We start from the raw sequence: 72,089 nt of genomic DNA, 5'->3' as shown, positions 1-72,089 counted from the left end.
GCATCAGGCGGCCAAAGTATTGGAGCTTCAGCATTGGTCCTTCCAATGAATATTCAGGACTGATTTCCTTTACGTTTCACTGACTGGATCTCCTTGCAGTCCAAGGAACTCAAGGGTCTTCCCCAACACCACAGTTCAAAAGCATCAATTCCTCAGCACTCAGCTTTCTTTATACTCCAAATCTCATATCCATTACTACTAGAAAAACCATAGCTTTGACTAGATGGACCTTTCTTGGCAAGTATGTCTCTGCTTTTTCACATACTGTCTAGGTTGGTCATAACTTTTCTTCCAAGGAGCAAGTATCCTTTAATTTCATGGCTGCAGTTACCATCTGCAGTGATTTTGGGGTCCAAAAAAAGTCTGTCACTGTTTCCATTGTTTCCCCATCTATTTGCCATGAAGTGATGGGAAAAGATTCCATGATCTTAGTTTTCTGAATGTTGACTTTTAAGCCAACTTTTTCACTCTCTTTCACTTTCATCAAGAGGCTCTTTAGTTATTGTTCACTTTCTGCCATGAGGATAATGTCATCTGAATATCTGAGGTTATTGATATTTTTCCCGGAAATCTTGATTCCAGCTTGTGCTTCATCCGGCCTGGCATTGCACATGATGTACTCTCATGTAAGTTAGATAAGCAAGGTGACTATATACAGCCTTGACATACTCCTTCCCTAATTTGAAACCAGTCTGTTGTTCCATGTCCATGTTCATGTTGCTTCTTGACCTACATACAGATTTCTCAGGAGGCAGATAAGATGGTCTGGTATTCCCACCTTTTGAAGAATTTTCCACAGTTTTTTGTGGTCCACACAGTCAAAGGCTTTGGTGTACTCAGTAAAGCAGAAGTACATGTTTTTCTGGAACTCTCTTGCTTTCTCTATGATCCAACGAATGTTTGCAATTTGATCTCTGGTTCCTCTGCCTTTTCTAAATCCAGCTTGAACATCTGAAAGTTCCTGGTTCATGTACTGTCGAAACCTAGCTTGGAGGATTTTGAGCATTACTGTTCTAGCATGTGAGATGAGTGTAATTGTGTGGTAGTTTGAACATTATACCAGAAGCAGAAGATATTGAGAACAGGTGTCAAGAATACACAGAAGAACTATACAAAAAAGATACTGACCCAGATAATCACAATGATATGATCACTCACCTAGGCCAGACATCCTGGATTGTGAAGACAAGTGGGTCTTAAGAAGCATCTCTACGAACAAAGCTAGAGAAGGTGATGGAATTCCGGTTGATCTATTTAAAATCCTGAAAGATGATGCCGTGACAATGCTGTACTCAATATGCCAGCAAATTTGGAACACTCAGCACTGGCCACAGGACTGGGAAAGGTCAGTTTTCATTCCAGTCCCAAAGAAAGGCAATGCCAAAAAATGCTCAAACTACCACACAATTGCACTCATCTCACATGCTAGTAAAGTAATGCTCAAAATTCTCCAAGCCAGGCTTCAACAGTACATGAACCGTGAAATTCTAGATGTTCAAAAACTGGTTTTAGAAAAGGCAGAGGAACTAGAGATCAAATTGCAAACATTCATTGGATCATTGAAAAATCAAGAGAGTTCCAGAAAAACATCTATTTCTGCTTTATTGACTACTCCAAAGCCTTTGACTGTGTGGATCACAACAAATTGTGGAAAATTCTGAAAGAGATGGGAATACCAGATCACCTGACCCGCCTCTTGAAAAATCTGTATGCAGCTCATGAAGTGACAGTTAGAACTGGACATGGAACAACACACTGGTTCCAAATAGGAAAAAGAGTATTTCAAGGCTGTATATTGTCACCCTGCTTATTTAACTTCTATGCAGAGTACATCATGAGAAACACTGGGCTGGAGGAAGCACAAGCTGGAATCAAGATTGCCAGGAGAAATATCAATAACCTCAGATATGCAGATGACACCACCCATATGGCATAAAGCGAAGAATAACTAAAGAGCCTCTTGATGAAAGTGAAAAAGGAGAGTGAAAAGTTGACTTAAAGCTCAACATTCAGAAAACTAAGATCATGGCATCCAGTCCCATCACTTCATGGCAAATAGATGGGAAACAGTGGAAAGAGAAAGAGACTTTATTTTGGGGGGCTCCAAAATCACTGCAGATGGTAACTGCAGCCATGAAATTAAAAGACACTTGCTCCTTGGAAGATAAGTTATGACCAATCTAGATGGCATATTAAAAAGCAGGGACATTGCTTTACCAACAAAGATCTGTCTAGTCAAGGCTATAGCTTTTTCAGCAGTCTGTGAGAGCTGGACTATAAAGAAAGCTGACCACCAAAGAATTGATACTTTTGAACTGTGGTGTTGGAGAAGACCTTTGAGAGTCCCTTGGACTGTGAGGAGATCAAACCAGTCCATTCTAAAGGAAATCAGTGCTGAATATTCATTGGAAGAACTGATGCTGAAACTGAAACTCCAATACTTTGGCCACCTGATGCGAAGAACTGACTCATTTGAAAAGACCCTGATGCTGGGAAAGACTGAAGGCAGGAGAGAAGGGGACAACAGAGGATGAGATGGTTGGATGGCATCTCTGACTCAATGGGCATGAGTTTGAGTAAACTCTGGGCGTTGGTGATGGACATGGAGGCCTGACATGCTGTAATCCATGGGGTCGCAAAGAGTCGTACACGACTGAGTGACTGAACTGAACTGAAGTGATTTCATATTCCCTGGTTCCCTGGTGGCTCAGATGGTAAAGAGTCAGCCTGCAGTGCAGGAGAATGGGGTTCATTCCCTGTGTTGGAAAGATCCTCTGGAGAAGGAAATAGCAACACAGTCCAGTATTCTTGCCTGGAAAATCCCGTGGACAGAGGAGCCTGACAGGCTACCATCCATGGGGTCACAAAGTGTCAGACACGACTGAGCGACTTCACTTTCTTCTTTTCTTCTTATTTCGTATTTAAGGCTATTACAAATTGCAATAATTTATTTGTAATTTTCATTTTCTTATTATTGATATCAGGAATATAGAAGCGCAATTGCTTATATATATACATAGATCTTATATCTCAATAAGTTGTTTTAATTTGCTTAGTAGTTCTAAAACTTCTCAATGAAATATTTATGACTTTCTATGTAGATAATCCTGCCATCTGTGAATAATTATCCTTAAAAATCTGCTTACTTTTTATACATCTTTCTTGTCTTATTGCACTGCCGAGGACCTCCAGTATAACGTTAGGGAAAGAAAGAGTGGCGAGAAAGGATATATTTTTTTTTTTTTTCCAGTGTTCAGATTTTAATTATTGGATATCAAGTCTACTATTTAAGTGTTTGATATTAGGTCTGTACTTTGGAGTTGCTTTTTACCATTGTGTATATTCTCTTCTCCTTCAAGTTTCACTGGGACAAGAAAATAATTGCTGAATTTTGTCTAATATGGATGCTACAAAAATTGATATGATTGTAAGCTTTTTTTCCCCTTTATTCAGTTTATCTGGTTGTTTAATCTGCAAGGTTAATTTTTGTACTCCAGAGATGAAGTCCATAATGGCATACAATACTTTATTACTTTCTTTTACTTTTTATTACTTTTTCTTTCTTTCTTTGTTAAGAACAGATTTTTATTCCAATTAGAGACTCTTAATTGTGCTCCATAAGCATCAGGGTACATGAAAGTCAGTAAATGACTTTGTAAATAAAACTCCTCATTTTTATCAACTGCCATCATGACTCCTCTGCTCTCTGCTGAAGAAGAGAAAGCATCAATGCAAAGTTCTGTCAGGTGGGGTAGAAATGCACAACAAAGAACACAGCACAAAGTCCTTTCATGTGTGAATTCCCCCCCAGCCCACAAGACCAACACTGTATCATCCTGTTCAATCTATTACCAAGCCTATTATATTGATAAAGGTCTTTGAAAACCTTTGTTAGCAGAGCAGGAATAGAGAATGCACACGTGGACACAGAGGAAGGGAGGGAAGGGTGAGACAAAGTGGGAGAATAGCACTGACATACACTTGTGGGAACCTCCTGTATAGCACAGGGAACTTAGCTTGGTCACTACTTAGCTTGTAGTGTCCTAGAGGGGTCAGATGAGGGTGGGTGGTAGGGAAATTCAAGAGGGAGAGGATATATGTATACATATAGATGATTCACTTAGTTTTACAACAGAAATTAACACAATGTTGTAAAGCAATTATACTCCAATTTTCAAAAGGTAATGATTTGGAAAACGTGAACATGTAGCAACTAAGAATAGCTATTGGGCCAGAAACTAGTAACACTTTAGAAAATAGATCAGCCATACAGCAGGGATATAGAACATGATAACATGCCTCCCAGAACATGATAACCCTGTCTGAAACACATTTCTAAGTTGCTTTTTTAAAAATATGTGTGTATTTATTTGATTGCACCAGGGTTAAGAAACAGCACATAAGCTCTAGTTCCCTGACTATACTGAACCTGGGTGCCCAGCGTTGGGAGCACAGAGTCTTAGACCATGGACCCCGGGAAAGTTCCTCCTAAATTGTTTTTACAGACACCAGACTCCAACACTAGGAAACTGTTAACCACAAGTACATAAACCTCAGACTGGTTGGTACCATAAGGTTGATGATGTTGATCCAAGTATCTCCTTTAGCCAGCAACCAATCAGAAAAAAGATCCAAAGTCTTATCAGGCACCCTGCAACCCACCACTAATGTTGCCTTTAAAAACCCTTCCCTGAAAGTCACTGGGGATTTCATGTATTCTGAGCACTGACTGCTCATTCTCCTTGCTTCAGTTCAGTTCAGTCACTCAGTCATGTCCCACTCTTTGTGACCCCATGGACTGTAGCACACCAGGCTTCTCTGTCCATCACCAACTTCTGGGACTTATTCAAACTCATGTCCATTGTGTCAGTGATGAAATCCAACCATCTCATCCTCTGTCATCCCTTTTTCCTCCCACCTTCAATCTTTCCCAGCATCAGGGTCTTTTCAAATGAGTCAGTTCTTCGCATCAGGTGACCAGAGTATTGGAGCTTCAACTTCAACATCAGTCCGCCCAATGAACATTCAGGGCTGATTTCATTTAGGATGGTTTGATCTCCTTGCAGTCCAAGGGACTCTCAAGAGTCTTCTCCAACAACACAGTTCAAAAGCATCAATTCTTCTTTACTCAACTTTCTTTATAGTCCAACTCTCATATCCTTACATGACTACTGGAAAAATCACAACCTTGACTAGATGGATCTTTGTTGGTCAAGTAATGTCTCTGCTTTTTAATATGCTATCTAGATTGGTCATAACTTTTCTTCCAAGGAGCAAGCATCTTTTAAGGCAAACCATTCAATATCACACTAATCCAAGTCTATGCCCCAGCCAGTAATGCTGAAGAAGCAAAAATTGAATGGTTATATGAAGACCTATAAGACCTTTTAGAACTAACACCCCCCCCCCCCCCCCAAAAAAAAAGATGTCCTTTTCATTACAGGGGACTGAAATGCAAAAGTAGGAAGTCAAGAAACACCTGGACTAACAACCAAATCTGGCCTTGGAGTACAGAATGAAGCTGGGCAAAGGCCAACAGAATTTTTCCAAGAGAACTCACTGGTCAAAGCAAACACCCTCTTCCAACAACAAAAGAGAAGGCTCTACACATGGACTTCATCAGATGATCAACACTGAAACCAGATTGATTATATTCTTTGCAGCCAAAGATGGAGAAGCTCTATAGAGTCAGTGAAAACAAGACTGGGAGCTGACTGTGGCTCAGATCATGAACTCCTTATTGTAAAATTCAGGCTTAAATTGAAGAAAGTAGGGAAAACCACTAGACCATTCAGGTATGACCTAAATTAAATCCCTTACCATTATACAGTAGAAGTGACAAATAGATTCAAGGGACTAGATCTGATAGAGTGCCTGATGAACTATGGATTGGAGGTTTGTGACATTGTACAGGAGACAGGGATCAAGACCATCTCCAAGAAAAGGAAATGCAAAAAAACAAAATGGCTCTCTGAGGAGGCCTTACAAATAGCTTTGAAAAGAAGAGAAGTGAAAAATAAAGGAAAAAAGGAACGATATACCCATTTGAATGCAGAGTTCCCAAGAATAGCAAGGAGAGATAAGAAAGTCTTCCTCAGTGATCAGTGCAAAGAAATAGAGGAAAACAATAGAAAGAGAAAGAGTAGAGATCTCCTTGCCTGGCACCATGCAATAAATGCTGTACTTTCCTTTACCACAATCCGGGGTCAGTTGATTGACTTTGCTATGTGTTGGGTAAGCAGACCCCAATCTATGTTCACTAACACTAGCAGATGATGTTCTGAGGATGACCGATGTTGTCCTTTAATTTTATGTAGTTCAGAAAGTTCAACTTTTCAATGATGCAGGAACATGTCCAAAACCACATGTATGATGGCCACCCGGCCCCATTTCGGATGCCTGAACCACAGTTTTATATCTTGTCAAAACAAAGAACAGACATCAAACATGACTCTTACATTCCTTCAAGGTTTCAAAAGAGACAGAATAGCATGTGCATAGTAAGACAGCACAACATTTGTAAAGAAAACCTCATGTTCAGTAGTACTAGCATTAGCGAAATAGGAAGGGGAGCATTTATCTCTACCTTCAAATTTGGACATCCTAAACAATCTGGTGACTGCATTCTTTTTTTAAATTGGTTAAAACAGATGGATGTTTGACAGGCCATAAGACAGATTGTTCTATTTGGCAGAAAGTTCAAGCCAAACCTTGTATAATCCAGGGTGACTTCCGCATATCACAGTATATGAAAATTTCTTCCATCAAAATGATCACCAAGTACATGAAAAGGTACTCAATATGACTAATCATCAGGGAAATAACAATTCAATTAGTGAGATATCACCGCACACCAGTTTGGATGGTGATTTTTTAAAAAACCAAGAGAGAAAGGTGAAGATGTTGAGAAAAGGGAAACCCGATCCCATGTTAGAAGGAATGTAAACTGGTTCCTCCACCAAGAAAAATGTTATGCATTTTCTTCAAGAATTTATTTCTAATTAGTAGCATGTTAATGCAGAAGTTTAGTTTTCATGTATCTGTTTTAATCTGAGAAAGGTTTGCCTTCGATAGGCAAGATATTTCTCACAAATTTTATTACTTATACTATTACTAAATTCACCTGAATGTCTTTAAAATTAAAGTATGTATTTTAAGGGAGAAACTGTTAAACAAAGCAAGAAGAAAGAGACAGTGACAGATAGAGAAGTGTAATAGTTGATCTTTAAACATTTCACCCTGAGTCTTAACCTGCTCTTTCATCCTGTCCAATGCCTTCTCCCTGTTGTCAAGTAATAAAACAACTATAAGAAAATTTGTTTCTTTTTGTTTTAACACTGAGTTAATTGCCAGGCAGAGAACACATACCAGGTAAGAAATTCAGTTAGTCATTTTCAGAGGAGGAAAAGCAGATGTTTTTAAGAACTAAAGAGTGAAAGGGCATACTCCACAATGATTATGGGCATTAAGAACTGTAATGCAGCTGTTTATGTGGTACTGATGACTCTGGCGTGCTGCGATTCATGGGGTCTCAAGAGTCGGACACGACTGTGCGACTGATCTGATCTGATGACCCCATAGGTCAGTATACAAGGCCCCTTGATCAATTGTCAGGAAAGAATATCTAGTTAAATTCAGGTCAGTCAGTCAGTCAGTTCAGTCGCTCTGTCATGTCTGACTCTTTGTGACCCCATGAATTGCATCATGCCAGGCCTCCTTGTCAATCACCAACTCCCGGAGTTCACTCAAACTCATGTCCATGGAGTTGGTGATGCCATTCAGCCATCTGATCCCCTGTCGTCCCCTTCTCCTCCTGCCCCCAATCCCTCCCATCATCAGAGTTTTTTCCAATGAGTCAATTCTTCACATCAGGTGGCCAAAATATTGGAGTTACAGCTTTAGCATCAGTCCTTCCAATGAACACACAGGACTGATCTCCTTTTAGAATGGACTGGTTGGATCTCCTTGCAGTCCAAGGGACTCTCAAGAGTCTTCTCCAACACCACAGTTCAAAAGCATCAATTCTTCAGTGTTCAGCTTTCTTCACAATTGAACTCTCACATCCATACATGACCACTGGAAAAACCACAGCCTTGACTAGACAGACTTTTGTTGGCAAAGTAATGTCTCTGCTTTTGAATATGCTATCTATGTTGGTTATAATTTTCCTTCCAAGGAGTAAGCATCTTTTAATTTCATGGCTGCAATCACCGTCTAAAGTGATTTTGGAGCCGAAAAAAATAAAGTCTACAACCGTTTCCACTGTTTCCCCATCTATTTCCCATGAAGTGATGGGACTGGATGCCATGATCTTAGTTTTCTGAATGTTGAGCTTAAAGTCAACTTTTTCACTCTCCTCTTTCACTTTCATCAAGAGGCTTTTTAGTTCCTCTTCACTTTCTGCCATAAGGGTGGTGTCATCTGCATATCTGAGGTTATTGATATTTCTCCCACCAATCTTGATTTCAGCTTGTGCTTCTTCCAGCCCAGCGTTTCTCATGATGTACTCTGCATATAAGTTAAATAAACAGGGTGACAATATACAGCCTTGGCGAACTCCTTTTCCTATTTGAAACCAGTCTGTTGTTCCATGTCCAGATCTAACTGTTGCTTCCTGACCTGCATATAGGTTTCTCAAAAGACAGGTCAGGTGGTCTGGTATTCCCATCTCTTTCAGAATTTTCCACAGTTTATTGTGATCTACACAGTCAAAGGCTTTGGCATAGTCAATAAAGCAGAAATAGATGTTTTTCTGAAACTCTCTTGCTTTTTTGATGATCCAGCGGATGTTGGCAATTTGATCTCTGGTTCCTCTGCCTTTTCTAAAACCAACTTGAACATCTGGAAGTTCACGGTTCATGGATTACTGAAGACTGGCTTGGAGAATTTTGAGCATTACTAAACTACCGTGTGAGATGTGTGCAATTGTGCAGTAGTTTGAGCATTCTTTGGCATTGCCTTTCTTTGGGGTTGGAATGAAAACTGACCTTTTCCAGTCCTGTGGCCACTGCTGAGTTTTCCAAATTTGGGGCATATTGAGTGCAGCACATTCACGGCATCATCTTTCAGGATTTGAAATAGCTCAACTGGAATTCCATCACCTCCACTAGCTTTGTTCGTAGTGATGCTTTTTAAGGCCTACTTGACTTCACATTCCAGGATGTCTGGCTCTAGGTGAGTGATCACACCATTGTGATTATCTGGGTCATGAAGATCTTTTTTGTACAGTTCTTCTGTGTATTCTTGCCACCTCTTCTTAATATCTTCTGCTTCTGTTAGGTCCATACCATTTCTGTCCTTTATTGAGCCCATCTTTGCATGAAATGTTCCGTTTGTATCTCTAATTTTCTTGAAGAGATCTCTAGTCTTTCCCATTCTGTTATTTTCCTCTATTTCTTTGCATTGATCGCTGAAGAAGGCTTTCTTATCTCTTCTTGCTATTCTTTGGAACTCTGCATTCAAATGGGTATATCATTCCTTTTCTCCTTTGCTTTTCACTTCTCTTCTTTTCACACTATTTGTAAGGCCTCCCCAGACAGCCATTTTGCTTTTTTGCATTTCTTTTCCATGGGGATGGTCTTGATCCCTGTCTCCTGTACAATGTCATGAACCTCATTCCACAGTTCATCAGGCACCCTATCTATCAGATCTAGTCCCTTAAATCTATTTCTCACTTCCACTGTATAATCGTAAGGGGTTTGATTTAGGTCATACCTGAATGATCTAGTGGTTTTTCCTACTTTCTTCATTTTAAGTCTGAATTTGGCAATAAGGAGTTCATGATCTGAGTCACAGTCAGCTCCCGGTCTTGTTTTCGCTGACTCTATAGCACTTCTCCATCTTTGGCTGCAAAGAATATAATCAATCTGATATTAGTGTTCACCATCTGGTGATGTCCATGTGTAGAGTCTTCTCTTGTGTTGTTGGAAGAGGGTGTTTGCTATGACCAGTGCATTTTCTCGGCGAAACTCTATTAGCCTTTGCCCTGCTTCATTTCATATTCCAAGGCCAAATTTTCCTGTTACTTCAGGTGTTTCTTGACTTCCTACTTTTCCATTCCAGTCCCCTTTAAAGAAAAAGACATCTTTTTTGGGGGGGTGTTAGTTCTAAAAGGTCTTGTAGGTCTTCATAGAACAGTTCAGCTTCTTCAGCGTTACTGGTTGGGGCATAGACTTGGATTACTGTGATATTGAATGGTTTGCCTTGGAAATGAACAGAGATCATTCTGTCATTTTTGAGATTGCAATCCAAGTACTGCATTTTGGGCTCTTTTGTTGACCATGATGGCTACACCATTTCTTCTAAGGGATTCCTGCCCACAGTAGTAGATACAATGGTCATCTGAGTTAAATTCACCCATTCCAGTCCATTTTAGTTTTCTGATTCCTAGAATGTTGACATTCACTTTTGCCATCTCCTGTTTGACCACTTCCAATTTGCCTTGATTCATGGACCTAACATTCCAGGTTCCTATGCAATATTGCTCTTTACAGCACCAGACCTTGCTTCTATCACCAGTCACATCCACAACTGGGTTTTTTTTTTCTTTCTTTGGCTCCATCTCTTCATTCTTTCTGGAGTTATTTCTCCACTGATCTCCAATAGCGTATTGGGCACCTACCAACCTGGGCAGTTCCTCTTTCAGTATCCTGTCATTTTGCCTTTTCATACTGTTCATGGGGTTCTCAAGGCAAGAATACTGAAGTGGTTTGCCATTCCCTTCTCCAGTGGACCACATTCTGTCAGGGTTACTTAAATTCATGGTTCTTTAAGAAAATTAGCCTCAGAAGTGCATTAAACAGAGCATTAAGTTTTGATTCTCTCCTGTGAAAGTAGTTCTGAAATTAAAAAATTTTCCTTTTATACTATCCACCTTCTATGCAGAAATTCCCTTAACAACACATAACAATGTAGTTATCCAAGTTCTTTTTCTTCCTTTCTAGAAAGTGGAACAGTAACAGAATCACACATTTTACATAAATCATCAGAATTAGCTTGGGTGCACATGTATGACATCTTCATTTCCAATATTATTTAGTGGAGTTATGTAACAATTGAGGTTATATATTATCAATCAAGGTTATATATTAACCAAATAGAATTTGAAATAGCAAGTTACATATTAAGCTGAGAAATGCACTTTTAAAATTGGACTTACAAAGTCTACATCAGTGCCTTTCATTTCACAAAGTTCATTATCTTTCCTGGGTTACCCAACAGTGGACCTAAGTCTTGGCTTAGGCTTAGGTGCTGGAAAGTTTTCCATTATTCACTCCAAAAGTACTCCAGTCAGTACACAGCCATTAACATGATCAATTTGTATATGATTTACTTTTAATAAAGCTATAATAAAGATATCGGTAAAGGTATATCAAACTTTTTTATGGATCTCTTTGTTTTCTTCTCTTTCCTGGCAGCTCAAATGGTAAAGAAACTGCCCACAATGCAGGAGAACCCGGTTCAACCCTTGGGTCAAAAGATCCCCTGGAATACCCACTCCAGTACTCTCCTGGAGAATTCCATGGACAGTGGAGCCTGGTGGGCTACAGTCCATGAGGTCAAAAAAGTCAGACACAACTGAGCAACTAAGACACACACACAGAGGGAGTGTGTGTCTGTTCTATTTTACAGAATCTTTGAGAATATCCTTCTCTAAATTGGTGTTCCATAATTATTTTTCTCATATGTTAATGCAGGGAGATTTGATATGAACTGTCAAAAATGTGAGTGTTATCCTTTACAAACTGCACGCTGGAACTTCAGCTGTTATCCTTAGCACTAGCCTTCTGTACCTGCCAGGTAACAACCTATTGTGCCAATGAGGGAACTCAACTGGCCCAGTAGTTACATAGTAACTAGGTGGTGTTTGCCTCTATTTAGTTTCAGGCACTGAAATGTTGTCTAATACTGTCTTGCTTAAGAAACAGAACAGTTACAACATGAGGAAAAAATATTTTGGCTTTCTGATATTGGGAGTCCTCTTAGCAGGTTATATTTATGTACCTCTTCCAGATAATGTTGAAGAACCATGGAAAATAATGCTGTTAAATACTTTTTTAAAAACTTCATCATATTTGGTAAGTGATATTATTTATTAATCAAGAAAGTCAAGTTTTATAATATTCTAGCTTTGTTTCATTTTGTTTTTACAAGTTCTTCATAACCTTGGCTTCTTGTTGTCAAATTCTCCTGACTGCTATACCGCTGAGTGATCTCAGAGCAAAGTGTAACAAGATGACCAAGGAGGCATTCAGGTTGTATTTCTAAAGTGATCTATTCTGCTAGCGGTAAAAATGTGTGTGTGTGTGCATATGTGTGTGTGACAATCTCGTTTTATTTTTTCTACTCTTGTGTGCTTTTGAGAGGGTAACAGGCAGGAAGGCCAGGGGTCTCCAAATGGAGAAAATAGGCCGCGTCTGTCAGACATTTGTGTCTCTCTTAAGCTGCAGGAGGAAACAAACTAGCATATTTTTTTTCCTTCTCTATACAAATTTAAAAGAAGGTTTCCCTTAAAATACTGTGTTGCCATAATGACACCTGGTCTCACCTGAAGTTCAGATGAGATCAGTCGCTCAGTCGTGTCCGACTTTTTGCAACCCCATGAATAACAGCACGCCAGGTCTCCCTGTCCATCACCAACTCCCATAGAAAAGAAATGCAAAAAAGCAAAATGGCTGTCTGGGGAGGCCTTACAAATAGCTGTGAAAAGAAGAAAAGCGAAAAGCAAAGGAGAAAAGGAAAGATATAAGCATCTGAATGCAGAGTTCCAAAGAATAGCAAGAAGAGATAAGAAAGCCTTCTTCAGCGATCAATGCAAAGATATAGAGGAAAACAACAGAATGGGAAAGACTAGGGATCTCTTCAAGAAAATCAGAGATACCAAAGGAACATTTCATGCAAAGATGAGCTCGATAAAGGACAGAAATGGTATGGACCTAACAGAAGCAGAAGATATTAAGAAGAGATGGCAAGAATACCCAGAAGAACTGTACAAAAAAGATCTTCACGACCCAGATAATCACGATGGTGTGATCACTGACCTAGAGCTAGACATCCTGGAATGTGAAGTCAAGTGGGCCTTAGAAAGCATCACTATAAACAAAGCTAGTGGAGGTGATGGAATTCCAGTTGAGCTCTTCCAAATCCTGAAAGATGATGCTGTGAAAGTGCTGCACTGAATATGCCCCAAATTTGGAAAACTCAGCAGTGGCCACTGGACTGGAAAAGGTCAGTTTTCATTCCAATCCCAAAGAAAGGCAATGCCAAAGAATGCTCAAACTACCGCACAATTGCACTCATCTCACAAGCTAGTAAAGTAATGCTCAAAATTCTCCAAGCCAGGCTTCAGCAATATATGAACCGTGAACTTCCAGATGTTCAAGCTGGTTTTAGAAAAGGCAGAGGAACCAGAGATCAAATTGCCAACATCTGCTAGATCATGGAAAAAGCAAGAGAGTTCCAGAAAAACATCTATTTCTGCTTTATTGACTATGCCAAAGCCTTTGACTGTGTGGCTCACAATAAACTGTGGAAAATTCTGAAAGAGATGGGAATACCAGAACACCTGAAGTTAACTATTCTCAAACCTTGAGTTAACCAATGCATTTTTCTTATGGAAATGTTTGTCTTAAGCCATGTTAATGTACTATGCATTTACCCCAGACTCTGTCTTCAAGTTGGTTCCGCCTTTTGGCTCAGAAACTACTTGACAAACCATTATGTTATACTCAGATATTATTCCCCTAATCTATGTAAACTATACTATTTGTTTGGTAATCTGCCCTTCTACAAGATTCAAGTCAATCGTTTTATGGCCTGGGATGAATCGTCTGGTACAGAGATTATCCCAAAATACATTTTATGGATGAAGGGCCTGGTGCCATTCTGAGTTTTAAGACACACCTTTCTTTCATTAACAGACTGCTAATGACTATATAACATCCAGCTGAAGACTAGCAGGGGGATACTCTTTCTGCCCTCTTCTGATGCCTTTGTCAGAAGCTTTCTCTATCTCCTTTATACTTTAATAAAACTTTATTACACAAATGCTCTGAGCGATCAAGCCTCGTCTCTGACCCTGGATTGAATTCTTCTCCTCTGGAGGCCAAGAATTCCGTCAACAACAAGCTTTCACTTTCAGAATTTCATACAAAATTCAGAAGTCATATGCTTACTCTGTAGTAACCTATGACATTTAAACACTAGTAATGGTTTTGGAACACAATATATGCTGTAGACGTGCAAGTAGGTTCTCATGGTATAGAAAAGCTGACTGTAAATGCCTAATAAAAAACATGAGAGGTTTGTTGTTGGTGGTCAGTTGCCTAGTAGTGTCTGACTCTTTGTGACCCCATGAACTGCAGCACACCAGGTTTTTCTGTCCCTCACTATATCCCTAAGTTTGCCCAAGTGTCCAAGATCCGTATAGTCAAGAATGAGAGGTTTAGTTAGAGGCAATCAGTTATCACCCCTGGATTTGTTATGACTACTTATTTGGAAACCTGATCCAGTTTACTCCTCTAACCTTCTCACTGCAAGATTAGCCTCCTCCCTTTGTCTGTCTCTCTGTCTCTCTCTCTCTGTCCCTCTCTATATAAAAAAGAAATCAGCAAAGATTGTTTGGTGGCAGACTAGAAACTGCTAAAGTCATTCTGTAATATTTTCCACTCCAACCAGCAAGGCATGAAAATATTACAGAATGACTTTGCAATAATTAGCAAAATTCCAATTGGCTCAGCAATTCCATTTCATGGATTTATCATAGACAAAATGCAACCTCTGGAAGTTTTTCATGTATTACTATTTTATTGCTTGTAATACCAAAATACTAAAAATAACAAAACTTTGCACCTCAATAGGGCTGAATAAGTGAACTATATTTTTATACACTTACTGAATCCTTTGCATTATGTAAAAGAATGAGGGGACTTTTTACGTGAAGATGTGGACAGATCTATAAGATATATGATTAAATGAGAAATGCAAAAAACCCAACAGAATACTTGTTATGTTGGAGTGACGCTACTATTATGAGACAAGTCTGGGAGCGCTCCAACAAGGCGAAGGAAATAACAAATGTCTTCCTCTTGGTAACTACCAGCTTTGTTTCAGTGTCTATATGTGCACTAGTGTTCATGATAATGGCTGACATGTGTACTTCATTATGGAAGCAAAATAGTAGTCTAGCCCCAGTTTGTGTGCATCAAGTAGAGCTGGCTAAATAATTTTTCGAGCCTGGTGCAAAATGAAAACTCGAGAACCCTTGTTCAAAAGGCAGGGAGGAAAAGGCACAAAGATATTTAATCATAAAGCTTTTCCTTTAAAAACATCTATTACTCGTGATATATAATATATGTGAGCTTCCCAGGTGGCACAATGGTAAAGAATCTACCTGCTGACACAGGAGATGCAAAAGACAAGGGTTCGATCCATGGGTTGGGAAGATCCCCTGAAGTAGGAATGGAAATCACTTCAGTATTCATGCCTGAAAAATCCCATGGACAGAGGAGCCTAGAGGGCTACAGTTCAGGGGTTGCAAAAGTCAGACACGACTGATCACACACACACAATGTTGAGCTAGGTATGTTTGGGCTTCTCTGTTTGTTCAGCAGTAAAGAATCTACCTGCCAATGCAGGAGATGCAGGTTTGATTTCTGGGTTGGGAAGATCCCCTGAAGGAGGAAATGTCAACCTACTTCAGTATTCTTGCCTGGGAAATCCCATGGACAGAGGAGCCTGGCAGACTACAGTCCACAGGGTCACAAACAGTCAAGCACGACTGAGCAACTAAACAGCAGCAACAAATGATACAGGTAATAGTGAATACATGAATAACAGCATATACAAATTATAAAAATATGTACGTAATTTATGTGTTGCTATGAATAATAATAACTTATTAATGTAATGCTTTTTATTTATCAAGTCTTTTCTCATTTTTCTATAAAGTTATTCATCAGGTCAACAAGATCTATACTTTTAGTAACTTCATTTTCAATACATATAATTGAAATTGAAACCAATTGCTTATAGCAAACGCAAGATCACATTAATTTTTAATAATCTGTATATTTTCTGTATCAACCCCTTATCAGTTATATCATTTATATAACATCTTCTCCCATTCAGTAGACAGACTTTTCATTTTGTTGATAGTCTCCTTCACTGTGCAAAAGGTTTTTAATTTGATGTAGTCCCACTTGTTTATTTTTGTTTTTGTTTCCCTTGTCTAAAGAGACATTTCCAAAAACGTATTGCAGAGACTGATGTCAGAGAGCATATTGCTTATTTTTTAAAGAGTTTTATTGATTCAGGTCTTACATTTAGTTTTTAATATATTTTGAGTATATTTTTTAAATGATGTGAGAAGGTAGTCCTGTTTGATTCTTAGCATGTAGCTGTCCAGTTTTCCCAACACCATTTATTGAAGAGGCTCTCTTTTCCCCCATTGTATATTCTTGCCCTTTGTCATAGAGTAATTTCCCATATCAGTGCGAGTTTATTTCTGGTCTTGAGATTCTAATCCATTGATGTCTGGATCTGTTTTTTTCCGGTATCACAATTCTAATCCATTGATGTCTTGGTTTGTTTTTTTCCCAGTATAGTCCTTATTTGATCAATATAAGCTTAGAAGTATAGTTTGAAATCAGAGAGCATAATACCTCCAGCATTGTTCTTTTTTATCAGAATTGTTTGGGTTATTCAGAGTCTTTTGCATTTCCATACAATTCTAGAGTTCTTTATTCTAATTCTATGAAACACGCCATTGGTATTTTGACAGAGATTGCTTTGACTCTGTAGATTGCCTTGAGGAGTATGGTCATTTTTACAGTAATAATGTCAATTCTAACTCATAAGCATTGTATATCTGTCTGTCTGTGTCATCTTCGATTTCTCTCCACGTCTTACAGTTATCCAAGTCCTAGTCCCAGTTTGCCCTACACGTCACCCTCCCTGGGTGGCCAGTCCAGTTGCTCTGAGCACATACTGACTGCTGCCTACTGTGTCTATGGGTCTGAGCATTTAAAATTGTGTCCTTTCATTTATTTCTGATACTGGTAAACTGCAGCTTCTCTTTCTTTCTGATTATTCTGACTGGAGGCTGATCAATTTTATGGGATTTTTTTTTCAGGGAATAAATCTTTAATTTTCTTTATCTATTTTGATTTTATTGATTTCCAGGGTTTTTTCCCCCTTTATTCTTTCCTTCATACTTTAATATGCTAATCTAACTCTAAATTTGTAGTGGAGGAAGCTTAGATCAGTTCCTTCAAACCTTTCTTCTCCTCTAATAATGCATTTAAAGCTAAGAATTTTCCTTCAGTCAATGCTTTTTCTGTACTCTACAAATTTTGATATGCTATAATTTCATTTTCACTTGCTTAAAAATATTTTTTCAATTTGTCTAGAAGTATCTTTTCCTTGGCCAATGAGTTATTTAGGAATATGTTGTATAATTTCCAAATGTGTAGGGATTCCTCATACACTATTTGTGTTTCCAGTTTTTATTTTACTTATGCTATGATTGACAACTATTCTGTATGATCTTAATTTATTTGGCTTGTTGAGATATTTTTTCCCCAAAATTTGTCATGTGGTACATCTTTGTGAAATTTCTTTATGCAGTTGAAAAGAATGTGTATTCTGTTTTCGTTGAGTGGAATGTCCTCAATACATTAATTCTGTTGAGTTGATACTTTTTTCAAATTTTCTATATGGTTACTATTTTTCTATTTGCTTTTTCTATCAATAAATGATATAAGAATATCAATTTCCAACTAATAATTTTGGATTTTTTTTTTGTTTCTCCTTTCAATTTTTCAGTTCTCGATTCCTGCATTATTAAGCTCTGTTACTGTTTGCATACACATTTTAGTATTGCTGTGTCTTGGAGAACTAAGCTTTTTGTTATTATGATTCCTAGTACTGTGCCTTTTTTCAGAAGCATATATTATAATACAGTCTTGTTATCAGGGTGGCAGGAGATTGATTGAAGAAACCCCCTCAGAAACCAATATCAGGGCTGAAGTCCCTTATATTAAATGGCACAGATCAATAAATATAGCCAATCCTCCTATCAGTGGATTTTGTATCTGTGGATTCAACCTGTGTGTGCCTGCTAAGTCACTTGTTATGTCTGACTCTGTGCAACACTATGGACTGTAGACTGCCAGGATCCTCTGTCCGTGAGATTCTCCAGGCAAGAATACTGGAGTGGGTTGCCATGCCCTCATCCAGGGGATCTTCCCCATCCAAGGGATCAAACTGGCCTCTCCTATGTCTCCTGCATTGGCAGGTGGGTTCTTTACCAAAAGTGCCACCTGGGAAGCCTGGATTCAACCCACCAGAGATCACAACCCTAGGATATGGAGGGCCAATTGTATTTTGCTTTCAAAGCATAATTGTATTAAAATTTTTATTTTACCTTCATTTTAATAAAATTAGAAATGAAAGAAGGTTTAAACAGTGCTTATTCCACCATTTTGTTGTATTTGCCATTCTTTTGAATTGCATATTTGAAAATTGAGTATTTTTGTTCCTTAGAGCCTCAGTCATTCTAGACCTTTCATGAAAAAAATGTTGGAATCTTTTGTCTATTGAATTGTTAGTTTATTTCTTACTGTAATCAGTTTGTTATATATTCTGAAGACTATCATTTTCATAATTGCAAGTTTATTATTTCCATTGTGCTTTGACTTTTCAACCACTTTACTAGATTTTTTTAAATATTATTGTTAAATTTAACAAAACTTAAGTTTTCAATATGCCTTTCATAGCCTTTGGGTTTTGTTTGGTTTTTAATATGTGTGTGTTGTATATTTTATTAAATTCTTCTTAAGGACTCTTTCCTTTCTTTCAACCTCTTGGAGTCTGAAAGTATAGGAATAGCAAACAACCTGTATTTCTCTATCACCACATTTTGTTTTTCTCTAGACTAAGCTTACTTAATCTGACTGAAAGGTTTTCTCTTCAGTTAATCATCCAAACTCTATTTTCCTTTTAAGTCTTAGTTAAAGTAGAAGTTAAAAACCTTTTCCTCACCTTGACACTTATTCCAAAGAATTTTTCCCATATTTATATTACAATGTACTTTTATAACTTGCCTTTCATTAGACTGTGATTTTTTTCTTTTCTTTTTTTTTTTTTTGATGATGAATAGCTTGCCTATTGACAACAGAATTATATATTCCATACTAATATCTATTGGGTGAGTGTATAAGTGAGGATTAGTGTCACTTAGGTTATTCATCATACAGTAGTAAAGCATCTGGGTTTGTATATCTTCTGGTGGTATAATCATTGATTTTTCTGACTATAACTAAGAGTTTTGGGGTCATATTGAATATTTATGTACACCTCTTGACTCAAAACATTTTTTACAGTTAGAGTATATGTGTATTTTTATTTCATTTTAGGCCCTGTTTGGTGAAATATTGGGGCTAAACCATTTCATGAAATCGATGGCACTCTTTTCAAGAATTCAAGGTTTTCCACCAACATCAGATGAAAACATATTTGTGAAAGATACAACATTCAATGATATTCCTGTCCGTATATATGTGCCCCAACAGAAGACAAAATCATTAAGAAGAGGCTTGTTTTATATTCATGGTGGTGGCTGGTGTTTTGGTAGTAATGGTAAGGGTGATACATTGGTAGATTCATTTCATATAATGTAAATGATAATTCTCATATTAGGAGCTACAAATTAAATATCATGCTCTTGCTTCTGAAATTATTTTCAGGAAAGCAACGTGAATTAAGTTTTTGAAATCTCAGTCTGAATAAAATGTTATTAACATTCAGAATTTAACACATTTTGTTACCAAAAAAAATTAAGACAGTTTCTGATCCTACCACTCACTGACAGACCCTATAAATTTTGCAGAATGAAGATTAAGCACCTTAGCAAATAAAAATTCTTTTTGTCTTTTGAACTCATTAACATATTGCTGGAAATGTCTTATTTATCCTTCAAGACGCAAATGATTATTTTCAAAGTTCCTAATGCCCCAATATAGATGTGAAAAAGCTTTCCAATTACTTAATTAAATGTTAAGGTATAGTCAGCTTTCTTGAAATCATCTCCTGCTTAACAGTATAGGACTAAATAATGAGTTGCATTTCATTATTTTATTTTCCTTTGAAGAACATTTCTATCCTTTCCCAGATCAAGTTGTACTCCAGAAAAACAGTTTAGTTTTTATGTTCGAAAGGAGACATTTAGTACATTTTTTCATGTATGTTATCACAATGGATAGGACTGTGGATTGAAAGTAGGAAGACGGTGTTCAAGGCCCAAGGTCCAGTGTACTGAGAGTATGGTTGGCAAGGGTAAGACATGCCACTGTGCTCTGAAAAGGAAAACTGATCAGGGGCAAGTGAAAGGATCACCAGACTTAATGATTCACATTCTACTGACATGTGAATATGTAAACTGATCAACAGGAAGCTAAGTATTAGACTTTTTTCTTTAGGTAATATTTTAAGATAAAGGGAAGAAATATAAAGTCATCACAGTAAACTTTATTCTTGACAGTATCATTTTTCAATTCTTATAGTGGTCCAGTGTTGTGGTCTTTTACAGACCAGGACCTGGGGACCAGAGTCGATGAAAAGAAAGAGAGAAAAAGAGAGAGAGAGAGCAGTATCTCTCAGGTTACGTGCAAAACCAATAAAGCCCATGCACAGGACATGTGCCGCTCATGAAGGCACAGGGCGTCCTCTCAAGAGGGTCTTGAAAGCCCAGTGAGAAATTGAGCTTGGTAGGCTTCCACGCTCCTAAGAGAATGAAGACAGAAAGAAGGACGTGGGGGACCCAAGTATCTAGTGGAACAAGGGTGTTTTATTAGCAGAAATGCATGCTTATATATCTTCAGTAAAATGATTACTCAGCTATTACAAAGAATGAAATTCTACCAGTTGCAACAAAATGGATAGTCTAATATATACAAGGTCACTGAAGAGAGTCACTGAAGAGAGTCACTGAAAAGAATCCAAGCAGGTGCCCTTTCTCAGCCCTGAGAACTGCATGCAGCTCTACTCTTTCCTGTATTCCAGGAACTGATAAGAAACAGAGAGTCCTTGAGAAATGGCACACAAAGGAAAATGCAACATATTGGATCCCTTAAAGCTGAACGTCCCCTGACAGTCCAGTATTTTTTCTTTTATTTCAGATTATTATAGCTATGACCTTCTGTCAAGATGGACAGCAGAGAGACTTGATGCAGTTGTCATATCAACCAAGTAAGAGCTGTGTTATTTGATTTTAGGCCATATGCCTTACATATCAGTATACACTCAACTATATAGAGTGTCTTATTATGGCAAAAATAAATCTGTGCCTCTGATGACATTGATTATGGACAGAGAAACCAAATGTCAGAAGCTGTCCAGTCCAGCAGTGGAGAGAAAAGGCATACACCATATTTGAAGAAGGAACAGAGGTCAGAAAGGCAAGATGTTGTTCAAGTGAAGTTAGCCAACAGTATCACATGGATTTAACTACTACCTCTAGATCTTTCCCTATAATTAGCAGGATATTAAGGAAATTTTTGAGCCAGAAGATTGGGGTTGAATGTCAGCTCTGCAGATTGGTAACTGTGTGATATTTTACAGGATATTGAACTCTAAGTATTAACGATTTGCATATCTCATCATTGACATGGGGACTACATATTATAATACATGTAACAGTGCTTAGAAAGGTGCCTAGAAGTTAGTAATCCATTGATATTACCCATATTTACCATGAAAGTAAGACAAAACCTATCTCAAAGTCCATTCTAATATACACCTTAGAAAGAGTAGGGAAAGGGTTTAAATTTTCTATAGAACACACTGTCTGTGAGAACCTTCTTAAACATAAACTTCAGAAAATTCAGCTAATGGACTAATGGAATAATTATCATATTAAACTGATATATTTTGATAAAATAACAGTAATTCTAGAGAAACAAGTAATAATAATGATATATTTTTTAAAAAAAAGATAGAACATTTACCAAAAATAATCACTCTGCAAATATTTTTTCCTGGGAAAGGTAGCAGCTAGTAAGCTTTTCCCCAAGACCAAACCAAATTTAACAATTGGACTTTATATTTTGATTATAAAAATGACAATATTTAGAGATTCCCAGTCAAATTTTATGACTAGGAAAAACATGTTTCCAACAAATATGTTGGTAAAAGCAAAATTTTACTCTTGATTTTTGGTCAAGAGTCCAGGAAAATCAATGGTTATAGCACAGGGAACTCTGCTCAATATTCTGTTATAAACTATATGGGAAAGGAATCTGAAAAAGAATGGATATATGTATATGTGTAACGGAGTCACTTTGCTGTACACGTGAAACTAACACAACAATGTTAATCAAATATAAGTCAACATAAAGTAAAAGTTAAATAAAAAATTTGAAATGATAAGAAAATCAGTGATTAAGAAAGCATTGTTTTCCTATCTACAGCTACAGACTAGCCCCAAAGTACCATTTTCCAGTTCAATTTGAAGATGTGTACACTGCATTAAAATGGTTTTTAGACCCCCAAAATCTTGAAAGCTATGGTGTAGATCCTGGAAGAATCGGTATCTCTGGAGACAGTGCTGGAGGGAATTTAGCTGCAGCAGTGGCACAGCAGGTAAGATGCTCAGCATTTTCACTTATTGTATTTTCTTTATCTTTCATTTACAAATTTTTAACTCATACATCAAGATTATAAATATAATTTGTCGCTAATTTTATTTTACTTATTTAAGAACATTGAGAAGAATGATTTCATACTTTGAACTTCTTTATATATAAAATGCTGAAACAATTTCCTATATAGTCCATTGGCATTTTTAATGAGAGAAATTCAATAAAGGGTAACAATAAGTATAATTAAGAAATCTGAATATGTATATAATCTAAGTATATTCATGACATATGTTCAGAATATTGTATATCATAATATACTTTAATATGTGTATATATGCTTGCCAGAAAGAAATATAGGTCATCACTGAGAGAAGTCAACATGATCCTAGTTTCCAGTTTATTCCTAAAACTGATTATTTTTTTTCAGTAATCAACAGAGAGTTGAAAGTAAGCAGATATACAAAGAGGAAAATAAAAACAAGTTAACAGGAAAAAAATATCACCCAGATTCAGATGTTGCTATTGTTATAAAAATCTTTTAGTAGAATCTGTTTAAAATAAATAAAAGTATATTTCAAAATTTGGAAATAGGCTCATGAAAGAAACTATGTAAAACTAATAATATAAGATATTTGAAAAATAAACAAAATTTCAATAAATAAAAACATTACCCATAAAAATTAGGCTTTCAATGTAGTTGTTTTAAGATTTTATACTTTTTGAGCAATTTTAGATTCATATAAAAATTGAGAAGAAGATGAGAAATTTACAGTCTACCCTCTGCCACACATTCATAGACTCTTTCATTATCAACAACCCCACCCAGAGTGGTACATTTGTTACAGTTAATGAACTTGTATTTACACATTATAATCCTCCAAAGTCCATAGTTTATATTAGGGTTCATTCTAGGTTTTACTATGTAGAAGTGTTAGTATATTGACTGCAATACAGCAATATAGAAAATTGGAAGAGAGATCAGAAAATTGTTTGTAATGTTGAACAGAGAGATTAAAAGATAGAAAATACAAAATAATAATGTCATTAAATATATGGCAAAAAGACTAATATGAATATATCCTTCTAATCTGAGGACAGAATGATGACTATTTTTAGAAATAAAATTCCAGAAAATTCACAACCCAACATACTCTCCCTTTGGATTTTAAAGAGGAGTGTTTCAGGCAGAAGGAAATTAACCACAGAGGGAGGATCAAAAAGATAGGAAAAAATAAAGAGAAGGGAAAAAGGTAAATATATTCACAGACTAAAATGAAAATGAACATGACTCTATAAAACAATAATAATTGTGTCCTGTGATGTAAAAATAGAAATAAATTAATATGAAAAATATTAATGGATGGATTTTCTTTTAAAAATTTAAAAATTTAAGAAAATAAAATTTAAAAAAAAATTAATATGAAAAATAATAACCCATGCATAGAAGGACTAATTAGAATATTAAAATATTCCATTAACTTTCTATTTTGTAAGAAGGTAATAAAGATGTAATTAATATTCAGTTCAGTGCAGTTCAGTCGCTCAGAAGTGTCTGACTCTTTGTGACCCCATGAATCACAGCACACCAGGCCTCCCTGTCCATCACCAACTCCCGGAGTTCACTCAAACTCATGTCCATCGAGTCGGTGATGCCATCCAGCCATCTTCACATTTGATAAAGTAATGAGTTTATGTTTATCCTTAGTGGACATATAAAAAAATGTTATAAAAATGTACCAATAAAATGATATCACAGGAAAATTGAATAATAAAAAATATTTCAAAAACTACAAAATGGAAAAAGAATAGTAGAATAGATGAGATAAATAGAATGCACAATAATACATAAATTATGAATTTAAACCAAAAATATTAATAAATGTTTTGGTATAGATGTACTAAAAATTCTGGTAGAATACAAAAAATGGAAACAATAAAATTTTAAATTCCAACAGAAGTTGTATAAATAGGATGCTTTAAAACAGACATAAATAGATGCAAGAAAAAAAGATAGTAAAAGATATGTCAAACAAATACTAATCAGTATACTTATTTTATAATCATATTAAATAATCCTAGAGGAAAAAAACTATTCCTGGAATTAACATGCAACATTCCTAACTATAATTCCATTTACTGGAAGATGAAAAAAAAAAAAAAAAACACATCCATTTACATGCAATTAATAACAGTCTGAAAAGACAGAGCAAAGCTGATAGGAAATAAAGGAAAAATGAACAAATTAATTGCAAAATTGGAAGAATTTTACTAATCTCTTTCAGTAATAGAATAGCATGGTTGATAAATTTAAACAGTGAACATAAAATAATAAACAGCAGAATGTACATTTCTTTGAAACACACAAAACATTTTTCTTAATCAGGCACATATGCAGGGTTATAAACCAAGTCTCAAACAATTCAAAGAACTGAAATCAAATAGACCCCTGCTATTCATAGCATAGTATGTGAACTAGCAGTATCAGCAGCATCTGGGCACTTATTGGAGATAGAGAATCATTGGTCTTACCAAAGATGTCCTGAATAACACTATGCATATGTAACAAGAATTCTAAGTGATTCTAAGTATGCACAATAAAATTTGAGAAATCAAATTATTTAGATTATATCTCTCTCTGTCCACAGTTAGCATAATGCTTTGAACTACTAATAAAATACCAAGAGAAAACTCTGTATGTTTTGAAAGTAAGATGCTCATTCCTGATTAATCCAAGTGTGAAAATATTTGACCTGCATTATAATAGATATACATTATACTGTGTGAAACACAGATATATCAACATCCAGAGGAAAATATACAGCCTTAACTAAATATAAAAAAATTGCTAAAATTAACAGGTCAGTATCCTTTTAATGAAATTAAAAAAAGAAAAGAATGCCTAAAAAATAGAAACAAAGACAAAATAAAAAGGGATAAGAGATAGATGAGAGCATAAAAATGAAATTAAAAATAAACACAATAAGATCAGCAAAGTCAACAGAAATAGTTTCTTGAAAAAAGCAATACAGTTGATTAGTCTGGGTGAGACAGACCAAGAAAAAATGGTGAGAATCTTAATAAGCTGATATAAGGAAGAAAAGGAGACTATAGCTACATATCTTACAGATATTAAAAATACAATAGTATACTTTGAACAGCTTTACTGCAATGCATTCAAATTTACGTGAAATAGAAATATTCACTATAAAAAGCATTGACTCTAGGGAAAATATGAAAAAAGGATTATATTATTATCATGAAATAAACAGAACGGTCATTTTTATATTTTTACACACACACACTCCAGGATCAAATAGTTTTAAACACAAACTCTAGCAAGTATTTTTAATAGAAATATCTACTTCTAAAAACAAATTCTGAAAGTTGCAAAAGTTGCATTTTGGGAGGCTGACATATCTTGATTTGTAACCTGACAATGTCAATTTGAGAAGGAAAAATGATAAACATCTACATTTGTGAACACAGATGCAAAATCCTGAACTAAAATACTATCCAAAAAATTAAACAATACTTTAAATGGTTAGTGTATCGTGACTATTTTGAGTTCATTCTTTAGATTGTGATAGGTTTAATATTAAAATACCTTTAATACAATTCTTCAAATTAATAAAGAAGAAAATAATGATTATCTTAATAAAAGTAAGTTGTTTAAAGATAATAAATATCCAGCATCTATAAATATGAAAAAATTAGGAAACAGTGAATAGAAAAGAATCTCCTTAATTTGAAAAAGTGTGTATACAAAATCACTTAGAAGAAACATCATACTTAATAGGTAATTCATAAAAGTTTTCTCTTGAAAATTGGATAAACACTACCTGTACCCAAGTGTACCTGAAATCCTGGCCAGTACTCTGAATGATAAGCAAGTGATACTATTTTTCGGTGTGCTAATCAGTTTGATTCTTCCTGAGTATGTCATTACTTCAGGCATATACAAGATAAAGTTGGTTCTGAAAATTTTAACTTACCAAACATAACTATGCAGTAAACTAGATATATATTTTATGACTGATAAAATGATCTGTTTGTTCCAGTAACAGAAGCATATTGCAGGAAAATTAGCTTTGAAGAAAACTATAGAATTCTACTGTTTCTGGAAGAAGATGGGGACTATATTTACAAAAGCACAAAAGTTCTAATTTTCTTTGAACTATTAAGTTTAAATATTAAATTTGAGTAATAAGTTAAACCATCAAATAAATTCAAATATTAAAAACTTAGTAGTTCTGTATAATTTAAACTTATCCAGAATCAAGCATCTCTTTAAAACTCAAGCTATCTCCTTCCCATCTCAATGCTTGCTAACATATTTAGGTATTTAAAATAATTCTAATAATAGAAAAATATGTTAATCACTCAGTCGTGTCTGACTCTTTGTGACCCCATGGACTATAGCCTGCCAGGCTCCTCTGTCCATGGAATTTTCCAGGCAAGAATACTGGAGTGGATAGCCATTCCTGTCTCCAGGGGATTTTCCCTATCCAGGGTTTGAATCCAGGTCTCTGGCATTGCAGGTGGATTCCTTACCATCTGAGCCACCAGGGAAGCTCAATAATAGAAAAGAGAAGAACAGTACCTGATTATAAACTTATAGAACCTCAGATTATAAATCCAAGTTCCATAAGTATGAAATTACATTTAGTAAAAGATCCTCTTAAAAAAATGATTCTCTTGCACAGTCTATGAGGAGGATATGAATTAATTTTGCTTTGAAAATTAAAACATATTAACTACATGAACATCTAATATACAGGGAGGCCTGACATGCTTGAGTTCGTGGGGTTGCAAAGAGTCAGACACGACTGAGCAACTGAACTGAACTGAACTGAATACTAAAATTTACTTGATATTAAGATTTTTATTTTTTATCAAAATGTGTTATTGAATTGTATTTTTAAGAACCTTAATAATACATTGTTTTAACATTGTGGTTACTTTTTTCATTAAAAGGACTTATTAAAACAATATATTCTGTTTTTTTTCAGCTCTTAGAAGATCCAGATGTCAAGATCAAGCTCAAGGTTCAAACTTTAATATATCCTGCCCTTCAGAATTTTGATTTCGATTTACCATCATATCGAGAAAATGCACATTATCCAGTTCTGTCGAAATCACTCATGGTCAGATTCTGGAGTGAATATTTTACTACAGATAGATCACTTAAGAAAGCAATGCTTTCCAACCAACACATTCCTCTGGAATCAAGCAATCTGTTCAAATTTGTTAATTGGAGTTCTTTGCTCCCTGAGAAGTTTAAGAAAGGTCACATTTATAAGACTCCAACTCATGGTAGTTCAGAGCTCGCTAAAAAATACCCAGGGATTCTAGATGTGAAAGCTTCACCATTGCTAGCTGATGACAGCAAGTTGCGTGGTTTGCCCCTGACCTATGTCATCACTTGTCAATATGATGTCTTAAGAGATGATGGACTCATGTATGTTACTCGACTTCAGAAGTCTGGAGTTCAAGTGATCCATAACCACGTAGAGGGTGCATTCCATGGAACACTTGCTTTTCTTTTTACTAAAGTTGGTTATAGAGCAGCCAATCAGTATATTAATTGGCTACATGAAAACCTGTAATAAAAATCTGATCAATATAGAAAAAAGTTAGCCCCAGAATTTCAGGAAAAAAGGACAAACACTGAGAGTATTCACATTAGGAATACATGTTTTATAGACTACAGTCTTTCTAAATCTGCATGTAGGTAATTATTGTTATTGTCAAGGAATGATTTTTATAGGTTAGTGTCACTCACTTTTGTTTCTCAGAGTATATTAGATTTTATTTTTCACTTTTAGCTATCACTTTCAAGCATCTAGTTTTCTTACATTCCTTTCATTTTACTTGTTTCATAAATTATTTCAGTTAGAATAAATGTCTGCTTGTTTAATACCAACCATTTACTCTGCATGGTTTTAGGTCCTTGGATAAGATCCATTTAATGCTGGTGTGAATGAAATTGTTATTCTTTCTATGTATTTTTGTCCCAGTTCTATATCAACTGTCCACCACTGCAAAATTTATTTTCTAATGCCCAACTCCTTAGTCAAGGAAAACAAAGATATAAAAAATCTCAGTCTTTTGATATTTTGATGATAGGTGCTGACAGATTATTTTAGCCAAACAAAAGCAACATTTACTTTTGGATAATCTGAATCCTTGAAACTGTCAAGGAGTCAGCTAAGAAAATAGCTCCAAATATGAGTAGCTGAGCAGTAACAGGAGAAGCACAAGGAAACAAAAATGCATATGTGTGTGCATATATGTTTGCACATATGCTCATAAACCAATGTATTTAATCTACATCTATATATATATATATATCTGTATATACACACACATACATATATACATGTCCTCAAATGTATACCAAACCACAGAAAAACATCAATACAGTATACTAACGCATATATATGGAATTTAGAAAGATGGTAACAATAACCCTGTGTACGAGACAGCAAAAGAGACACTGATGTATAGATCAATCTTATGGACTCTGTGGGAGAGGGAGAGGGTGGGGAGATTTGGGAGAATGGCATTGAAACATGTATAATATCATGTATGAAACGAGTCGCCAGTCCAGGTTCGATGCACGATACTGGATGCTTGGGGCTGGTGCCTGGGACGACCCAGAGAGAGGGTGTGGGGAGGGGGGAGGGAGGAGGGTACAGGATGGGGAACACAGGTATACCTGTGGCAGATTCATTTCAATATTTGGCAAAACTAATACAATATTGTAAAGTTTAAAAATAAAATAAAATTAAAAAAATAAATAAAAATAGTTTTGGGAAAATAAATTATTAAGAAGTGAGATAGGTAAGTTTGAAGATGTTTTATATGAAATAAATTTATTTTTAAAAATTGCATGTGTGCCTCTAAATAGAGACTTTATAAAACATAATGAATTCAATTATTTGAAAAAAGTGCTGTAAAAATCTTTTGTTGAATACTTCTGTTACTGGTGTTTGTCATTATCCTCTGCCTACCTCAAAGTATTCTGCAGTGGAAAACTTTACAAATAAAGACAGTCCAGTGTTGAAGTTGAGCATACTAAAAAATATTTCCTTAACTGAGTTAGTGTATTCAAAATAAAATAAGCAAAAACACTGCTGAATAAGTGAATGGATGTGAATTAGACAAGAACAGAAGTCCAGAAACAATTTATGTATTATTATGTTATTTTCTTAAATTTATACCTGATTTTTTTCATATTTAAACCTGTTCAAAAGTATAATATTTTCTTGTAATTTTTATTTTCTAGTTGTTGACATCAGGAATATAGAAGCCAGTTATTTTTATATATTGACATTGTATTCTAAGCCCTTGCTTAATTCACTTAGTAGTTCGGAAAGCTCTACACTGAATGATTTATGATTTTCTGTGTAGATAATTGTTTCAACTGTGAATAAGAGTTTTATCAATAATTATTAATTAACAGTCTTCATGCCTTTTATGTCTCTTTCTTGTCATATTGCTCTGTCTAGGATCTCCAGTAAAGTGTTAGGGAAAGAGGGGCAAGAATGGATACTCTTGTGTTTTTTCCAGTGTTCAGATTTTAATTATTTGATATTAAGTGTATTATCTAACAGCTTGATATTAGGTCTACATTTTAGGGTTGCTTTTTACCAAATGTGTTTATTCTCTTCTCCTTCAAGTTTGCTTGTTGAATTTTGGACAAGAAAATAATTGTTGAATTTGTCTAATTTAGTTGCTACATAAATTGAAATCATTACATGCTATTTTCTCTGTATTCAGTTTATCTGGTTGTTTAATCTACAAGGTCAATCAATTTTTGTACTCCAGAGATGAATTCCACAAAGTCATACAATTCTTTATATTTATTACTTTTTTCTTTCTTCATTTTTTAAAGAACAGATTTTTATTACAAGTAGAGACTCTTAATTGTGCTTCTTAAGCATCAGGGTACATGACAGTCAGTGAATAACTATGTAAATTAAACTCCTCATTTTTGTCAACTTCCCATCATGATGCCTTTGCTCTTTGCTGAAGAAAAACAGAAAACATCAATAAAAGTTCTGTCAGGTGGGGTAGAAATGCACAACAAAGAATACCACACAAAGCGCTTTCATGAATGCATCCCTACCACAAGACGGACACTGTCTCATTACAGTCAATCTATTGCCAAGCATATTTGTTTTGATAGAGGTTTTTGAGAAATTCTGTTTGCAGTGCTGGAATAGAGATGTAGACATAGGGTATGGACATGTGGACATGGTGGGAAAGGGGAGACTGGGACGAATTGAGAGAGTAGGGTTGATGTACAAAAGTAGATAGCTAGTGGAAAGTTGCTGTTTAACACAGGGAGCTCAGCGTGGTACTCTGTGATGACATAGAGTGTTTGGATATGGGGGAGGGGAGGAAGACTCAAGAGGGAGGGGATATATGTGTAAATATAGCTGATTTACTTCATCATACAACAGAAACCAAGACAACGTTGTAAAAGCAATTATAGTCCAATTTTTAGAATGCTGATGATTAAGAAAATGTGAACACGTATCAACAAAGAATAGTGATAGGGCCAGGAAACTGATGACACTTTAAACAATAGATCAATCATATAGCAGAGACACAGGACCTCCCAGTAGAACATGGATAACAGTGTCTGAAGCATGTTCCTAATGCACTTAAAAAAAAAAAAAGTGTTTATATATTTATTTGACTGCACCAGTCTTAGTTGGGGGGCATGGGCTCTTTCATCTTCATTGTTGCATGGGGCATCTAGCTCCCTGAGCAGGGTTCAAAGCCGGACTCCATGGATTGGGAGGGCAGAGTCTTCCAATGCTGGAAGGAATGTAAACTGGTACTGCCACTCTGAAAAATGGTATGCAGATTCCTCAAGAACTTTTTTTAAAAGATAGCATCTTAAGGGTGAAGTTTAATTTCTACTTATCTATTTTAACCTGAGAAAGATTTGCCTTTGGTTAAGAAAATTATTCCCCACAATTTCTATTACTTATATCTATTACTGTGACTTATTACTAATTTCACCTGAATGCTTTTCAAATTAAAGTATATATTTTAAGAAAAGAAATTGTTGAACAAATCAAAATGAGAGAGACAGAGAGAGAAGAGTGATAGGTAATCTTTAAACGTTTCCCCCTGAGTCTTAACCTGTTATTTAATCCTGTCCATTGCCTTCTCCCTACTGTCAAATAATAAAGCAGACTATATGAAAAGTTTATATGTTTTTGTTTTAATGCTAAGCTAATTGCCAGGCAAGGACTGCATACCAGACAAGAAATTCACTGAGTCATTTTTGAAGGAGGAAAAGCAGACTTTTTGAGAACTGCAAAGTGAAAGGGCATCTGCCACATTGGCTGTGGTCATTAAGAACTGAAATGTAGCTGTCCATGCAGTACTGTTGGGTCCATAGGTCTGTATACAAATGCCCTTAATCATTAGTCATGAAAGAATCTCCAGTTAGATTCAGGTCAGGGGTATTTAAAGTTCATGGTTTGTTAAGAAAATGAGTGTCAGAAGTGTTCTAGTGAAATACAGCATTAAGTTTTGATTCTCTCTCTCCTGGGCAAGTAGATCTGTGCGTTAAAATTTTTCCTTTTATACCAACCAACCTCTATGCAGGAATTCCTTTGAAAACATAGAAAAAGTAGTTATCCAAATTCTTTTTCTTGTTCTCTAGAAAGTAGAATCATGACAAAGAAAACACTCAGACCTTAAAGTCAGCAGAGTTAGCTTAAGGACCCATATAAGACGTCTTCACTTCCAATATTTTATAGTGGAGTTATTTAACAACCTATAAGTCAAGGTTGTATATTAACCAATATATAATTTGAAATAGCAAGTTATATATTAAACTCAGAAATGAACTTTAAAAATTGGACTTACAAAGTCTATGTCAGTGCTTTTTATTTTACACAGTCCTTTACCTTTCTCTTGTTTATCAAACAGCTTGGGCTTGGGTCAGCAAAGTTTTCCATCATTCTCTTGAAAACTATTCCAATCACTACGTATCTCTTATGGTACTCTATTTGCATTTAATTACTTGGCTTTTATTAAAGATATAGTAAAGATATATCAAAACTTTTTTATGGATTCCTTCACTTACTACTCTCAGGGGGGGAATGTGATTCTATTTTCCAGAATCTTTGAGAAGGAATATTCTTTTCTATCTTGGAGTTCCACAGATATTTTTCTCCTATGCTAAAGCTGGAAGATTTGACCTGGCCTTTATGAGAATGTATTTTTTTTTTTATAAACACCAAAAACTGCCCTGTGGCAACTTACTGTGCTAGTGAGAAATCTCCTTGACTCAGAAGTTATGTAATAATTTTGAGCAGAGTTTTCCCCAAGACCATTTCAGGCATTTAAATGAGGTATCATACTGTCTTGCTTAGGAAAGGAACAGTTACAATATGGGGAAAACATCCTTAGGCTTTCTGATATTGGAAATCTTCCTAGCAGCTTATATTTATAAACCCCTCCCAGACGTTGAAGAACCATGGAAAATAATGCTGTTAGATACTTCTTTACAAACATCAAGATATTTGGTAAGTGAAAACATGTGCTAATCAAAAAAGGCAAATTTTCTAAGTTTCCCAATTTGTTTGTTTTGTTTCTGCAAGTTCTACATAGCCTTAGCTTCCTATTGTCAAATTCTGCTCATGTTGTGAAATGCTATACCTCTGAACGATCTCAGAGCAGACTGCTAACACAATAACCAAGGAGACATTCAGGTTGTAATTTTAAAGTGATCTATTCTGCTAGCAGTAGAGTAAAAATGTGATCATTTGTGTGCATGCATGTGTGTGTTTGTGTGACAATCGTGTTTTACTTTCTCTACTTTTACTTTTGTGTGATTTTTAAATTCCCTACAAAACTCAGAAATCATGTGCTTGAGATCTTCTAGTTAACTGTGACACTTAAACACTAATAATGGATTTAGAGTACAGTGTATACAGTAGGCATGTTAATAGGTTCTAATGGTATATATTTGCTGACTGCAAATGCCTAATAAAAAGCATAAGATGTGTAGTTAGTGGCAATGGATTATTGCCACTGGATCTTTTGTTTCTATTATGACTACTTCATTGGGAACCTAATCCAGTTTATTCCTCTAACACTCTCCCTGAAAAATTAGCCTTCTCATTCTGTCCCTGTCTCCTTCTTTCACTATATACTAAAAAGAGTAATCAACAAAGACTGTTTGGTGGTAGAGACTGGAGGCTGCTAAAGGTCCAACCGCTAGAAATCTCTAAACTCCACATGCATATTTCCAGGAATGGAGAGTTCACTACTCTTTTATGTAGTCCACTCCAGTAAAAAAATTTTTTTAAACAAATTTTATTTTTTGAATAGTAATGCATCCATATGGGCATCCCCAGTGGTTCAGCAGTAAAGAATCTGCCTGCAATATAGAAGATGCTCGAAATGTGGGTTCCCTCCCTGGGTTGGGAAGATCCCCAGAGGAGGGCATGGCAACCCATTCCAGTGTTCTTGCCTGGAGAATCCCATGGACAGAGAAGCCTGTCAGGCTGCAGTCCATAGGGTTGCAAAGAGTCAGACAAGACTGACATGACTGAACAGGCACACACTCATCCATATAGTTCAAAAATCAAATCAATATGAAAAAAGTAAACATTGAGAATTCCTGCTCCTATTCCTGTGTTCATCCATTCTATCCTCAGCCCAGGCCTCTGAAGAAAACCAGTTTATTAGCCTCTTGTGATTCATCCTGGGGCTTCTTTATACAAATAATACCTATAATACAGTAATAAAAAGCATATATTCTTATCCTCTTTTCATTTTTACATGAGAAACAACATAGCAAGTATTCTATTGTGTTTTTTATATTTTTCATTTTGTTATATATCCTGTAGATGTTTCCACAGCTTCACATATAAAGCCCCCTCATTCACTTACATACTGCAAAGGATTTAGTATGAATATAAACCATAGTTCACTTAATCAGGCCTATTGAAGTTCAAGCTTTTTATCTTTTTGGGATTTTGTTATTATGAATAATAAAATGATAATACATGAAAAATATTCAGAGGCCGAGTTTTGTCTATGATAAATCCATGAAGTGGGATTGTTGAGCATTTTGGAATTTTGCTAATTATTGCAAAATTGCCCTGTTTATATTGTCCACACCAACCAACGAGACATGAGAATATCCATGCTCTGTCAGTTTCTCAACAAAGTATGTTGTAATTTTTCTCAGTTTTGTTTTATCAACATAATGATAAGTTGTATCTTAGTATACTTTTATTTTGTATTTCTCTTAGATTCTGCCTAAGAAGCTCAGGAAATAAATTTTCCAACAGTTAGTCCCTTAAGCTGAGTCATAATGCTGCTATTGTGTGACAAGCCTGGGAGTGCTTGCATCAGGCTAAGCAAATATCAAATACCTTCACCTTTGTAACTACCAGCTTTGTTGCAGTTTTAATAGGTGCATTTAGTGTACATGACAATGGCTGACATAAATACTACATTATGGACACAAAAGAGTAGTCCATCCCTTGTCTGTGCATCTATATTTATCCATAATATTCATATCAAGTGTACATCAAGAGGAGCTGACTACATTATTTGTAGAGCCTGATTCAAAATAAAAAGGCAAGAACCCTTGTTCAAAAGTTAGAAAAGCACAAAGGCATTAAAACATACAACTTTTCTTTTAAAAACATTTTATTACTGATAAAATATGGGTAATAGTGAATACATGAATAGCAAAAGTTACAAATTGTAAAACTATAGTTTGATATAACTTGTGTGTTATAATGAAAAATAATAATTTATTAATGTTATGTTTTTTATTGATCACAAGATTTTTCTGGCTTTCTTTTCTATTAATTTATTCATCAGGTCAACAAAATATGTACTTAGACAAATTCATTTTCAGTTCATATCATTAAAAGTGAAGTCAGCTGCTTTTGGCAAATGCAAGGTCATGATTAATTTTTAATGATCTTTGGATATTTTGGACATTAACCTTTTATCCATTACATAATTTGCAAATGTCTTCTTCCATTCAGTAGACAGCCTTTTCATTTTGTTGATAGTTTTCCTCACCATGCAAAAGCTTTTTAATTTGATATAGCCCTATTTGTTTATTTTTTCTTCTGTGTCCCTTGCCTCAGAGACATATTCAAAAAGAATTACTAATATTGATATCAAAGAACATATTGCCTAATCTTTAAGAATTTTATGGTTTCAGATATTACATTAAGTCTTTAAAATATTTTAAATTTCTTTTTATATGTTGTAAGAAAGTAGTCTAGTTTGATTCTTAGCATGTAGCTGTCCAGTTTTTTCAATAGCATTTATTGAAGAGTCCATCTTTTCCCCATTATATATTTTTGCCTCCTTTGACATAGATTAATTGCCCATATAAGTGTGGGTTTATTTTTGGGCTCTCAATTCTATTACATTGATGTATGGGTCTGTTTTATTCTCATATCATACTGTTTGATTACTGTAGCTTTGTAGTATAGTTTGAAATCAGACAGCATGTTAGAGCCAGCATTATTCTTTTTTCTCAAGATTGTTTTGGCTTTTGGAGTCTTTTGTGTTTTCATACATATTTTAGAATTCTTTTTTCTAGTCTGTCATTGGTATTTTGATAGAGATTGCATTGACTCTATAGATTGCTTTGGGGAGTATGGTCATTTTAGCAATACTGATTCTTCTCATTCATAATCATTGTATATCTTTCCATATTTTTGTTTCGTCTTCAATCTCTTTCCTCAACGTCATATACTTTTCCAAGTACTAGTCTCACTGAGTGGCCAGGCCAATTGATCTGAGCACAGACTGATTGCTGCCTATAAGTCTGAGCATGTAAAGTGATGTCCTTTCACTTATTTCTGATATTGCTAAGCAGCATCTTCTCTTTTGTTTCTGACTAGTCTGATCTGAGGCTGATCAATTTTATAGTTTCTTTTCAAGGAATAAATCTTTGGTTTTATTTATCTATTTTGACTTTATTGATTTCTGGGGTTTTGTTTGCCCTACGTCTTTTCTCCATACTTATGGTTTAATTTGATAATCTAACGGTAAATTCTTAGTGGAGGAAGCTTAGCTCACTTCCCTTAGACCTTTCCTCTTTTCTAATATATGCATTTAAAGCTATGAATTTTCCTTCAGTCAATGTTTCTCCTGTACGCTACAAATTTTGATATGGAATAATTTCATTTTCAATTGCTTCAAAAATTTTTTTCAATTTGTCTAGCGGTATCTCTTCCTTGACTGATGAATTATTTAGAAGTATGTTGTTTAATTTCCAAATATGTGGGGATTCCTCATAAATCATTGTTTCAGATTTTTATTTTAATTATACAATGGACAGACAACATATTCTGTATTATTTTAATCCTTTTTAACTTGCTGATTTTTTCCCAAAATATGTCATAAGGTACATCTACTTCTGCTTTTCACCTTTGACTGTGTGGATCCCACCAACTGTGGAAAATTCTTAAAGGGATAGGAATACCAGACCATCTTACCTGTCTCCTGAGAAACCTATATGCAGGTCAAGAAACAAGAGTTAGAACCTTACGTGGAAAAATTGGTTCAAAATTGGGAATGGAGTGCGACAGGCTGTATATTGTCACCCTGCTTACCTAAAGTATATGCAGAGTATATCATGCAAAATGCCAGGCTGGATGTATCAGAAGCTGGACTCAATATTTCCAGGATAAATATCGACAATCTCAGAAGTGCAGATGATACTACTCTAATGCCAGAAAGTGAAGAGGAACTAAAAACCCTCTTGATGAAGGTGGAAGCAGAGAGTGAAAAAGCTGGCTTAAAATTCAACTTTCAAAAAACTAAGATCATGGCAATCTGGACCCATCACTTCTTGGCAAATAGATGGGGATAAAGTAGAAGCAGTGACAGATTTTATTTTCTTAGGCTCCAAAATCACTGCAGATGGTGACTACAGCCATGAAATTAGAAGACACTTGCTTCTTGGAAGGAAAGCTATGACAAACCAAGACAGAGTATTAAAAAACAAAGACATCACTTTGCCAACAAAGGTCCGTATAGTCAAAGCTATGGTTGCACCATAAAGAAGGCTGGACACCAAACAATTCATGCTTTTGAACTGTGGTGCTGGAGAAGACTCTTCAGACTGCCAGAAGATCAAACCAGTCCATCCTAAAGGAAATCAGTCCTGAATATTCATTGGAAGGACTGATGCTGAAGTTGAAGCTCCAACGTTTTGGCCACCTGTTGTGAAGAGCTGAATCATTGGAGAAGACCCTGATGCTGGGAAAGATTGAAGGCAAAAGGAGAGGAGGGTGGCAGATAATGAGATGATTGGATAGTATCACTGATTCAAAGGATATGAACTTGGGCAAACCCTTGGAGATAATGGACAAGGAAGCCTGGTGTGCTGCATTCCATGGAACACAAAGACACGACTTAATAACTAAACAACAACAACAACATCTTTGTGAAAGTTCTGCATGCAATTGGAAAGAATGTGTATTCTGTTGTCACTGGGTGGAATATTTTCAATATGTCAATTAGTTCTGTTGGGTTCATAGTGTTTTTCAAATTTTTTTTTTTCTTCAAATTCTTTATATACTATTTTCCTGTTTACTTGCTCTATCAATTAATGAGATAGGAGTATCAATTGCCAACTAGTAATTTCAGATATTTCTGTCTTTTCTTTCAGTTTTTTTCAATTCTTACCCCCTATGTTATGAAGCTCTGTTACTGAATGCAGACACATTTTAGGATTGCTGTGTCTTCCTGGAGAACTAGGTCTTTTGTTATTCTGATTCTTGATAATAATCAAGAATCATCTATAAGAGGTATATAAAGAATCACCTTTTTAAGAGGTATAGATGATAATACAGTTGTCCCTCATTATCAGAGCTGGCAGGAGATTGGTAACAAATCAGATAACAAATCTGTGGATTTTCAGTCCCCTTATATAAAACAGTACAGAACAATGAACACAGTTAATTGTCCTGTCAGTGAATTTTAAATCCATGGATTCAACCAACCGCAGATCAAATCCCTAAACTATGGAGGGCCAATTGTATTTTGCTTCCTTAGCATAATTGTATTACCATTAAGATTTCTTTTTTACCATCATTTTTATAAAATGAGGAGAAATGAAGGAAGGTTAAAACAATGTTTATTCCACCATTGTTTTGTGTCTGCCATTTTTTTGAAATTATATATTTGAAAATGAATATTTTTGTTCCTTAGAATCCCAATCATTCTATACCTTTGATGAAACAGGTACTGAAGTCTTTTGTGTGTGGAAGTGTTAGTCTACTTCTTATTTTTATGAGTTTGTTATATATCTCCAGTCAAGAATACTGGAGTGGTAGCCATTCCCTTCTCCAGGGGATCTTACTGACCCTGGGGTTTAAGTCAGATTTCCCACATTACAGGCAGATTTTCTACCATCTGAGACACCAGGTAAGCCCATTCTAAAGAATAGTATTTTCATAATTAAAATAATGCAAGTATCATTATTCACATTGTGGCTGTACTTTCAAATATTTCATAATTTTTTTAAAAATAAATTCTCAATATATGTATCATAGCTTCTTGGGTTTTGTATTGCTTTTAATAAGTGTGTATATATTTTGTACAATACTTCTTAAGGATTCTTTCCTCTTACTTAACTTCATGAAGTCTGGAAGTATAGGAATAGCAAATGACCTGTATTTCTCTAACACCACAATTTTGTTTTTCTCTAGGTTAAGCTAATTTTATCTGACTGAAAGGGCTTTTGCTCAGTTGATCATCCAAACTCTACTTTCCCGTTAAAGTTTCTGTTCAAATATAAGTCAAAAACCTTTTCCTTCCCCAGCATCTTCACAACTATTTCAAAGAATTACAGCCATATTTTATGTTCAGTTCAGTTCAGTCACTCAGTTGTGTCCAACTCTTTGCAACCCAATGAATTGCAGCACACCAGGCCTCCCTGTCCATCACCAACTCCCAGAGTTCACTCAGACTCACATCCATTGAGTCAGTGATGCCACCCAGCTATCTCATCTTCTGTCGTCCCCTTCTTCTCCTGCCCCCAATCCCTCCCAGCATCAGAGTCTTTTCCAATGAGTCAACTCTTCACATGAGGTGGCCAAAGTACTGGAGTTTCAGCTTTAGCATCATTCCTTCCAAAGAAATCCCAGGGCTGATCTCCTTCAGAATGGACTGGTTGGATCTCCTTGCAGTCCAAGGGACTCTCAAGAGTCTTCTCCAACACCACAGTTCAAAAGCATCAATTCTTTGGCGCTCAGCCTTCTTCATAGTCCAACTCTCACATCCATACATGACCACAGGAAAAACCATAGCCTTGACTAGACGGACCTTTGTTGGCAAAGTGATGTCTCTGCTTTTGAATATGCTATCTAGGTTGGTCATAATTAGGATGTCCTTTTATAACAAGTTTTCCATCTGACTCTGATTTTTCTTTTCTTTCTTTCTTTCTTTTTTTTTTTGAGAATGAAGAGTTTGCCTGGGTCTGCAGGATATTGATAGTATTTAACAGAGAATTATATATTCCATATTAATATTACTATTGGGTAAATGTGTAAGAAGGATTGATGTCATTCATGCTCATTCATCATATGGTAATAAAGCATTTGGGTTCATATATCTTCTGGTGGTGTCATGGCTGATTTTTCTGAGACTGCATAACTAACACTTATGATCATGTTGAAGATTAATGTGCAATTCTTGGCTCAAAAGCTCTTTACATTTAGAATACACATGTATATGAATGTGTTTCATCTTAGGCCTTGTTTGCTGAAACATTGGGACTAAGCCACGTCATGGAAGCCATCCTATTCTTTTCAAGTATTCGATGTGTTTCACCAACATCAGATAAAAATATAACTGTGAGAGATACAACATTTAACAACATTCCTGTCCATATATATGTGCCCCAATGGAGACAAAATCATTAAGAAGAGGCTTGTTTTATGTTCATGGTGGTGGCTGGTGTTTGGGTAGCAATGGTAAGGATGATATGTTGAATGATTCACTTCATATAATGTATATGATTACTATCATATTATCATCTAAAAATTAAATATCATGTTCCTGTTTGTGAAGTTCATTTCAGTCAAGCAGTGTGAATTAATGTTCTTGAAATCTCAGTCAAAATAAAAGTTTATTACCATATAGAATTTAAAACACTTTTGTTACAAAAATTATGAGAGCTTCTGATCTTATCACTCACTGACAGAACTTACAAGTTTTACAGAATGGAGATTAAGCTACTTAGGAAATAAAGTCTTTAATCCAATTTTCTGTTGATGGGCAGGGCTGAGTTCCCTCCCTGTTGTTTGACTGAGGCCAGACTATCATGGAGGTGATGAATAGAATGGCAACCTCCTTCAAAAGGTCTTGTGCATGTACTGCACACTTAGTGCCCCAAACCCTGCAGCAGGCCACCACCAAACCCACGCCCCCGCCAGAGACTCCTGGACACTCATGGGCAAGTCTGGGTCAGTCTCTTGTGGGGTCACTGATCCTTTCTCCTGGGTCCTGATGTGCACAAAGTTTTCTTTGTGCCCTCCAAGAGTCTGTTTCCCCAGTCCTGTGTAAGATCTGATGGCTCTGTGGTGGGGTAATAGTGACCTCCTCCAAGAGGTCTTATGCCATATCCAGGTCTGCTGCACCCAGACCCCCTGCCCTGTGGCAGGCCACTGCTGACCCATACCTCTGCAGAAGACACACAAACACTCAAAGGCAGGTCTGACTCAGTCTCTCTGGGTTCTCCTGATGTGCACGAAGTTTTATTTGAGCCCTCCAAGCATCTCTGAGGAGTATGGAGTTTGATTCTAAATCCAATTTCACTCTTCCTACTGTCTTGTTGGGGCTTCTCCTTTGCCCTTGGACATGGGATATCTATTTTTGGTGGGATCCAACATTCTCCTGTCGATGCTTGTTCAGCAGCAAGTTGTAATTTTGGAGTTCTTGAAGGAGAAGTTGAGCGCATGTCCTTCCACTCCTCCATCTTGGATATATATAACTCAACATTCAGAAAACTAAGATCATGGTATCCAGTCCCATCACTTCATGGCAAATAGATGGGGAAACAATGGAAACAGTGACAGACTTTATTTTGGGGGGGTTCCAAAATCACTACAGATGGTGACTGCAGCCATGAAAGTAAAAGACCCTTGCTCCTTGGGAGAAAAGTTATGACAAACCTAGACAGCATATTAAAAAGTAGAGACATTTCTTTGTCAGCAAAGGTCCATCTAGTCAAAGCTATGGTTTTTCCAGTGGTCATGTATGGATATGAAAGTTGGACTATAAAGAAGGCTGAGCACTGAAGAATTGATGCTTTTGAACTGTGGTGTTTGAGACGACACTTGAGAGTCTCTTGGACTACAAGGAGATCAAACTAGTCAATCCTAAAGGAAATCAATCCTGAATATTCATTGCAAGGACTGATGCTGAAGCTGAAACTCCAATTCTTTGGCCACCTGATGTGAAGAACTGACTCATAGGAAAAGACCCTGATGCTGGGAAAGATTTAAGTAAGGAGGAAAAAGGGATGATAGAGGATGAGATGATTTGATGGCATCACCAACTCGATGGACATAAGTTTGAGTAAGCTCCAGGAGTTGGTGATGGACGGGAAGACTGGTGTGCTACACTCCATGGGATTGCAAAGAGTCAGACACGACTGAGTGGCTGAACTGAACAGAGGAAATAAAAAAACCTTTTTGTCTTTTGAACTCATTAGCATACTGCTGGAAACTTCAGATTTATTCTTCAAGACTAAAATGATTATTTTCCAAGTATCCAAAGGGGTTCATATAAAGGTAGAAAAAATTCCCAGTTAGTTAAATTAAATGTTAAGGTATAGTCTACTTTCTTGAAATCATCTACTGCTTAAGAGCATAGGACTAAGTAATAGGTTGTGTTTTCTTTTTCTTTATTTCCAAGAGAATTTCTATCCCTTCCCCAGATCAAGATGTACTCCAGAAAAATAGATGATTCTTTATGTTGAAAGTTGACATTTAGTACCTTTTTTCATGTAGGATATCACCATAGAGAGGATTGTGGATTAAAAGTAGAAAGATTCTGTTCAAGACCCAAGGTCCAGGGTATGAGAGTATAGTTTGTAAGGGTAAGACATGCCACTTTTCTCTGTTGGGTCTATACCTTATTGTGAAGCAGGCAACCAGAAAAATCCAAACAGTTCTTTAAAATGCAGGGCCCAGAGCAGGGCCTCAGCTCCCTAGGTCAGAAGTGGATTCTAATTGCCAGTGTTCTAGGTTGTGTGAGTGTTGGCATGAAACTATTTTTCAATAGTGAAGGAAAAGATGACAGTCATTCCACGGGACAAAGAATGGTTAGAGATAGAAGAGAAAAGCAGAGAGAAGAAAATATCAGGAAAGAGGGTGTTTTAGTACCAAAAGCTGAAGGAATCTTGAAATGTTAAAAGAAAGCCTCATGGACAATTTCATGGATTTTATGAGGTCAGGAACTGTAGAATGGTAGGATGTTAACTCAGTTACGATGGGTGAATACTGAAAGAGATACAAGGGCAAAGTTTTGCCAGCAAACAGAAGGAGGATTAAGTCTCGCTATGAGAGGGAATAAAAGGAAGACTTCAGTGGAGAGGTTGCCTGTTGGCAGAGGGAGCATAAAAAGTAATTGAGGGAGTGCTACTTAATGATTACCATGAATAGGTGATATTGTTCATCGCTATTGATAAAGTTGTGTTTTTAAACTTTTTTTTTTTACTATGATGGGTTTGTCTTTCAAATGGCCCCAACTGCTCAAAGCTTTGATCCTTAAACTATTTTGCTAAATTCGTACCTGCATGAGTGCCAATTCTCAAAACACGCACACAAACTCACACACCTATATGTACAGACTCCTCATAGAAAGCATTTATACAAATTTGCTATCTCTAGTCTGCTGCTGCTGCTGCTAAGTCGCGTCTGTCATATCCGACTCTGCGACCCCATAGACGGCAGCCCAGCAGGCTCCTCTGTCCCTGGGATTCTCCAGGCAAGAATACTGGAGTGAGTTGCCATTTCCTTCTCCAATGCATGAAAGTGAAAAGTGAAAGTGAAATCGCTCAGTCATGTCCGACTCTTAGCAACCCCATGGACTGAATTTAGAAAGGACCCCAAATCCTTTCTAAATTCTACTCAGAACCAGTAGAAAGATTACTGAGAGACTTCCCTCCTATATTTTAGCATATCTTTCTACCCACCTCAATTAAAGCAGCTATCTTTTTGCTTGTTTTTATTGTTGCCCCTATACCCCATAGATGTGAGTTCCTTAACGTTATAAAACATATTCTCTTCAAATTTTTGTTCCCAGCCTGTAATCACATAGAGGCAAAATCACATAATAGGCAGCAACACAAAGCTAATTTGACTAGCCCATTGAAAACTTTGGCAAATGGACAGGAAAGCTGACCAGGGTCAAGTGAAAGGATCACTGAAGGAATGATTCACATTCTATTGAGATGAATATGAGCATTGATCAACATTATCCTAGAGTTAGATTCTTTAGGTAGTATTTCAAGAAGTAATCATAAAGCTGCAATAGTAAACATTATTCTTAACAGTATCATTTTTCAAGTCTTATAAGTGGTCCAATATTTTTTTTATTCAGATTGTTATACTTATGACCTTCTGTCAAGATGGACAGCAGACAGAGTTGATGCAGTCATCATATCAACCAAGTAAGAGCTGTGTTCATTTGATTTTAGGTCATATGCCTTACATATCAAAATATACTCAACTATAGAGTGTCTAAATATGGCCAAAATTAATCCATGCCTCTGATGACATTAACTATGGACAAAGAAACCTACCTACTATCAGAGGCTTTCCAGTCCAGCATCAGAGAGAAAACACATGTACACATATTTCAAGAAGAGGACAAAAGCTATAAAGAAATAGATCAAGTGAAATTAACCAACAGTATCACATGGACTTGGGCTTCCCAGATGTCACTAGTGGTAAAGAATCTGCCTGCCAAGGCAGGAGGCATAAGAGACCTGAGTTCACTCCCTGGAGAAGAGCATGGCAAACCACTTCAGTATTCTTGCCCGGAGAATCCCATGGGCAAAGGAGCCTAATGGGTTATAGTCCATGGGGTTGTAAAGAGTCAGACACAACTGAAATGACAGCATGCATGCACACACACACACACACACACATATCACATGGACCTAACCACCACCTCTGGATTTTTTGCCTATAATTAGCAGAGTATTAAGGATAAGGACTTTGAAGCCAGAGGACTGGGATTGAATGTAGGCTCTGCAAATTGGTAACTGTGTGATATTTTAAAGAATATTTAACTCTAAATGATAATTTGCATATCTCAGTATTGATATGGGCTTAATTGTTATAATACATGTAACAGTGCTTGGAATGGTGCCTGGAAGTTTTATTCCTTTGATAAAAGCAACTATTACTCATGTTAAACATGAAAGGTAAGACAGAAACTATCTCAAAGTCCATTCTAACTCACAGTTTAGAAAGAGTAGGAAAAGCATTTACATTTTCTATAGAACACATTCCATGTGAGAATCTACTTAAAGTTAGACCTTAGATAATTCAGAATTAATAAACTAATGTAATAATGTCATGTCAAATTGAAATGTTTTGAAAAGTTTGAAAAGTAATTCTGGAGAAACAAGTAATAATAATGACTGATTTTTAAAAAAACAATATGTCAATTATCAAAAATAATCATTCTGTACACATTTTTAGCTAAGAGAGCAGCTAAAAAGATTTCCCCCTAAGATTGAACCAAATTTAATATTTGAACTTCAAATTTTGATTTTATAGATATGATATTTAGAGATTGTTAAATCTTATGATTAAGAAAAACATGCTTTCCAACAAATATTATGTTGGTGAAAAACAAATTTTTGCTTTAGATTTTGGATCAAGAGTCCAAACCTAGTTTTAGTGCATGACTTGATGATAGCATAGGGAACTCTACTGAATATTCTTTTGTAACATATATGTGGAAAGAATCTGAATAGCAATGGAGATGTGCGTATGTATCATCTGAGCTATTTTGCTGTACACTTGAAACTAACACAACATTGTAAATCAACTGTATCTCAAAATAGAATAAAATTTAATTAAAAACAAAATTAAATTAAATGACCAAAATATCACTGATTGAAGAAATATTGTTTTTCTATCTACAGCTACAGACTAGCCCCAAAGCATCATTTTCCAGTTCAATTTGAAGATGTGTACATTGCATTAAAATGGTTTTTAGACCCCCAGATTCTCGAAAGCTATGGTGTAGATCCTGAAAGAATTGGTATCTCTGGAAACAGTGCTGGAGGGAATTTAGCTGCAGCAGTGACACAGCAGGTAAGATGCTCAGCATTTTCACTTACTATGTATTCTTTGAAAAGTGAAAAGTGTTAGTCGCTCAGTTGTGCCTGTTTGTCATCCCATGGACTGTAGCCAGGCTCCTCTGTCCATGGAATTCTCCAGGCAAGAATCCTGGAGTGGGTTGCCTTCTCCAGGGGATCTTACCAACCCAGAGATGGAACCCAGGTCTCCTGCATTGCAGGCAGATTCTTTACCACCTGAGCCACCATGTTTTATCTTTCATTTAATAACTTTTGATTTGTACATTTATATTATAAATACAATGTGTCATTATTTTTCATTGTACTTATTTAGGGAAAATTATGAAGAGTAATTTCATATTTTAATACTTCTTTTTATGTAAAATCCTGATAACAATTTCCTATATAGTTTACAGGCATTTTTAGTGAGAGGAAATTAATAAATGATAGCAATAACCATAATTAGGAAATCAGAATAAGGTATGTTATCTGAGTACATTCATAACATATATTTTGAATATTGTATATTATGGTATAATATAATATGTGTATGTAGGCTTACCAGAAACAGGTCATCACTTCAAGAAGGTAGTGTCACTTTAGGTTTCAATTTATTCCTAAAACTAACTCTTTTTTCATTTTTAACCCTAAAACTAATTTTTTATTTTAATTATCAATAGAAATCTGAAGGTATGCAGGTAGACAGACAAAGAGGAAAATAAGGACTATTTCATAGGAAAATAATCACCCAGATTTAGATACTGTTATCTTAGAATAAATGTGTTAATAGAATCTGTTTAATATAAATAAAAATAGATTTTAAAACTTGGAAATATATTCATGGAAGAAGTTATAAAGTAATATGACTTATTTGAAAAATAAACAAGAACTTCAACAAGTAAAAATATTAGCTATCAAAATTAGGCATTCAATGTAGGGATTTTTTTTAAGATTTTGTACTTTTAGAGCAGTTTTAGATCCATACAAAAATTGAGAAGATATGAAATTTCCAGGACTTCCCTGGTGGCTCAGGTATAAAGAATCCACCTGCTAATGCAGGAGACATGGGCTTGATCCTTGGTCTGGGAAGATCCCACATGCCACAGAGCAACTAAACCCATGCCCCACAACTATTGATCTTGTGCTATAGAGCCTGGGAACCATAACTAATGAGCCATCTGCCCTAGAGCCCATGCTCCACAGCAAGAGAAGTCACCACAATGAGAAGTCCACACACCAAAACTAGAGAGAGTAGCCCTGCTCACCACACTACAGAAAAGTCTTCATAGCAGTGAAGATAAAGCATAGCTTAAACATTTTTTTTAAATTTCCAATATCCACTCTGCCATGCATAACATAACTTCCTTCATTTTCAGTTTTACCACTCAGAGTAATACATCTGTTACAGTTAATGAATTTCTATTTACACCTCATAATCATCCAAAGTCCATAGTTTATGTTGGAGTTCATTCTTGGTTTTACAGTGTAGAAGGTGGTCAATGTATTGACTGCAATACAGTATAGAATATTGGGAGAGGTCAGACAAATTGTATTTTGAACAGAGAAATTAAAAGACAGAAAATACAAAATAATGAGAATAGTCATTAAGCATATGGTGAAAGGGCTTCCCATTCAGTACTAGTAGTAAAGAACCTGCCTGCCAATGCAAGAACTGCAGGTTCAATCCCTGGGTCAGGAAGATCCTCTGGAGGAGGGCATAGCAACCCACTCCAGTTTTATGCTTGGAGAATCCCATGGACAAAGGAGCCTGGCAGGCTATAATCCATAGAGTCACAACTAAAATGACTTAGCACAGAAAAAGCACTAGAAAAAGACTAATATGAATATATTTTTCTAGTCTGAGGACAAAATTAGTATTTTTCTTACAAATAAAATTCAAGAGAGTTCACAACCCAACATAATAGCCTTTGGATTTTAAAGAGGATTATTTCAAGCAGAAGAAATTTAACCCCAGATGAAGGGTCAAAAGGCAGGAATATATAAAGAACAGGGAAAAAAATTCGTAAATATATTGACAAACCAAAAATGAAAATGAATGTTGACTGTATAAAACATTAATAGCTGTTTCTTATGATTTTAAAAATAAAAAGAAATTAATATTAAAAACTGACAATAACACATGCATGAAGGGACTAAGTCACTGCAGATGGTGACTGCAGCCATGAAATTAAAAGATACTTACTCCTTGGAAGGAAAGTGATGTCCAATCTAGATAGCATATTCAAAAGCAGAGACATCACTTTGCCAACAAAGGACCGTCTAGTCAAGGCTATGGTTTTCCCTGTGGTCATGTATGGATGTGAGAGTTGGACTGTGAAGAAGGCTGAGCGCCAAAGAATTGATGCTTTTGAACTGTGGTGTTGGAGAAGACTCCTGAGAGTCCCTTGGACTGCAAGGAGATCCAACCAGTCCATTCTGAAGGAGATCAGCCCTGGGATTTCTTTGGAAGGAATGATGCTAAAGCTGAAACTCCAGTACTTTGGCCACCTCATGCAAAGAGATGACTCATTGGAAAAGACTCTGATGCTGGGAGGGATTGGGGGCAAGAGGAGAAGGGGATGACAGAGGATGAGATGGCTGGATGGCATCACTGACTCGATGGATGTGAGTCTGGGTGAACTCCGGGAGTTGGTGATGGACAGGGAGGCCTAGCATGCTGCGATTTATGGGGTCGCAAAGAGTCGGACATGACTGAGCAACTGAACTGAACTGAACAGCTTTCTATTATCTAAGAAGATAAAAAGAAACTATTCATATTAGACATTGATAAATCAATGAATTTTATTTTAATTCCTAGTGTAACCTATAAAAAATTTCTTTTAAAAAAGTACAAATAAAAAGATATTACAAGAAAATAGAATGATGAGACAATACATCAAAAAATACAAAAGACAGAAAAAGAATAGGTGAGATAAACAGAATGTACAATAATAGATAAATTTTATAAATTTAAACCAAATATATTAATAAAGGTTTTAGTGTAGAAGTACTAAAACTTCTGGTAGAATATAAAATAAGGAAACAATAAAATTTTAAAATAACCATAAGTTGTGTGAAAGATGCAATAAAATATAGGTAAATAGATAGATGGAAATTAAAAAGTTATTAAAAGGTATGTCATGCAAATGCTAATTAGTATGACCATTAATACTTTATAATTAGATTCAGTTTAGTTCAGTTCAGTCGCTCAGTCATATCTGACTCTTTGTGACCCCATGAATTGCAGCATGCCAGGCCTCCCTGTCCATCACCAACTCGCGGAGTTCACCCAGACTCACGTCCATCGAGTTGGTGATGCCATCCAGCCATCTCATCCTCTGTCGTCCCCTTCTCCTCCTGCCCCCAAACCCTCCCAGCATCAGAGTCTTTTCTAATAAGTCAGCTCTTCGTATGAGGTGGCCAAAGTACTGGAATTTCAGCTTCAGCATCATTCCTTCCAAAGAAATCCCAGGGCTGATCTCCTTTAGAATGGACTGGTTGGATCTCCTTGCAGTCCAAGGGATTAATTAGTCTTAGAAGGAAAACCTATCACTAGAGTTAGCATGCAACATTCCTAATTTTAATTCCATTCCACTGGAAGATGAAAAAAATCCTATCAACTTATATGCAATTAATAACATAGTCTCCAAATACACAGAGCAAAACTGATAGAAATAAAGGAAAAATTGACAAATTAATAGCAAAATTGGAAGAATTTTACTAACCTCTTTCAGTAATAGAACAGCTTGGCTAATAAATTTAACAGTGAACATAAAATAATAATCATCAGAAAATACATTCTTTTCAAGCACACAAAATATTTTTTTTTATAATCAAGCATATACAGGGTTATAACCACGTCTCAATCAATTCAAAGAACAGAAACTGAATAGACCTCTGATATTCATAGCATAGTCTGTGGACTAGCAGTATCAGTAGTATCTGGGCACTTATTAGACATGCAGAATTATTGCTCTTATCACAGAGTTCCTGAATAACAATTTGCATATTAGCAAGGGTTCAAAGTGATTTGTATGCACAATAAAATTTGAGAAATCAAGTTATTTTGATTATATCTCTATCCACAGTTAGCATAATACTTTGGATTACCAATAAAATGTCAAGAGAAAAGTCTATGTTTTGATAGTAAAATGCTCATTCCTGATTAATCCAAGTGTGAAAGAAGAAATAACAATGAAAATGTGAAAATATTTGAACTCTCACCCAGTCCAGTATTCTTGGGCTTCCCTTGTGGCTCAGCTAGTAAAGAATCTGTCTGCAATGAGTGGGACCTGAGTTCAATCCCTGGGTTGGGAAAATCCCCTGGAGAAGGAAAGGCTACCCACTCCAATATTCTGGCCTGGAGAATTCCATGGACTGTATAGTCCATGGAGTAGCAAAGAGTCAGAGACCACTAAGCGACTTTCATAATACAATGAAAATATTATTATTATCCTTTATGAAATACATCTATATCAATATCCAGGGGAAAATATACAGCCTTAACTAAATATATAAAAATTATTGAAATGAACCATTCAGCAACTATTTCATGAAATTAAAAAAAAAGAGTGCCTAAAAATTAGAAGGAAAGATAAAATAATAGAAGTAAGGATATGAGAGATAGAAAACATACAAATGAAGTTGAAAATAAACACAATAGAATCAGCGAAGTCAATAAATGTACTTCCACTGATTAATCTCTGGTGGTGGTGGTTAGTCGCTTAAGTTGTGTCTGACTCTTTTGTGTCCGCGTGAACTTTAATTGCCAGGCTCCTCTGTCAATGGGATTTTCCAAACAAGAATACTGGTGTGGGTTGCTATTTCCTTCTCCAGGAAATCTTCCCTCCTGCATTGCAGGTAAATACTTTACTACTGAACCATCAGGGAAGCTCTAATCTCTGGTGAGATAGACCAAAACAAAAAAAAGAGGAGAATCTTAATAAACCAATATAAAGAATGAAGAGGGGACTATAACTACGTATCTCACAGATATTAAAAGGACAATAGTATACTTTGAACACTTTTACTGCTATGCTGTTAAATTTGATGAAATGGAAAGATTCACCAAAGGAAGAACTGACTGTAGGAGAAATATAGAACAAGAATTATCCTACTATCATGAAATCAGTAAACTGTATAGTCATTTTAATATTTTTACACACAGACACATACTTAGTGAAGGGTAAAATAGATTTAAACATACACTCTAACATTTATTTTTAAAACAAATATCTCTACTTCTAAAAAAGAATTCAGAAAATTAACAAATGTTGCATTTTGAGAAGTGGATATGTCATGATTCTTAACCTGACAAGGTCAGTTTAAGAAGGAAAAATTATAGGCATTCACATTTATGAGCATAGATACAAAATTCTGAAATGAAATACTAGCCAAAAAATTAAGCAATACATAAAAAGGTAGCATAGCATGATTATCTTGCATTTATTCCAGGATAATGTGATAGGTTTAACATTAAAATAGATATTAATACAATTATCCAAATAAATAATTAAATTTAAAAAATCTTATGATAATCTCAAATTAAACTGTTTAAAGATAATATTCAACATCTTTAAAGATGAAGCAAAATAGTAAACTATTAGTTAATTTATTAATAGTAAGCTATTAATAGTAAAAAGAGAGATTTTTAACTTTGTATATAAACAAAACCTCTTAGAAGAAACATCATACTTAATGATTAGTTATTAAAAACATTCTCTTGGATACACACCACCACTACCAAATGGCACCTGAAGTCCTGGCCGGTGCTCTGAGTGATGTGTAAGCTATACTAAAGTGTGCTAATCAGTCTGACTTCTCTTGAGTAGGCCAGTGCTCCAGGCATATATTAACACAAGATACAGTTGGTAGTGTTTGAAAAAACAACCTTTTGCAAGTCTGAACATTTTAATTTGCCCAAATATTGTTGTTCAAAAAAGAAAACACATGGGTTACTAAATACATATTTTATGACAAATACAATAATTTCTTTGTTTCAGTAGCAGAAGTATATTGCAGGAAAATTAACTTAGAAGGAAACTATAAAATGCTACTGTTCCTGGAAAGATGGGGACTAGCCCTAGAAAAGACAGAGCAATGCTCAAAGAAATAAAAAAATTATTCCACATGGTGTAGATTTATGCAAGAACAAACATCTCTTCAGTATTAGAGCCATCTCCTTCCCCTCTCAATGATTGTTGACATACTTAGATACGTAAAATATTCTTAATAATGGAAAAGAGAGGATTAAATATGTGCAATGCTTCAAATTAGAAATCTAGGTTACATATGTATGAAATTCATATAAAAATAAAAGATCTTATGCAGTCTATCTTACACAATCAAGACTGATTATTTTTGCCTTGGATATTAAAAGTTGCTTATAATTTATGAGTATCTAGTACTAAAATTTGCTTAATACTAACGTTTATTTTTTATCAAAATGTTGTTATGTTGTATTTTTAAGAATTTTAAATTTAAGGATACATTTTTTGCATTGTAGCTGTTTCTTTTTTTCTTTGAGATTTATTTAAATAACATTCTAATTTTTTTCAGCTCTTAGAAGATCCAGATGTCAAGATCAAGCTCAAGGTTCAAACTTTAATATATCCTGCCCTTCAGAATTTTGATTTCGGTTTACCATCATATCGAGAAAATGCACATTATCCAGTTCTGCCCAAGTTACTCATGGTCAGATTCTGGAGTGAATATTTTACTACAAATAGATCACTTAAGAAAGCAATGCTTTCCAACCAACACATTCCTCTGGAATCAAGCAATCTGTTCAAATTTGTTAATTGGAGTTCTTTGCTCCCTGAGAAGTTTAAGAAAGGTCACATTTATAAGACTCCAACTCATGGTAGTTCAGAGCTGACTAAAAAATATTCAGGGATTCTAGATGTGAAAGCTCACCACTGCTAGCTGATGACAGCAAGTTGCATGGTTTACCCCTGACATATGTCATCACTTGTCAATATGATGTCTTAAGAGATGATGGACTCATGTATGTTACTCGACTTCAGAATTCTGGAGTTCGAGTGATCCATAACCACATAGAGGGTGCATTCCATGGAACACTTTCTTTTCTTTTACTAAAGTTCGTTATAGAGCAGCCAATCAGTATATTAATTGGCTACATGAAAACCTGTAATAAAAATCTGATCAATATAGAAAAAGGTAAGCCCCAGAATTTCAGGAAAAAAGGACAATAACCCAAAGGATTCCTGTTAGGAACACATCTACCACAGTCTTGCTAAATCCACATGTACATAACTGTTGTCAAGGAATGATTTTTATAGGTTAGTCTCAGAGTGATTCACTCACTTTTGTTCCTCAGAATAGATAGATATTATTTATCTCTAGTATGAATTAAGTTGTTTCTCTAAGTATTTTTTGTCCCAGTTCAATATTAACTGTTCACCATTGCAAAATACATTTCTTAGTGCACAACTCATCTCCTTAGTCCAGGAAAATGAAATATAAGTCATTATATATTAAAAATATCTGGATCTCTTGAATTTTGATAAGACAGTAGGGAGAACTTACTTTAAGCAGACAAAAGCAGTATATACATTTGGTTAATCTGGGTCCTTGAGATTGGCAAGGAGTCAATGTAAGTAATAATTCCAAATATGTGTGGCCAATCCGTAATAGGAGAAACACAAGTAAACAAAAAAAAAATATGTATGTATATATACATATATGTGTGTGACATATGTTTATATATATATATATGTATAAGTGAAGGAGGATAGCAAAAAAGTTGGCTTAAAGCTCAATATTCAGAAAACTAAGATCATGGCATCTGGTCCCATCACTTCATGGGAAATAGATGGGGAAACAGTGGAAACAGTGCCAGACTTTATTTTTTGGGGATCCAAAATCACTGCAGATGGTGATTGCAGACATGAAATTAAAAGACGCTTACTCCTTGGAAGGAAAGGACCAACCTAGATAGCATATTGAAAAGCAGAGACATTACTTTGCCAACAAAGGTCCATCTAGTCAAGGCTATGGTTTTTCCAATGGTCATGTGTGGATGTGAGAGTTGGACAGTGAAGAAAGCTGAGCAATGAAGAATTGATGCTTTTGAACTGTGGTGTTGGAGAAGACTCTTGAGAGTCCCTTGGACTACAAGAAGATCCAACCAGTCCATCCTAAAGGAGATCAGTCCTGGGTGTTCATTGGAAGGACTGATGTTGAAGCTGAAACTCCAGTACTTTGGCCACCTCATGCAAAGAGTTGACTCATTGAAAAAGACCCTAATTCTGGGAGGGATTGGGGGCAGGAGGAGAAGGGGACGACAGAGGATGAGATGGTTGGGTGGCATCACTGACTCAATGGACATAGGTTTGGGTAGACTCTGGGAGTTGATGATGGACAGGGAGGCCTGGTGTACTGCGATTCATGGGGTCACAAAGATTCAGACACGACTGAGCGACAGAACTGAACTGAACTGTTACATGTGTGTATATATGTGTAAACACACACACCATACATATATCCATATCCACATACCAAACCTCAATATAGTAATATGTTTTCTAAAATAATTCTGGGAAAATAAATTATTGAGGAATGAAATAGGTAAGTTAGAAGATGTTTTACATGAAATAAACTAATTTTTAAAAATTATGTGTGTGCCTCTAAATTGAGACTTCCTGAAACATTATGAATTCAATAATTTGAAAAACGTATTTCAGAAATCTTTGTGGAATACTTTCATTAGTGTGTTTGCCATTATTCTCTGCCGGCCTCAAAGGGTGCTGCAACAGAGAAATTTAACTAATAAAGATGGTCCAGTGTTACTCAGACCCCACTCCAGTACTCTCGCCTGGAATATCCCATGGATGGAGGAGCCTGATAGGCTGCAGTCCATGGGGTCGCTAAGAGTTGGGTACGACTGAGGTACTTCACTTTCACTTCTCACTTTCATGCATTGGAGAAGGAAATGGCAACCTACTCCAGTGCTCTTGCCTGGAGAATCCCAGGGACGGGGGAGCCTGGTGGGCTGCCGTCTATGGGGTCGCACAGAGTCAGACACGACTGAAGTGATTTAGCAGTAGCAGCAGCAGCAGTATTACTCAGAGTTCAGTGTACTAAAAATTCGTGCTTAACTGAATCAGTGTATTATTACATGTGATACTTTAACATAAAACAAGCAAAATCACAGCCAAATATGTGAATGAACATGAAAGGAGTTGGTGAGGGACAGGGAAGCCTGGTGTGCTGCAGTCCATGGGGTCACAAAGAGTCGGACACGACTGAGCGACTGAACTGACTGATAAATTTGACAAGAACAGAGGTACAGATGTGTAATTCCTATATGATTATTATTTATACTTTCTTAAGCTTATACATGGAGAAGGCAATGGCACCCCACTCCAGTACTCTTGCCTGGAAAATCCCATGGATGGAGGAGCCTGGTCGGCTGCAGTCCATGGGGTCGCTAAGAGTCGGACACGACTGAGCAACTTCACTTTCACTTTTTACTTTCATGCATTGGAGAAGGAAATGGCAACCCACTCCAATGTTCTTGCCTGGAGAATCCCAGGGGCAGGAGAGCCTGGTGGGCTGATGTCTATGGGGTCACACAGAGTCGGACACGACTGAAGTGACTAAGCAGCAGCAGCAGCAGCAAGCTTATACCTGATTATTTTATATTTAAGGCCATTGCAAATTTCAGTGTTTTATTTTTGTAATTTTCATTCTAATTGTTGATATCAGGAATATAGAAGCACACTTGCTTTTATATATTGCTCTTATTATAGCCCAAGACCTTGCTTAATTTACTTATTAGTTGTAATATCTTTAGACTAAATGATTTATGATTTACTTTGTAGGTAATCCTGTCATTTGTGAATAAGTGTTTTAATTACTCCTTAAATATAGGTATGTCTTTTATGTCTCTTTCTTGTCTATAGCACTGTCTAGGATCTCCAGTATAATTTCAGGGACAGAAAGATTGAGGAGAATGGAGACTATTATGTTTTTTCCAGTGTTCAGATTTTAACTATTTGATATTAGGTCTATCATTTAACTGTTTGATATTAGGTCTGTATTTTAGAGCTGGTTTTCACCAAATGTGTATATTTTCTTCTGACTCAAGTTTTCTTGGTGACTTTGGGACCAGAAAAAATTGTTGGATTTTGTCTAATATGGTTGCTACATAAATTAAGATAAAATATGCTTTTTTAAAATTCAGTTTATCTAATTGATTAATTTACAAAGTTTATCAGTTTTTGCATTCAAGAGATGAGTTCCATAATGGCATGCAATACTTTATATAATACTTTTCTTCCTTTCTTTTTGTAAAGAACAGATTTTTATTCTAATTAGAGACTCTTAATTGTGCTCTGTCAGCATCAGGGTACATGACGGTCAGTGAATGACTGTAAATTCAGCCCCACATTTTTATCAACTGCCCATGATGACTCCTTTGCTCTCTGCTGAAGAAAAGGAGAAATCATCAATAGAAACTTTTCAGGTGGGATAAAATTGCACAACAAAAAACACAGCACAAAGTGCTCTCATGTGTAATTCCCAACAACACTGGCACTGTATCATTCCATTCAATCTACTGCCAAACCCACTTATTTTTTCAAGGTCTTTGAGAGACCCCCAGACTGTCCCATAGCATGTGAGGTCTCTTGTTTCATGCACTTGCCTTCTTACCAGCTTTTGAAGTCAATGATTTCTTGCTCAGCTTTAACTTTCTACTTTGCCTTTTGCCTTATCTTTTGACATTCATCATTGATAATTTAATCATAGTTGTTTGTGGCAACCTCTGTGTGCATATCCTCCTTCATCTCTACATTTTGCAACTGCTTGATGCAATCTGAGCTTCTAATTTATCTGGAGAGATAGCATCAGTAGTAGCTACTCTAAAAAGAAATAAAATGAACACAAATATTTTCTACCCCACCTCCTCTTGACAAGACTTTCATTTGGCTGTTGTTTTAAATAAATTTACATATTTTAAAATGGAAAGAAAGGCAAATACTGTATGATATCACTTACATGTGGAATCTAAAGTCTACAACAAACTAGTGAATACAACCAAAAGAAGCAGATACACATATAAAGGACATACTGGTGATTACGGGGATGGGAGCGATATAAGAGTGGGGGAGCAGGAGGTACAAACTATTGGGTGTAAGATAGACTAGAAGGATGTATTGTGCAACATGGGGAATATAGCCAATATTTTGCTGTAGCTGTAAATGGACCATAACCTTTAAAAATTGTATTAAAAAGTTTTTTAAGGATACAAGTTAGAGGGAGAGGGGGGGGAGATTTGGGAGAATGGCATTGAAACATGTGTAATATCATGTATGAGACGAGTCGCCAGTCCAGGTTCGATGCACGATGCTGGATGCTTGGGGCTGGTGCACTGGGACGGCCCAGAGGGAGGGTATGGGGAGGGAGGAGGGTTCAGGATGGGGAGCACGGGTATACCTGTGGTGGATTCATTTCGATGTTGGGCAAAACTAATACAATATTGTAAAGTTTAAAAATAAAATAAAATTAAAAAAAATTTTAATAACACAAGTTTAATATGGAAAAGAAAAAAAAAAAGAAAATGTATGCTTTTAGAAAAAACAACTAAAAAGTATATGTGGTCAAAAAGAGAAAACCCAGTTAGTATTTTCATGAGGCCACCTTTTTGAAGATTTGGTAATTTTTTGGTGAACATTCTATTCAGAATGGTTTTCTAAGAAAATCATGTTTTCCTGCAGTATTTTCTCTAAATATCCTGAATTGGCTAGGTTGGGATGATTCAAAAGACCCTGGTCACCATCACACCATAGCATCACAATTTGGCTTTATTCCCTCTGCTGAAGACAAGACATTTTAAAATATTACTTTTTCTGTAAGGGTAATTTGCTAATAGTTTGCTCAAGATTTTATCTATGTCCCTGAAGAACATTGATATGTATTTCTCTTTTCTTTGTAATGCCCTGTCTGCTTTAGTATCATTATAAGGCTGGTCTCCTAAAATGAGTAGAAATACCACTTTGTGTAGCATTCACAGTATGTCTTCCTTAAATATTTGAAAGAACTCAAATTCAAAGACACCTAGGACTACAGTTTTCTTTGTGAGATTTTTAATTATGAATTTAACTTCTGCGATAGGTATATAGGACTGTAGCACCTTATTTTTTTAAATATCAGTGTTAGTACTTTGTATTTTAAAAAAAATTATCTCCTTAGTAGCAGACAGTTTCTAAAATGACTCCCCACACACATACATGTGTGTTATCTTTTCCTTTTCTATGAGCTGGACTTCATGTTTTCCCTTGTAGGTATAGAATAGGGCAATAATGAGGACACGGCATTTCCACTATTAGGTTGTAAAAGACTGTGACTTCTCTTTTTCTGGCACTCCCACTCTCCCTGTGTTACTCTAACGAAGCCAGACGCCATGTTGTGAGTTTCCCTGTGGAGAAGCTCCCATGGTAAGGGATCTGAAGGCAGGCTTCCCTCAACAACCCAGGAACCCATGACCAAAGGGAAGGGATAGTGGTCATAATCCAGGTGTGCAGAAGAAGAGCAATTGCACATCTTGGTGTTCAGACCTTTCAGAGAGGCCATGTGACTGATGTTGATACTGCAGGTGCTTAAACCTTCAGCAGGCAGTGGTTGGGCTCTTGCTGGTCATTCAGAAAGATGCTGGAGCTGGTATGTCTTTGGCTGTTAGAAGGCTGTAAAAAGAAACCAGAAGTAGGAAGAAGAATCATTTTTCTTCTTTCCCATTGTTCAATCTTGTATTAGTGTTTTCTACTTGCAGAAAGTAATCAGTATCCAGAGGACAAGAGTTTGAAAACAGTTTATAGAAGTCCTTTCCTAGCCTTACAGAGAAAAATACAGAAAGGTGGGCTATAATCAGAGACACAGTAGTATATTGCTGAATATTTTTGTTGTTGTTGTTGTTGAATTGCTAAATTATGCCCAACTCTGCAACCCCATGGACTGCAGCATGCCAGGCATCCCTGTCCTTCACTATCTCCTGGAGTTTGCTCAAACTCATGTCCATTGAGTAGAGGACAATATCCAACCATCTCATCCTCTATTGCCCCCTTCTCCTCCTGCCTTCAATCTTTCCCAGCATCAGGGTCTTTTCCAATGAGTCAGCTCTTCACATCAGATGTCCAAAGTATTGGAGCTTCAGTTTCAGTATCAGTCCTTCCAATGAATATTTAGGGTTGATTTCCTTTAAGATTGACTGGTTTGATCTCCTTGAAGTTCAAGGGACTCTCAAGAATCTTTTCCATCACCACAATTCAAAAGCATCAATTTTTTGGCCCTCAGCCCTCTTTATGGTCCAATTCTCACATCCATACATGACTACTAGAAAATCCATAGCTTTGACTATACGGATCTTTGTTGGCAAAGTAACACATCGTCTAGGTTTGTCATAGCTTTTCTTTCAAGGAGTGTCTTTTAATTTTGTGGCTGCAGTCACTGTTCACAGTGATTTTGAAGCCCTAGAATATAAAACCTGCCACTGTTTCTACTTTTCCCCCATCTATTTGCCATGAAGTGATAGGACAGAATGCCATGATCTTCGTTTCTTGAATGTTGAGCTTTATAGAACTAATACAATTATGTAAAGTTTAAAAATAAAAAAAATAATAATTTAGATATAGAATATTGCCACTAATTGAACACAAGTGGAAACAAATGAACCTAACCATATTTTATATTGGTAACATTACAAAAGAATGAATTTCTAGTAACTTTATTGTGTAATTGAGGCAAATGGATGAATTCAAGGTAGAAAGTAAAGCAAAGAAATTTAAATAATCTCTAGGTGATTTATTAATTATAATAAATTATTATTAATATGCATGTGTGTGCTCAGTTGCTCAATCGTGTTCAGCTCTTTGTGACCTTCATGAACTGGAGCAAGCCAGGCTCTTCTGTCCATGGGATTTCTCAGGCAATAATACTGCAGTGAGTTGCCATTTCCTCTTCCAGGGGTTCCTCCTGACCCAGGGATGGAATTCACATCATCCATGTCTCCTTCATTGTAGGTGAATTCTTTACCACTGAGCCACCTGAGCAAATATTATTAATATTTTGAGACATTTCCCGTGTAAAGCAAATATGAAATAATTATCAGCAATAAAGTGTTCAGGATAATACAGATACACAACTAAAGGGTGATAAACCAAATGCAAGCCCAGACTGTCTTCCTTTAAAGAGAATAAAAAGCGAGAGTGAAAAAAGATACAATTCCACGCTGAAGTAAATTATTCATTTGTAATAAGAAACTACTGTGATATAAAAAGATAATTAGGTGTATAACATTGGTGAGTTAATTAACCTCTCTGTGCAACAGTTTCCTCATTTTTAATATGTAGATAAGAACAATTCATCAATGCTTGTGAAGAGAATTAAATGAGAAAACCACGTGTATCAATAATATTAGATATAATTATTATTATTATTACTACTTGAAGAAGCCAAGACTTCTGGAAAGTTCCTTATAGAAAAGACCACAGGTGACTGCCTCAAATGGTAAAAACATAATTCCTATGGAGGTTCAATAAAATGTGACACAGATTCACCTCATTTCAGGGTAGTAAATATCATCATAGGAAATTAAACATCACCACAAAGGAGTAAAGCAAATCCTAAATTACTGGGTGTATAAACAAACATAACCCTGAATGTGCACAAGTAGAAATGTCATCAAGTCAGGTATGTGGGTAAGCACTGACTTGTTGCATTAATTTTTAAACTCTACTTTATTATTGTTATCATACTACTTCTAAACCCAAAATGAATACACAGAGAATATCAAAAACATCTGTTGCATTTAATTATTCTCTTATTCTTTTGGTTTAAAAGCAATATTCCATGGAGTATTTCAAAGTTTTTTATTTTCCTTTTTGCATATCAATGTTTTCTAATTTTACAATCACTAGAAACAAAATTTTAGTAATATAAAATATAATATAAAATAAAAAATAAAATATAAAATTTTATTTTACTAAAAGGTATATGCAATTATAAAAATAAAAAATTAAGATATGATCCTGTATGGTTAAATTTATATCATTGTAAACTCATGTATGTATTTTTAAAATATGTATTACTTTTTAGCTCTGTACATTAAAATAGACTAATGTCAATGAGTATGTGCCAATTTTTTTCTCTACTTTCATTTCCCACTAAAGGAATCCAGGACACCTTGAAAAAATGGTTATCTCAAGTTTTCAGACAGAAAAAACTTATGGCAGAATAGATATTAAGGTGTCAATGTACTGATCTCAGCAATGTAGAGATGTGATTTTTTAATTATTATTTTCCTTTTGTATTTCCAAACATTCTAGAGTGTATATATATACTAGTGAAAGTCACTCAGCTGTGTCCAGCTCTTTGTGACCCCTTGGACTGTACAGTTCATGGAATTTTCCAGGCCAGAATACTGGAGTGAGTAACCTTTCCCTTCTCCAGGGGATCTTCCCAATTCAGGTATCGAACCCAGGTCTCCTGCATTGCAGATGGATTCTTTACCAACTGAGCCACAAGGGAAGCCCATCTGGGGATAAAAATTAAAAGTTTAAAATTTTTTCTGTTTACAGCTTTGAAAGTGAAAGTGTTAGTCGCTCAATCATGTTCAACCCTTTGTAACCTCATGGACTGTCACCTGCCAGGCTTCTCTGTCCATGGAATTCTTCAAGCAAGAATACTGGTGTGGGTTGCCATTTCCTTCTCCTGGGGATCTTGCCGACCCAGGGATCTAACCAGGTCTCCTACATTGCAGACAGATTCTTTACCGCCTGAGCCACCAGGGAAGCTATCCTTAGCCACCTCAGCTCTTCTGGCTGTAGTACTTGAGATTTACGGTCTTGGCCCAGTTACTTAACCTTCTGAAAACTCATTTAATTCATTGATGAGAAAACAATAATTCAGGTCTCATAAGTCTATTATTTGGGCTGGTCTATATATAAATCACTAGAGCTTTCCACCTAGCTCAGTTGGTAAAGAATTTGCCTGCAATGCAGGAGACCTACATTCAATCCCTAGGTCAGGAAGATCCTCTGGAGAAGGAAATGGCAACTCATTCTAGTATTCTTGCCTGAAGAATCCCATGGGCAGAGGAGCCCAGTGGGCTACAGCCCATGGGGTCAGCAAGAATCGGACACAACTTAGCAACTAAACCACCACCACCATCTTTTCTCTATTTATTGTTTATAAATGTTGCTTCCTTGTTTGTTTGCTTTCTAGTTTATATATTAATAACAGAAATCATGGTTTTAAGAATCAACAAAAATAAGCAAGGAGGCATTTGAGCAGCTTTTACATAAAAATGCTTTGTTTAGTAGCATTCATGTCGGTCCTGGGGGTTCATTGAAAGGACTGATGCTGAAGCTGAAATGCCAATACTTTGGCCACCTGATGCAAAGATTTGACTTATTGGAAAAGACCCTAATGCTGGGAAAGATTGAGGGCAGGAGGAGAAGGGGATGACAGAGGATGAGATGGTTGGATGGCATCACCGACTAAATGGACATGGATTTGGGTAGACTCAGGGAGTTGGTGATGGATGGGGAGGCCTGGCATGCTGTGGTTCATGGGGTTGCAGAATTGGACAAGACTGAGCAACTGAACTGAACTGAACTGAATGTCAAAAGAGTAGCAGCTCTTTGAAATTCTCATCTGAGATATTGTTTAGTATTTAACTTCACCAACATATCAGAGATCATCTGATCCTGTGTTAGTTGTATACTAACTATTAGGCCATCATCTGGGGATCCAGAGTATAAATTAAAGGCATGTGAGGAAGTCTTCAAGGAAATGATCTATAAGCAAGCTGATTGGCATATGCTCAGGGTTAACCAGGAGAGAGACATGATATGCAGAAATGGAAGGAGGGGAGGACTTCAGGATGTCATAGCAACTAACTGGCTGCCAGAGTAGCTCTGATGCTGACCTGCAAAAAAATGTTTGGCTCTGTATAACCTCTTGGAGATGTTTTCCTATTATTTCTATGATTATTTTATTCACTCCATTGAAAAAACTCTCTTTCTAAAGATGGTATATTCTTTCTCCTTTCTTCAACAATGAATTCTTTAATAAATGCTACCAAACAAGGAGTCTGTCCCCACAGAGCTTACATTCTAGTGGTGGAGAAAATTAACAAATTAACATCAAATTAATGAATAAATGAGAAATTTAGGATCAGGAGACGTGCTCTGAAGGAGATAATTTGGAGTGATTTGGGCAGATGGGAGGGGCTGGGCTGTGTGGTCACAGAGATCCTCTCTGAAGAGGAAACAGGTGCTTAGAGACTGGAATATTGAAAAAGGAAACAGCCACCCTGAGTGTTAAGAGTTTCCCAGCAGAGCTAGTGAAAAAGAGCAAAAGTCCCTGCCACAAACACCATAAAATCAAGAAATCCTATGAGACATTTGGGATTGATGGGGAAGCTGTAATTTAATTCAAAGATGTTAGATTAACAGTGGCCTGTAGGCAGGACTTCCTTGGCACTCCCAATGCAGGGTTGATCCCTGGTCAAAGAATTAGATTCCACGTGCCTCAATGAAGATAGGACATCCCACATACTACAACTAAGGGCTAGTGTAGCTAAATAAGTAAATAAATACCAGAACCAAAAAACCCCACAGTGGTCTGTGGGCAATGGCAGCCAATTTTGCTTTCATTCTTTGGGCATTTGTAGAGTTATTGAAGAGTTTCAAGCAGTAGAACATTCTTTTTTTTTTCTCATAGTTGCCTTTTGCTCTATAACTTGTGAGTTCCTTGATTATTATTTCTATGAGTCCTGCAGCTAAGTACTTTTTTTAAATTGGCCTTAAAGGGATTTAGTTGTGAAAGTAATAAGTAAGAGGATTATAGATTGAAGAATAAAGAAACAATTAATTTTTTTATGTGGGAGAGACCTGACAAAGTTCATAAACTGAAAAAAGTAAGGTTAATTAATAGCAATAGATTGCCGGGAAAAATATCAATAACCTCAGATATGCAGATGACACCACCCTTATGGCAGAAAGTGAAGAGGAACTCAAAAGCCCCTTGATGAAAGTGAAAGTGGAGAGTGAAAAAGTTGGCTTAAAGCTCAACATTCAGAAAATGAAGATCATGGCATCCAGTCCCATCACTTCATGGGAAATAGATGGGGAAACAGTGGAAACAGTGTCAGACTTTATTTTTCTGGGCTCCAAAATAACTGCAGATGGTGACTGCAGCCATGAAATTAAAAGACGCTTACTCCTTGAAAGTTATGACCAACCTAGATAGCATATTCAAAAGCAGAGGCATTACTTTGCCAACAAAGGTCCATCTAGTCAAGGCTATGGTTTTTCCAGTGGTCATGTATGGATGTGAGAGTTGGACTGTGAAGAAGGCTGAGCGCTGAAGAATGGATGCTTTTGTTTGTTTGTTTGTTTTTTTAGAATGGATTTAGAATGTTTTTTTTTTTTTGAACTGTGGTGTTGGAGAAGACTCTTGAGAGTCCTTTGGACTGCAAGGACATCCAACCAGTCCATTCTGAAGGAGACCAGCCCTGGGATTTCTTTGGAAGGAATGATGCTAAAACTGAAACTCCGGTACTTTGGCCACCTCATGTGAAGAGTTGACTCATTGGAAAAGACTCTGATGCTGGGAGGGATTGGGGGCAAGAGGAAAAGGGGATGACAGAGGATGAGATGGCTGGATGGCATCACTGATTCGATGGACATGAGTCTGAGTGAACTCCGGGAGTTGGTGATGGACAGGGAGGCCTGGCGTGCTGCGATTCATGGGGTCACAAAGAGTCGGACACGACTGAGCGACTGACCTGATCTGATCTGATCTGATGTTAGAGAAATAGATGAGCTGAAAATATTGACCAATGGATAAACATCCCAGAGAATATAAGAGGGAAGAAGATTCAGAGCACTGGCAAAGAATCAGATGTGGCTAGACGGATTGGTGATTTAGTCACAAAGTTGTGTCTGACTGTTTGAGATCCCATGGACTGTAGCACTAGGCTCCTCTGTCCATGGGATTTTCATGCAAAAATACTGGAATGGGTTCCAATTTCCTTCTCCAGGGGATCTTCCCCACCCAGGGATTGAACTTGGGTCTCCTACATTGCAGGCAGATTCTTTACCAACTGAGCAACCAGAGTAGAAGGATTGGAGATGCATACAAAGAACATTGGTGCTTTCTCCTAGACAAAACAAAAAGAGGCAAAGACAAGTTTTAGCCAGATACATATTTAGGATAGTAAAGCAGACAAAAGCATTTAATGAAGGCATTCCAGCTTTGCGTTTTAAGGGAATATAGTTCTATTTTGCTTATTTTTAGAAATTCTGCTATTGTCCTTGAAGATTTAGGTGGTCCTTCTATATTACCACAACTCTGTTTATGTGTTCTTGGCTCACATATCTAATAGCACGTTGGACAAGTCATTGACTTGTCTTTTTATATTTAAACATTCATCACCTACCACAGAGGCAAATTGACATCTCTTCCTATAAGGGAGTTAGAATTAGTCTTTCAGAGAATGAAGCTGGTATAAAACAGCCAACGACCAAATATGCAGGACAGAATATAAACGAGACAGAGAAGTTAGGGGGTTCACTGAGAAACTCCAGTTCTAGTGTACTTGAAAGAGTGCTTTCTTATAAAGTCCAGGATTAAATTTGTCTTCTTAGTATTTCAATGTGAAACAGATGGAGAGCTGTCAGAATATAAAATAAGTACAGTAGAATGCTTGTGAAGGAAACAGTTCTTCTCATGTGTTCATTCTTACTAATATCCTGCTTCTATTCCTCTCATTTCATCTTCACAAAATTATGACCAACTGTCAAGATGGACAGATATGCTATTGTCATATCAACCAAACAAGAGCTGTGCTGGTTTGTTTTCAGACCGGATGAGTTACATATCAAGATTATCAGTTTTATTGCCTGATGCATGATTACACCAAAAAATAATAATAATAGTGCTTCTTAGATAAGCTTGAGTAAGTAATGGAAAGTGAAGGCTAGGCCTATGCTGATCAGAGTCAAGAAAAAAAAAATGTGTATGTGTGTGTGTTACTCAGGCAAAAAGAAGACCTAAAAGTAAGTGATTTAATTTCTCAATGATAATCAGAATTACTTAAAATGTGTCAGACCTTACTCCTAAAGAAATCTGTCTCCTAAAGACAGAAATTTTCAGTTCAGTCGCTCAGTCGTGTCCGACATTTGGCGACCCCATGAACTGCAGCACGCCAGGCCTCCCTGTCCATCACCAACTCCCGGAGTTTACCTAAACTCATGTTCATCGAGTTCGTGATGCCATCCAGCCATCTCATCCTCTGTCGTCTCTTTCTCCTCCTGCCCCAAGTCGCTCCCAGCATCGGGGTCTTTTCCAATGAGTCAACTCTTCACATCAGGTGGCCAAAGTATTGGAGTCTCAGCTTCAGCATCAGTCCTTCCAAAGAAATCCCAGGGCTGGTCTCCTTCAGAATGGACTGGTTGGATGTCCTTGCAGTCCAAGGGACACTCAAGAGTCTTCTCCAACACCACAGTTCAAAAGCATCCATTCTTCGGCACTCAACTTTCTTCACAGTCCAACTCTCACATCCATACATGACCACTGGAAAAACCATAGCCTTGACTAGATGGACCTTTGTTGGCAAAGTAATGCCTCTGCTTTTTAATATGCTATCTAGGTTGGTCATAACTTTCCTTCCAAGGAGTAAGTGTCTTTTAATTTCATGGCTGCAATCACCATCTGCATTGATTTTGGAGACCAAAAAAACAAAGTCTGACACTGTTTCCACTGTTTCCCCAGCTATTTGTCATTAAGTGATGGGACCAGATGCCATGATCTTCGTTTTCTGAATGTTGAGCTTTAAGCCAACTTTTTCACTCTCCACTTTCACTTTCATCAAGAGGCTTTTTAGTGTTTTTTCCCTTTCTGCCATAAGAGCAGTGTCATCTGCATATCTGAGGTTATTGATATTTCTCCTGTCAATCTTGATTCCAGCTTGTGCTTCTTCTAGCCCAGCATTTCTCATGATGTACTCTGCATAGAAGTTAAATAAGCAGGATGACAATATACAGCCTTGACAGACTCCTTTTCCTATTTGGAACCAGTCTGTTGTTCCATGTCCAGTTCTAACTGTTGCTTCCTGATCTTCATACAAATTTCTCAAGAGGCAGGTCAGGTGGTCTGGTATTCCTATCTCTTTCAGAAATTTCCACAGTTTCTAGTGATCCACACAGTCAAAGGCTTTGGCATAGTCAATAAAGCCGAAATAGATGTTTTTCTGGAACTCTCTTGCTTTTTCCATGATCCAGCAGATGTTGGCAATTTGATCTCTGGTTCCTCTGCTTTTTCTAAAACCAGCTTGAGCATCTGGAAGTTCACGGTTCACATATTGCTGAATGAAGCCTGGCTTGGAGAATTTTGAGCATTACTTTACTAGCGTGTGAGATGAGTGCAATTGTGCGGTAGTTTGAGCATTCTTTGGCATTGCCTTTCTTTGGGATTGGAATGAAAACTGACCTTTTCTAGTCCTGTGGCCACTGCTGAGTTTTCCAAATTTACGGACAGAAATCTTAGACCATCATAATATTTCTCATAGAAATAAATGAAAATCTAAATATATATATATATATATACATATATATATATTGTGTGTGAGTATATACACACATCTACTCATTTAGTTCTCACAACTTTATGGAGGAAATATTAATTTGTATTCTGCAGAGAAGGAAAAGGAAGAAGTAGAGATTAGGTTCCCATGGACACATGGCTAGTAAGTTGTAAGTCTGGAAATCAACCCCAAACAGCTCAGCTTCAAAGCCTGTCCTATCAATGATTTAATGATATTGGAGGCTACTCTTTTCTTCCTTAGAGAGGGGATTGCGAGAACAGGGATAACTATAAAACTGTTAACTATGTAGGTCACCTCAGGCAAGTCTCGAGTTTCCTGTGTCTGCCCCAAAGCTCCACGACTCCATTGCTGATAGTGTATCACATAAACCACAAAGAATGCTCCCTTCATAACTCAGTCAGTAGAGAACCTGCCTGTGATGCAGCAGACCCACATTCGATCCCTGAGTCAGGAAGATCCCCTGGAGAAGGAAATGGCAACGCATTCCAGTATTCTTACCTGGGAAATCCCATGGATAAAGGAGTCTGGCAGGCTACAGTCCATGGGGTAGCAAGAAGCAGACATGACTTAGGGACCAAACCAGTTGGGTATCATACACACCAATCACATACACCAATTTTGAACATATTTCTGAAGTACCTCTATAGTGCAAGCATCATTTAACTCTGCATAACAAACACTACAAGTAATAGCATGTATTCTTCCTGGTAGATCAGGCTCAGGCTGTTTCTTTTCTGAAGTGGATGTGTTGGGAGAAGGGCAGGGGACTGTCTGAGCTGCACAAAAGTACCCAAGAATTTAGAAACTCATCAGATTTCAAAGGGGGCAGGAGACAGAGGAGCCAGAAGACAGGAGAAAGAATTTAGATTTTCTTTGTGCTCTGAGCATTTTAACATGGATCTAAGGAGAATCTGCCCAGCAACCTTTCAAAAAAGGAAGCAGTGGGGGAAAGTCACACACTTAAGGCTTGTGAATTTAGAACATTTTAGCTCACACACGGCAAATCTTTGTGTTCAAATGTGAGGAGATCACCTAATATTATTGACTATGCCATATAATTGATAACTACCTTTCTAGTCTTTAAAATTTTACAAATTTTGACTTGTCTTTTTCAAGTTTTTTTTTAATATCATTTTTTTTTTTTAAACTGGAATCTAATCTTGGAAGGCAGTATTCTACATAGGAATGTTCTCCCAGGACTGGTATTCACTTCTCTCTCTTGATTAGAATTGGAATTATTCCTAATTGTATTTCTAAGATTCTCAGCTCTTCCATTCCCGTAGGCTCTAGGATAGGATCATCATTATAAAATAAAATCACAATCCTTTTTGGAAAGCCTAAGATCCCTTAAAACTTAAATCACTTATAAAAGATTGTAGAATTCTGAAAGGAGGCCAAGGGTGGGTTAAGGAAGTGTCTCATTCGTCAGTTTCTAGGAAACAGGAGACTTTGTGTGTGTGTGTGTGTGTGTGTGGTACATTTAAGGCTCTGAGAAGATGCGGTGCCTGCGTAAGAATGCATGTTTCATTCTGGAGCTGTGTTCTCTCAGAGAATGTCTGTTAACACCGTTCAGAGGGTACATCTGAATGAGATATCTCTCTTACAAGAAAATCCCTAAACAGTTGACTGTGTGATAAGCATATACTCCATTTGTCTCTCAGCAACATGATGTCACTCTTCTTTTCCAAGCTGAGGCCTTGACTCCCATAAGTTTTCAGGTGGTAACTCACTCTGCAGGGACTCCCACTATTATGCCAGCGGTAGAACCCAGAAAACCTGCAGTCAGAAAGACACGCTCTAACTACTGACAAGATGAACTAGGCATACCAGTTCTGATCATGTCAATCAAAAACATAGTGCGACTAAAGCTAAAGCTTATATCCTGACCCTAACAGTTCCCAAAATTATACTGCCTGGAAATTAAATCTCTTCTTCCCTGAAAAGTGGCTGATTCTAAGCAAAGATCTTTATCAAGTTTAGTTGTGAGATTTAAAACTCTATGCCTGTAAAAGAGCTGAAGTTAAGAATATGGACTTTCTCTTATTCAAAGCTTTCTTGCTAAGGGGTAGGGATCAGTTCAGCAGGATGACATGTGAAGTGGCTTTTCAGCTGTGAATAGTTCTAATTTCAGTTGTGCTTTCATTCTCTTTATCCTTATGTTGAGATGTATGGTGTCTGTTTAGAGATTTAACCACAAGTTTTATAACTTTAAAAAATTTTATTCTGCAAATTAAATATCAAATTTAAATGTATGTATTTTTAAAATCTCAAAAAAAGAATCTCAGTGAGATTAAATTGTGAGTATTGGAGTATGCTGCTGCTAAGTCACTTCAGTCGTGTCCAACTCTGTGTGACCCCATAGATGGCAGCCCACCAGGCTCCCCCATCCCTGGGATTCTCCAGGCAAGAACACTGGAGTGGGTTGCCATATAGGAAGCATTATATCTGGGCTAGATCTCAAGCAGTACTTTGGAATTAAAGACAGGGCTAAGTGAATAAGAAACTTCATGTTTTATCTGTAATGCTTGTGTGCATGCTCAGTTGCTCAGTCATGTCTTTCTTCGACCCCATGGACTTTAGCCTACCAGGCTCCTCTGTCTATGGGATTCTCCAGGTAAGAATACTGGAATGGGTTTTCATATCCTCCTCCAAGGGATCTTCTCAACCCAATATTGAACCCATATCTCCTACATCTCCTGAATTGGCAGGCTGATGGATTCTTTAGCACTAGTGCTGCCTGTGAAACCTTTTATCTGTAATAATTTAAATGAAACACCTTACTTGGATATATTTAAGTATGTAGGCTGTTAGATAACTTCCACTTTTAAATCTAATTGAATCTAGAAACAATGTAGATTAACATGTTAGCTGCTTCAGCAATATGTGAACCGTGAACTTCCAGATGTTCAAGCAGGTTTTAGAAAAGGCAGAGGAACCAGAGACCAAATTGCCAACATCCACTGGATCATCAAAAAAGCAAGGGAGTTCCAGAAAAACATCTATTTCTACTTTATTGACTATGCCAAAGCCTTTGACTGTGTGGATCACTAGAAACTGTGGAAATTTCTGAAAGAGATGGGAATACCAGACCACCTGACCTGCCTCTTGAGAAACCTATATGCAGATCAGGAAGCAACAGTTAGAACTGGACATGGAACAACAGACTGGTTCCAAATAGGAAAAGGAGTCTGTCAAGGCTGTATATTGTCACTCTGTTTATTTAACTTCTATGCAGAGTGCATCATGAGAAACGCTGGGCTAGAAGAAGTACAAGCTGGAATCAAGATTGCCAGGAGAAATATCAATAACCTCAGATATGCAGATGACACTACCCTTATGGCAGAAAGTGAAGAGGAACTAAAAAGCCTCGATGAAAGTGAAGGCAGAGAGTGAAAAAGTTGGCTTAAAGCTCAACATTCAGAAAACGAAGATCATGGCATCTGGTCCCATCACTTCATGACAAATAGATGGGGAAACAGTGGAAACTGTGTCAGACTTTATTTCTGGGGGTTCCAAAATCACTGCAGATGATGATTGCAGCCATGAAATTAAAAGTAAGTAAACTTCCCTACTCCTTGGAAGGAAGTTATGACCAACCTAGATAGCATATTCAAAAGCAGAGACATCATTTTGCCAACAAAGGTCCGTCTAGTCAAGGCTATGGTTTTTCCAGTGGTCATGTATGGATGTGAGAGTTGGACTGTGAAGAAAGTTGAGCTATTGATGCTTTTGAAGTGTGGTGTTGGAGAAGACTCTTGAGAGTCCCTTGGACTACAAGGAGATCCAACCAGTCCATTCTAAAGGAGATCAGCCCTGGGTGTTCTTTGGAAGGAATGAGGCTAAAGCTGACTCCAGTACTTTGGCCACCTCATACGAAGAGCTGACTCATTGGAAAAGACTCTGATGCTGGGAGGGATTGGGGGCAGGAGGAGAAGGGGATGAAATAGGATGAGATGGCTGGATGGCATCACCGACTCGATGGACGTGAGTTTGAGTGAACTCCGGGAGTTGGTGATGGACGGGGAGGCCTGGCGTGCTGCAATTCATGGGGTCACAAAGAGTCAGACACGACTGAGCAACTGAACTGAACTGAACTGAAATCTCACTTATTTATAATAGATCAAAATGTTGACTTCAATGAAGATCTTTTCTTTATTCTAAACAGGCATTAATTCTTCATGAACAAAACATTCCGTTAATTATTAAGGATTAATGCAAGTATGAGCTTTTTCCTCTGTCCCAAAGGGTGGTTTTTAATGTGTTAGTCATATAATTGTTACACAATAGTTATCTTTTTAAGATAGATGAGCACACACAAATACACTTTTTTGGAAAAAAAAAAAAATAGCTTCTGTTGGAAAATATTTTTCCCAGCTAATCAAATACCTTCAGTAAATACAGAGGGGTGTTTAAAAGTTTTAATCAAGGGACTTCCCTTGCAGTCCAGCGATTAGGAGCTGGTGCTTTCATTGAG

General features: G+C 36.5%; 1 protein-coding gene and 1 pseudogene across 1 annotated transcript; both read left to right on the top strand.

Moving 5' to 3' along the window:
• The first annotated feature begins 11,893 nt into the window (after positions 1–11,893).
• On the top strand, positions 11,894–29,530 carry LOC139184098 (arylacetamide deacetylase). Its single transcript, XM_070793114.1, has 5 exons — positions 11,894–12,077; positions 19,416–19,638; positions 21,177–21,246; positions 22,467–22,638; positions 27,647–29,530. The coding sequence occupies exons 1-5, from the start codon at positions 11,895–11,897 to the stop codon at positions 28,241–28,243; spliced, it is 1,245 nt and encodes a 414-aa protein (XP_070649215.1). The 5' UTR covers position 11,894; the 3' UTR covers positions 28,244–29,530.
• A 1,005-nt stretch (positions 29,531–30,535) lies between these two features.
• On the top strand, positions 30,536–53,232 carry LOC139184100 (arylacetamide deacetylase-like; annotated as a pseudogene).
• Positions 53,233–72,089: the final 18,857 nt, after the last annotated feature.

Source organism: Bos indicus, chromosome 1 (genome assembly GCF_029378745.1).
Source record: "Bos indicus isolate NIAB-ARS_2022 breed Sahiwal x Tharparkar chromosome 1, NIAB-ARS_B.indTharparkar_mat_pri_1.0, whole genome shotgun sequence".
NCBI classification, from domain to species: domain Eukaryota; kingdom Metazoa; phylum Chordata; class Mammalia; order Artiodactyla; family Bovidae; genus Bos; species Bos indicus.
Note: the sequence above shows the minus strand (reverse complement) of the source record. Positions and strands in the feature narration are given on the sequence as shown.

Bases quoted from the DNA above. Each gene is read 5' to 3' on its own strand.
- LOC139184098 (XM_070793114.1), top strand. From the start codon at position 11,895: ATGTTGTCTAATACTGTCTTGCTTAAGAAACAGAACAGTTACAACATG. The intron at 12,078-19,415 runs GTAAGTGATATT...ATTTCATTTTAG, and splicing joins TAAAAACTTCATCATATTTG to GCCCTGTTTGGTGAAATATT. The intron at 22,639-27,646 runs GTAAGATGCTCA...GTTTTTTTTCAG, and splicing joins CTGCAGCAGTGGCACAGCAG to CTCTTAGAAGATCCAGATGT.